Below are 72089 nucleotides of genomic sequence, written 5' to 3'. Positions count from 1 at the left end.
AAATGTTAAAAATATGAAAAATGGAAGCAGTGTTGTCCAAAAGAATAGGAATCTAACGGTGTTGGAATGGTTTTTCTAAGTTGAACGGTTTTGAAGGAGTAGGATTACAAAAAACGTACGGAATACAGAATAAAATATAATAACTAGAAAGTGCATTTTCTGAAGAAACTGCAGTGTGAATGCTTGAATCTGAATGTATGCATTGAAATGAAATAATTACTGAATTTAAGTTAAAAATTTTGAATGAGATAAAAAAAAAACCCCGAATTTAACCTGAAAACAAAAGTGCTGAACTGCTAAAAGCTGAAGGTTACACAGAAGAAGAAGTTGGAAAAAAGTTGAAAATGTTTTAATTGTAAATTAGAAAAACCTAAGAAATGAGAAAAGAACATTTAGAGTCAGAAAACATCTGAAAGAATATTAAAAGGTCATATTCTTTGAATCACTGAATGACTAAAATGTGATCCCTCCACTTGGACCCACACAGTTTAAAAAGTTTACATCTCTGAGCTTTGAAAGACAAGATGTTGGAAAAAGAACAACGATGGCGACGTTTTGAGGGTAAAATGATGGCTGTAACACTGTGGACACAGCAGCAGTTGAAAGAGAAGTGTTTAAGATGAATTTTGGCAGAGTGGCAGGCAGAGCTCGTTAAGCAGGCAGGTGTGAGCCTGGTTGCTATAGTGACCGCACCCAATGGCTCCATACACACGGACACAGACATGCACCTCACTTTTGCTGCTTAAAATGAACAGAAAAGTCAGGCCGAAACAAATCGTTCCCAAATGAAAAGTAAAAGTCGTATTGACAAAATTCTTTCACTGTGAGCGACAGCAATGTCTAGTCTACCAAATTCTCAGTTTTCATGTCTGTGGAGTTTATTATATGGACGTGGTGACAGTGGAAAGACACCATGCTCTTCTGATTTTCAAACGAACCTTCTGAGCCATTTTAACATTAGAGTCTATGGAAGAGTTGGAGGGAGGAGGCTGTGCATTGGTGACATTTATGAAAGAACCATAACACCTAGTACAATAGTAAACACATTGGATGAAAGAGGACAGCCATGGCTACGTTTTGAGGGTAAAATCATACCTGTAGAGCAAACGCTGCGGACACAGCAGCAGTTTTAAAAAAGATTTTAAGATTATTTTTTTTGCTCCTCTCACTCTAGCAGTTGAGCTGCCTCACTCTAGCCCCAACATTCCGTCCCATACACACCCATTATAAACTCTGAAACGGGTGAAAAAACATCATGAAACTTAAACTGGAACTGAAGAAAAAGTATAATAGATATTGAAAAGATAAATGCAAGTTGAATAGTTGAATGTCTTGTCTTCGTTTTAAAGTTTGAATGGTGGCTCTATGTCAATGTATGTGGAAGTAGTAAGAGTTTAAAAATGAGTAAGTTGAATGAGGATTTGAAGGGTCTCCCCATTGAAATACATTATAAATTTTTGTTGAATAAAGTTGAATAAAATTAAAAATATAAATGTTAAAAATATGAAAAATGGAAGCAGTGTTGTCCAAAAGAATAGGAATCTAATGGTGTTTGAATGGTTTTTCTAAGTTGAACGGTTTTGAAGGAGTAGGATTACAAAAAACGTACGGAATACAGAATAAAATATAATAATAATAATAAAGATTACAACAACAATACTGTGAATGCTTTTCAAGCATTCACACTAATAATAACTAGAAAGTGCATTTTCTGAAGAAACTGCAGTGTGAATGCTTGAATCTGAATGTATGCATTGAAATGAAATAATTACTGAATTTAAGTTAAAAATTTTGAATGAGATAAAAAAAAAAAAACCCGAATTTAACCTGAAAACAAAAGTGCTGAACTGCTAAAAGCTGAAGGTTACACAGAAGAAGAAGTTGGAAAAAAGCTGAAAATGTTTTAATTGTAAATTAGAAAAACCTAAGAAATGAGAAAAGAACATTTAGAGTCAGAAAACATCTGAAAGAATATTAAAAGGTCATATTCTTTGAATCACTGAATGACTAAAATGTGATCCCTCCACTTGGATCCACACAGTTTAAAAAGTTTACATCTCTGAGCTTTGAAAGACAAGATGTTGGAAAGAGAACAACGATGGCGACGTTTTGAGGGTAAAATGATGGCTTTAACACTGTGGACACAGCAGCAGTTGAAAGAGAAGTGCTTAAGATGAATCTTGGTACAGTGGCAGGCAGAGCTCGTTAAGCAGGCAGGTGTGAGCCTGGTTGCTATAGTGACCGCACCCAATGGCTCCATACACACGTACACAGACATGCGCCTCACTTTTGCTCCTTAAAATGAACAGAAAAGTCAGGCGGAAACAAATCGCTCCCAAATGAAAAGTAAAAGTCGTATTGACGAAATTCTTTCACCGTGAGCGACAGCAATGTCTAGTCTACCTAATTCTCAGTTTTCATGCCTGTGGAGCTTATTATATGGACGTGGTGACAGTGGAAAGACACCATGCTCTTCTGATTTTCAAACGAACCTTCTGAGCCATTTTAACATTAGAGTCTATGGAAGAGTTGGAGGGAGGAGGCTGTGCATTGGTGACATTTATGAAAGAACCATAACACCTAGTACAATAGTAAACACATTGGATGAAAGAGGACAGCCATGGCTACGTTTTGAGGGTAAAATCATACCTGTAGAGCAAACGCTGCGGACACAGCAGCAGTTTTAAAAAAGATTTTAAGATTATTTTTTTTGCTCCTCTCACTCTAGCAGTTGAGCTGCCTCACTCTAGCCCCAACATTCCGTCCCATACACACCCATTATAAACTCTGAAACGGGTGAAAAAACATCATGAAACTTAAACTGGAACTGAAGAAAAAGTATAATACATATTGAAAAGATAAATGCAAGTTGAATAGTTGAATGTCTTGTCTTCGTTTTAAAGTTTGAATGGTGGCTCTATGTCAATGTATGTGGAAGTAGTAAGAGTTTAAAAATGAGTAAGTTGAATGAGGATTTGAAGGGTCTCCCCATTGAAATACATTATAAATTTTTGTTGAATAAAGTTGAATAAAATTAAAAATATAAATGTTAAAAATATGAAAAATGGAAGCAGTGTTGTCCAAAAGAATAGGAATCTAACGGTGTTGGAATGGTTTTTCTAAGTTGAACGGTTTTGAAGGAGTAGGATTACAAAAAACGTACGGAATACAGAATAAAATATAATAATAATAATAACTAGAAAAATTTGCATTTCCTGCGAAAATGCAGTGTGGATGCTTAAAGCTGAAGCTGTATGCAAAAAGTAGCTGAAAAAGCTGAAAAGTTGCAGAAATTGTAAAAACTTTGCAGAAGCAAAGGAACTTTGCTAAAATGGAATAACTTAGCAGAACTGCAATATCTTAGAGGAAACATAATACTTGGCAGAAATACAATAGCATAGCAGAATTTAGCAGAAATATTGTAACTTACCAGAAACATGATAACTTCTCAAAAATACAAGAATTTAGGAGAAATAGTATAAGATAACAGAAAGAATATATTTAGCCAAAAATACTTAAACATTACAGAAACACTATGATTTAGAAAAATAGTACAACAGAGCAGAAATATTGTGATTTACCAGAGACACTGTGATGAACTATGAATATTGTAATTTTAAATTGAGACTATGTTTTAGCACAAATATTATAATTTGGCAGAAATACTATAATTTAGCAGAAATACTATATTAAGCACAAATCCTATAAAAAGCAGAAATGGTATGATTAAGCACAAATACTACATTTAGTAGAAATACTTTGTTTTAGCACAAATCCCATAAAAAGCAGAAATACTGTACTATGATTTAGTAGAAAAACTATAATTAATCAGAAATACTAAATTTAGCAGAAATACTATATTAAGCACAAATACTATGAAAAGCAGAAATAGTATGATTAAGCATAAATACTACATTTAGCAGAAATACTATATTAAGCACAAATCCTATAAAAGCAGAAATAGTATATTAAGCACAAATCCTATAAAAGCAGAAATAGTATATTAAGCACAAATCTTATAAAATAGCAGAAATAGTGTGATTTAGCACAATAGTAATAAGTTAAACAGAAAAATTGGAAAAGCAAAATGGACAGCTGAAAAAATGCTGAACATGCTGAGGTTCCCTCAAATATACTTGTTAAATGACAAAAATCAGCAAAAAAATTTATGACTGCCACACAATTACAAATATGTACACATGAGGAAACACACATGCACAGAGAGACACACACACAAGATCCAATTCAGTCAACCAGTCTAAATATATTGAATTTGAATCTTACAATGGGATCATCCCATTAAAAGGCTTTCTCTCTCTCTCTCTCTCTCTCTCTGTCACACACACACACACACACACACACACACACACACACACACACACACACACACACACACACAGGGAGAGAGAAGTAAGTTTCTAGGTCAGCCTGGGAGCTGGTGAATTTGAATCCACCAATCAGAGAGGCTGTGCACTTTTCCCCACCAAAACAGGTGCATCTGTTTACACACGCAGCAGCACAGAGACACAGGATTTTTGCAGTCTATTTCTCATAGTGACGACTCCCCTCAAACAAATGACCGTAATTTCCTAACCGTAGGGGCTAGAACGGTCATTCTTACACCGTTTTGTTCAGAAGAGATGGGGGAATCTTCAAGTGTTGACAATTTAATATTAAAATATGAATTTTTAGAGATATATGACATGGATGACTTGTTGACTTAGAAGCCACGAATTCCCCAATATGCAAATTTGAATGCCTGAGACCACATATGTGATTGGCTGGCTGGGAAGCCGTGCAGGCCCTGATTTGTGGATTTGAATTCCTCAGCCCTCAGATATGATTGGCTGGCTTAGAAGCCACGAAGGCCCCAATATGCAAATTTGAATGCCTCAGGACACTTATTTGATTGGCTGGGAAACTGTGCAGGCCCTGATTTGAAAATTTGAATGTCTCAGTCCTCACAGAGGATTGGCTGCCTGGGGACCTGGCAGAAATATATAGAAATACTATTATTAAGCATAAATACTACATTTAGTAGAAATACTATGTTTTAGCACAAATACTATAAAAAGAAGAAATACTATAATTTAGCAGAAATACTATATTAAGCACAAATCCTATAAAAAGCAGAAATACTATAATTTAGAACAAATAGTATAAAAAGCAGAAATACTATAATTTAGCAGAAATACTATGTTAGGCACAAATCCTATAAAAAGCAGAAATACTATAATTTAGCAGAAATACTATGTTAGGCACAAATCCTATAAAAAGCAGAAATACTATAATTTAGCAGAAATACTATATTAGGCATAAATCCTATGAAAAGCAGAAATAGTATGATTTAGCAGAAATACTGTATTTAGCACAAGTACCGAAAAGTACCAGAAATACTATGATTTAGCAGAATAGTAATAACTTATTGAAACACAAATGCACAGAGGGACACACAAACACAGGCTCTAATCCAGTCAACCAGTCTAACTATGTTCAATTTAAATCCTACAATGACATGCTGTCAAATAAGGGCAGGGTCCTCTCTCTCCCACTAAACACACACACACACACACACACACACACACACACACACACACACACACACACACACACACAGGGAGAGAGGACTAAGTTTCTAGGTCAGCCTGGGAGCTGCTGAATTTGAATCCACCAATCAGAGAGGCTGTTTACGTTTTCCCGCCAAAACAGGTGCATCTTTTTACACACGCAGCACAGAGACATAGACCTGCTTCTTTCAGTTTATTTCACATAGTGAGGATTCCCCTCAAACAAATGACCATAATTTCCTAACCATAGGGGCTAGAGCGGTCATTCTTACACCGTTTTGTTCAGAAGAGATGGGGGAATCTTCAAGTGTTGACAATTTATCATTAAAATATGAATTATTAGAGATATATGACATGGATGACTTGTTGTCTTAGAAGCCACGAATTCCCCAATATGCAAATTTGAATACCTGGAGCCCACATACATGATTGGCTGGCTGGGAAGCTGTGCAGGCCCTGATTTGTGGATTTGAATTCCTCAGCCCTCAGATATGATTGGCTGGCTTAGAAGCCATGAAGGCCCCAATATGCAAATTTGAATGCCTCAGGACACATATATGATTGGCTGGGAAGCCGTGCAGGCCCTGATTTGAAAATTTGAATTTCTCAGTCCTCACAGAGAATTGGCTGCCTGGGGACCTGGCAGAAATATATAGAAATACTATGATTAAGCATAAATACTACATTTAGTACAAATACTATGTTTTAGCACAAATACTATAAAAAGCAGAAATACTATAATTTAGCAGAAATACTATATTAAGCACAAATCCTATAAAAAGCAGAAATAGGATGATTAAGCATAAACACTACATTTAGTAGAAATATTATGTTTGAGCAAAAATCCTATAAAAAGCAGAAATACTATATTAGGCACAAATCCCATAAAAAGCAGAAATAGTATGATTAAGCATAAATACTACATTTAGTAGAAATACTATGTTTTAGCACAAATAGTATAAAAAGCAGAAATACTGTAATTTAGCAGAAATACTATATTAGGCACAAATCTTATAAAATAGCAGAAATAGTATGATTTAGCACAATAGTAATAAGTTAAACAGAAAAATTGGAAAAGCAAAATGGACAGCTGAAAAAATGCTGAACATGCTGAGGGTCCCTCAAATATACTTGTTAAATGAAAAAATCAGCAAAAAAATGCACAGGGAGAGAGAAGTAAGTTTCTAGGTCAGCCTGGGAGCTGCTGAATTTGAATCCACCAATCAGAGAGCCTGTGTACTTTTTCCCGCCAAAACAGGTGCATCTTTTTACACACGCAGCAGAGAGAGGCACAGGATTATTGCAGCCTATTTCTCATAGTGAGGACTCCCCTCAAACAAATGACCATAATTCCCAAACCGTAGGGGCTAGAGCGGTCATTCTTACACCGTTTTGTTCAGAAGAGATGGGGGAATCTTCCAGTGTTTACAATTTATCATTAAAATATGAATTATTAAAGATATTTGACTTCTAATGCACCATAACTGAGTAGAGCGAAGCAAAAACTGCCTTGACTTGCCCTCAAACAACGCTTTGTAACTCGAAATCTATTTGGAGTATCGATATCATTCTTTCACCGTAAGAGACAGCAGGCTTTGGTGAACAGTCATGGAAATTTTCAGGTCTCTGTGGAAATCCAAAAAAAAATTATGACGAGAGAAAAAAGTGGTTCATTTCCAGAGTTTTAAATCTGAAGAAATCTGAGCGAAGGACGAATTTCCTACCCTCAAACAAGTCCAACTCATTTCAGAACGGTAATAGGTGAGAAAGAAATTCTTGAATTGTGAGCGTCAGGGGTGTCTGAAGATATTCGGGGACAAGCCTCATGTCTTAAAGTCGCTTCGTTAAGGAGATATGACGATTCGAATATGCCTCTCATTACAGAAATCCAGCGATGATTTTGAACAAGCTCTCCATTGACTTTATATGGAGAGTTTTGAGACCTTGTGTTGGTCTGAGGAGATTTGCAAAAATTCTATAAATCCCACAACAATGATAGTGACATTTTCTGAAAGCCAGCAAAAATACCTACGTTTTGATGTATAATTTGTGGAAGTTGAGTGAAAATTGAGCAAGTAGCAAGAAGTTGTTCGGACATGAAGTGAAAATTGCAAAACCTTCAGTGGCACACTGGAAGCCAAGAGCATAGCAACCATAACAACGCATGTATTTTGTGAAAAATCACAATTTTGCAACTCAAAACTTTAAGAGGCATAAAAGTAAAACAGTAAAACATTTGAAAAAGCTGAATCATACCTGAATAGCCCAATAATTTGTGAACATTTTAAAGTTTGAATGGTTGTTCTAGGTGAAAATATGAGGAAGTAGTTAAGTTTCAAAAACAAGCAAATTTTAGCAGAATTGCAGAAGTTTCCCATTCATTTCAATGGGACAAATTAAAGGAAAAAAGCTTAATATTTTAAAAAGTATAATAGTTAAAAATAGCAAAAATCGTAGCGTACATTAGCAGAAATAGCAGAATAGTTTAAAATTTGAACGGTGAAAATCGGCTGAAAATTGTGGAAGTAGTTAAGTGCCAAAAAGTGTACGGAAGCAACTAGAATAATAACTAGAAAAATTTGCATTTCCTGCGAAAATGCAGTGTGGATGCATAAAGCTGAAGCTGTATGCAAAAAGTAGCTGAAAAAGCTGAAAAGTTGCAGAAATTGTAAAAACTTTGCAGAAGCAAAAGAAGTTTGCTAAAATGGAATAACTTAGCAGAACTGCAATATCTTAGAGGAAACATAATACTTGGCAGAAATACAATAGCATAGCAGAATTTAGCAGAAATATTGTAACTTACCAGAAACATGATAACTTCTCAAAAATACAAGAATTTAGGAGAAATAGTATAAGATAACAGAAAGAATATATTTAGCCAAAAATACTTAAACATTACAGAAACACTATGATTTAGAAAAATAGTACAACAGAGCAGAAATATTGTGATTTACCAGAGACACTGTGATGAACTATGAATATTGTAATTTTAAATTGAGACTATGTTTTAGCACAAATATTATAATTTGGCAGAAATACTATAATTTAGCAGAAATACTATATTAAGCACAAATCCTATAAAAAGCAGAAATGGTATGATTAAGCACAAATACTACATTTAGTAGAAATACTTTGTTTTAGCACAAATCCCATAAAAAGCAGAAATACTGTACTATGATTTAGTAGAAAAACTATAATTAATCAGAAATACTAAATTTAGCAGAAATACTATATTAAGCACAAATACTATGAAAAGGAGAAATAGTATGATTAAGCATAAATACTACATTTAGCAGAAATACTATATTAAGCACAAATCCTATAAAAGCAGAAATAGTATATTAAGCACAAATATTATAAAATAGCAGAAATGCTATGATTTAGCACAATAGTAATAAGTTAAACAGAAAAATTGGAAAAGCAAAATGGACAGCTGAAAAAATGCTGAACATGCTGAGGGTCCCTCAAATATACTTGTTAAATGACAAAAATCTGCAAAACAATTTATTACAGCCACACAATCACAAATATGTACACATGAGGAAACACACATGCACAGAGAGACCCACACACAAGATCCAATTCAGTCAACCAGTCTAAATATATTGAATTTAAATCTTAGAATGAGATCATCCCATTAAAAGCCTTTCTCTCTCTCTCTCTCTCTCTCTCTCTCTCTCTCTCTCTCTCTCTCTCTCTGTCACACACACACACACACACACACACACACACACACACACACACACACACACACAGGGAGAGAGAAGTAAGTTTCTAGGTCAGCCTGGGAGCTGGTGAATTTGAATCCACCAATCAGAGAGGCTGTGCACTTTTCCCCACCAAAACAGGTGCATCTGTTTACACACGCAGCAGCACAGAGACACAGGATCATTGCAGTCTATTTCTCATAATGATGACTCCCCTCAAACAAATGACCATAATTTCCTAACCGTAGGAGCTAGAACGGTCATTCTTACACCGTTTTGTTCAGAAGAGATGGGGGAATCTTCAAGTGTTGACAATTTATCATTAAAATATGAATTTTTAGAGATATATGACACGGATGACTTATTGACTTAGAAGCCACGAATTCCCCAATATGCAAATTTGAATGCCTGGAGCCCACATACATGATTGGCTGGCTGGGAAGCTGTGCAGGCCCTGATTTGTGGATTTGAATTCCTCAGCCCTCAGATATGATTGGCTGGCTTAGAAGCCATGAAGTCCCCAATATGCAAATTTGAATGCCTCAGGACACATATATGATTGGCTGGGAAACCGTGCAGGACCTGATTTGAAAATTTGAATGTCTCAGTCCTCACAGAGGATTGGCTGCCTGGAGACCTGGCAGAAATATATAGAAATACTATGATTAAGCATAAATACTACATTTAGTAGAAATACTATGTTTTAGCACAAATACTATAAAAAGCAGAAATACTATAATTTAGCAGAAATACTATATTAAGCACAAATCCTATAAAAAGCAGAAATACTATATTAAGCACAAATTCTATAAAAAGCAGAAATACTATATTAAGCACAAATCCTATAAAAAGCAGAAATACTATATTAAGCACAAATCCTATTAAAAGCAGAAATACTATATTAAGCACAAATCTTATGAAATAGCAGAAACAGTATGATTTAGCACAATAGTAATAAGTTAAACAGAAAAATTGGAAAAGCAAAATGGACAGCTGAAAAAATGCTGAACATGCTGAGGGTCCCTCAAATATACTTGTTAAATGAAAAAATCAGCAAAAAAATGCACAGGGAGAGAGAAGTAAGTTTCTAGGTCAGCCTGGGAGCTGCTGAATTTGAATCCACCAATCAGAGAGCCTGTGTACTTTTTCCCGCCAAAACAGGTGCATCTTTTTACACACGCAGCAGAGAGAGGCACAGGATTATTGCAGCCTATTTCTCATAGTGAGGACTCCCCTCAAACAAATGACCATAATTTCCAAACTGTAGGGGCTAGAGCGGTCATTCTTACACCGTTTTGTTCAGAAGAGATGGGGGAATCTTCCAGTGTTAACAATTTATCATTAAAATGTGAATTTTTAGAGATATACGACATGGATGACTTGTTGACTTAGAAGCCACGAATTCCCCCAATATGCAAATTTGAATGCCTGAGGCCACATATATGATTGGCTGCCTGGGAAGCCGTGCAGGCCCTGATTTGTGGATTTGAATTCCTCAGCCCTCAGATATGATTGGCTGGCTTAGAAGCCATGAAGGCCCCAATATGCAAATTTGAATGCCTCAGGACACATATATGATTGGCTGGGAAACCGTGCAGGCCCTGATTTGAAAATTTGAATGTCTAAGTCCTCACAGAGGATTGGCTGCCTGGGGACATGGCAGAAATATATAGAAATACTATGATTAAGCATAAATACTACATTTAGTAGAAATACTATGTTTTATCACAAATACTATAAAAAGCAGAAATACTATAATTTAGCAGAAATACTATATTATTAAGCACAAATCCTATAAAAAGCAGAAATACTATATTAGGCACAAATCCTATAAAAAGCAGAAATAGTATGATTAAGCATAAATACTACATTTAGTAGAAATACTATGTTTTAGCACAAATAGTATAAAAAGCAGAAATATTATAATTTAGCACAAATAGTATAAAAAGCAGAAATATTATAATTTAGCACAAATAGTATAAAAAGCAGAAATATTATAATTTAGCACAAATAGTATAAAAAGCAGAAATACTACATTTAGTAGAAATACTATGTTTTAGCACAAATAGTATAAAAAGCAGAAATATTATAATTTAGCACAAATAGTATAAAAAGCAGAAATATTATAATTTAGCACAAATAGTATAAAAAGCAGAAATATTATAATTTAGCACAAATAGTATAAAAAGCAGAAATACTACATTTAGTAGAAATACTATGTTTTAGCACAAATAGTATAATAAAGCAGAAACACTATAAATTAGCAGAAATACTGTATTTAGCACAAGTACCGAAAAGTACCAGAAATACTATGATTTAGCAGAATAGCAATAACTTACAAAATTACAAATATGGAGGCATATTGAAACAGAAATGCAGAGAGGGACACACAAACACAGGCTCTAATCCAGTCAATCAGTCTAACTATATTCAATTTAAATCCTACAATGACATGCTGCCAAATAAGGGCAGGGTCCTCTCTCTCCCACTAAACACACACACACACACACACACACACACACACACACACACACACACACACACACACACACACACACAGACAGACACAGAGGGAGAGAGCTGCCGAATTTAAATCCACCAATCAGAGTGGCTGTTTACGTTTTCCCGCCAAAAAAGGTGCATCTTTTTACACACGCAGCAGAGAGAGGCACAGGATTATTGCAGTCTATTTCTCATAGTGACGACTCCCCTCAAACAAATGACCATAATTTCCTAACCGTAGGGGCTAGAACGGTCATTCTTACACCGTTTTGTTCAGAAGACATGGGGGAATCTTCCAGTGTTTACAATTTATCATTAAAATATGAATTATTAAAGATATTTGACTTCTAATGCACCATAACTGAGTAGAGCGAAGCAAAAACTGCCTTGACTTGCCCTCAAACAACTCTTTGTGACTTGAAATCTATTTGGAGTATCGATATCATTCTTTCACCGTAAGAGACAGCAGGCTTTGGTGAACAATCATGGAAATTTTCAGGTCTCTGTGGAAATCCAACAAAAAGTTATGACGAGAGAAAAAAGTGGTTCATTTCCAGAGTTTTAAATCTGAAGAAATCTGAGCGAAGGACGAATTTCCTACCCTCAAACAAGTCCAACTCATTTCAGAACGGTAATAGGTGAGAAAGAAATTCTTGAATTGTGAGCGTCAGGGGTGTCTGAAGATATTCGGGGACAAGCCTCATGTCTTAAAGTCGCTTTGTTAAGGAGATATGACGATTCGAATATGCCTCTCATTACAGAAATCCAGCGATGATTTTGAACAAGCTCTCCATTGACTTTATATGGAGAGTTTTGAGACCTTGTGTTGGTCTGAGGAGATTTGCAAAAATTCTATAAATCCCACAACAATGATAGTGACATTTTCTGAAAGCCAGCAAAAATACCTACGTTTTGATGTATAATTTGTGGAAGTTGAGTGAAAATTGAGCAAGTAGCAAGAAGTTGTTCGGACATGAAGTGAAAATTGCAAAACCTTCAGTGACACACTGGAAGCCAAGAGCATAGCAACCATAACAACGCATGTATTTTGTGAAAAATCACAATTTTGCAACTCAAAACTTTAAGAGGCATAAAAGTAAAACAGTAAAACATTTGAAAAAGCTGAATCATACCTGAATAGCCCAATAATTTGTGAACATTTTAAAGTTTGAATGGTTGTTCTAGGTGAAAATATGAGGAAGTAGTTAAGTTTCAAAAACAAGCAAATTTTAGCAGAATTGCAGAAGTTTCCCATTCATTTCAATGGGACAAATTAAAGGAAAAAAGCTTAATATTTTAAAAAGTATAATAGTTAAAAATAGCAAAAATCGTAGCGTAAATTAGCAGAAATAGCAGAATAGTTTAAAATTTGAACGGTGAAAATCGGCTGAAAATTGTGGAAGTAGTTAAGTGCCAAAAAGTGTACGGAAGCAACTAGAATAATAATAAAGAATAAAGAGAAACAGGAACTCAATAGTGTGGATGCTTAAAGCATCCACACAACTAGAAAAATTTGCATTTCCTGCGAAAATGCAGTGTGGATGCTTAAAGCTGAAGCTGTATGCAAAAAGTAGCTGAAAAAGCTGAAAAGTTGCAGAAATTGTAAAAACTTTGCAGAAGCAAAAGAAGTTTGCTAAAATGGAATAACTTAGCAGAACTGCAATATCTTAGAGGAAACATAATACTTGGCAGAAATACAATAGCATAGCAGAATTTAGCAGAAATATTGTAACTTACCAGAAACATGATAACTTCTCAAAAATACAAGAATTTAGGAGAAATAGTATAAGATAACAGAAAGAATATATTTAGCCAAAAATACTTAAACATTACAGAAACACTATGATTTAGAAAAGTACAACAGAGCAGAAATATTGTGATTTACCAGAGACACTGTGATGAACTATGAATATTGTAATTTTAAATTAAGACTATGTTTTAGCACAAATATTATAATTTGGCAGAAATACTATAATTTAGCAGAAATACTATATTAAGCACAAATCCTATGAAAAGCAGAAATAGTATGATTAAGCATAAATACTACATTTAGCAGAAATACTATGTTTTAGCACAAATACTATAAAAAGAAGAAAAACTATAATTTAGCAGAAATACTATATTAAGCACAAATCCTATAAAAAGCAGAAATACTATAATTTAGAACAAATAGTATAAAAAGCAGAAATACTATAATTTAGCAGAAATACTATGTTAGGCACAAATCCTATAAAAAGCAGAAATACTATAATTTAGCAGAAATACTATGTTAGGCACAAATCCTATAAAAAGCAGAAATACTATAATTTAGCAGAAATACTATATTAGGCATAAATCCTATGAAAAGCAGAAATATTATGATTTAGCAGAAATACTGTATTTAGCACAAGTACCGAAAAGTACCAGAAATACTATGATTTAGCAGAATAGTAATAACTTATTGAAACACAAATGCACAGAGGGACACACAAACACAGGCTCTAATCCAGTCAACCAGTCTAACTATGTTCAATTTAAATCCTACAATGACATGCTGCCAAATAAGGGCAGGGTCCTCTCTCTCCCACTAAACACACACACACACACACACACACACACACACACACACACACACACACACAGGGAGAGAGGACTAAGTTTCTAGGTCAGCCTGGGAGCTGCTGAATTTGAATCCACCAATCAGAGAGGCTGTTTACGTTTTCCCGCCAAAACAGGTGCATCTTTTTACACACGCAGCACAGAGACATAGACCTGCTTCTTTCAGTTTATTTCACATAGTGAGGATTCCCCTCAAACAAATGACCATAATTTCCTAACCATAGGGGCTAGAGCGGTCATTCTTACACCGTTTTGTTCAGAAGAGATGGGGGAATCTTCAAGTGTTGACAATTTATCATTAAAATATGAATTTTTAGAGATATATGACATGGATGACTTGTTGACTTAGAAGCCACGAATTCCCCAATATGCAAATTTGAATACCTGGAGCCCACATACATGATTGGCTGGCTGGGAAGCTGTGCAGGCCCTGATTTGTGGATTTGAATTCCTCAGCCCTCAGATATGATTGGCTGGCTTAGAAGCCATGAAGGCCCCAATATGCAAATTTGAATGCCTCAGGACACATATATGATTGGCTGGGAAACCGTGCAGGCCCTGATTTGAAAATTTGAATGTCTAAGTCCTCACAGAGGATTGGCTGCCTGGGGACCTGGCAGAAATATATAGAAATATATAGAAATACTATGATTAAGCATAAATACTACATTTAGTAGAAATACTATGTTTTAGCACAAATACTATAAAAAGCAGAAATACTATAATTTAGCAGAAATACTATATTAAGCACAAATCCTATAAAAAGCAGAAATACTATATTAGGTACAAATCCTATAAAAAGCAGAAATACTATATTAGGCACAAATCCTATAAAAAGCAGAAATACTATATTAGGCACAAATAGTATAAAAAGCAGAAATACTATAATTTAGCAGAAATACTATGTTTGGCACAAATCCTATAAAAATAATAAATACTATAATTTAGCAGAAATACTATATTAGGCACAAATCTTATGAAAAGCAGAAATAGTATCATTTAGCAGAATAGTAATAACTTACAAAATTACAAATATGGAGGCATATTGAAACACAAATGCACAGATGGACACACAAACACAGGTTCTAATCCAGTCAACCAGTCTAACTATATTCAATTTAAATCCTACAATGACATGCTGCCAAATAAGGGCAGGGTCCTCTCTCTCCCACTAAACACACACACACACACACACACACACACACACACACACACACACACACACCACACACACACACACACACACACACACACAGACAGACACAGAGGGAGAGAGCTGCCGAATTTAAATCCACCAATCAGAGTGGCTGTTTACGTTTTCCCGCCAAAACAGGTGCATCTTTTTACACACGCAGGACAGAGAGGCACAGGATTATTGCAGCCTATTTCTCATAGTGAGGACTCCCCTCAAACAAATGACCATAATTTCCTAACCGTAGGGGCTAGAGCGGTCATTCTTACACCGTTTTGTTCAGAAGAGATGGGGGAATCTTCCAGTGTTAACAATTTATCATTAAAATATGAATTATTAAAGATATTAGACTTCTAATGCACCATAACTGAGCAGAGCGAAGCAAAAACTGCCTTGACTTGCCCTCAAACAACGCTTTGTAACTCGAAATCTATTTGGAGTATCGATATCATTCTTTCACCGTAAGAGACAGCAGGCTTTGGTGAACAGTCATGGAAATTTTCAGGTCTCTGTGGAAATCCAAAAAAAAGTTATGACGAGAGAAAAAAGTGGTTCATTTCCAGAGTTTTAAATCTGAAGAAATCTGAGCGAAGGACGAATTTCCTACCCTCAAACAAGTCCAACTCATTTCAGAACGGTAATAGGTGAGAAAGAAATTCTTGAATTGTGAGCGTCAGGGGTGTCTGAAGATATTCGGGGACAAGCCTCATGTCTTAAAGTCGCTTCGTTAAGGAGATATGACGATTCGAATATGCCTCTCATTACAGAAATCCAGCGATGATTTTGAACAAGCTCTCCATTGACTTTATATGGAGAGTTTTGAGACCTTGTGTTGGTCTGAGGAGATTTGCAAAAATTCTATAAATCCCACAACAATGATAGTGACATTTTCTGAAAGCCAGCAAAAATACCTACGTTTTGATGTATAATTTGTGGAAGTTGAGTGAAAATTGAGCAAGTAGCAAGAAGTTGTTCGGCCATGAAGTGAAAATTGCAAAACCTTCAGTGGCACACTGGAAGCCAAGAGCATAGCAACCATAACAACGCATGTATTTTGTGAAAAATCACAATTTTGCAACTCAAAACTTTAAGAGGCATAAAAGTAAAACAGTAAAACATTTGAAAAAGCTGAATCATACCTGAATAGCCCAATAATTTGTGAACATTTTAAAGTTTGAATGGTTGTTCTAGGTGAAAATATGAGGAAGTAGTTAAGTTTCAAAAACAAGCAAATTTTAGCAGAATTGCAGAAGTTTCCCATTCATTTCAATGGGACAAATTAAAGGAAAAAAGCTTAATATTTTAAAAAGTATAATAGTTAAAAATAGCAAAAATCGTAGCGTAAATTACCAGAAATAGCAGAATAGTTTAAAATTTGAACGGTGAAAATCGGCTGAAAATTGTGGAAGTAGTTAAGTGCCAAAAAGTGTACGGAAGCAACTAGAATAATAACTAGAAAAATTTGCATTTCCTGCGAAAATGCAGTGTGGATGCTTAAAGCTGAAGCTGTATGCAAAAACTAGCTGAAAAAGCTGAAAAGTTGCAGAAATTGTAAAAACTTTGCAGAAGCAAAAGAAGTTTGCTAAAATGGAATAACTTAGCAGAACTGCAATATCTTAGAGGAAACATAATACTTGGCAGAAATACAATAGCATAGCAGAATTTAGCAGAAATATTGTAACTTACCAGAAACATGATAACTTCTCAAAAATACAAGAATTTAGGAGAAATAGTATAAGATAACAGAAAGAATATATTTAGCCAAAAATACTTAAACATTACAGAAACACTATGATTTAGAAAAATAGTACAACAGAGCAGAAATATTGTGATTTACCAGAGACACTGTGATGAACTATGAATATTGTAATTTTAAATTGAGACTATGTTTTAGCACAAATATTATAATTTGGCAGAAATACTATAATTTAGCAGAAATACTATATTAAGCACAAATCCTATAAAAAGCAGAAATGGTATGATTAAGCACAAATACTACATTTAGTAGAAATACTTTGTTTTAGCACAAATCCCATAAAAAGCAGAAATACTGTACTATGATTTAGTAGAAAAACTATAATTAATCAGAAATACTAAATTTAGCAGAAATACTATATTAAGCACAAATACTATGAAAAGCAGAAATAGTATGATTAAGCATAAATACTACATTTAGCAGAAATACTATATTAAGCACAAATCTTATAAAAAGCAGAAATACTATATTAAGCACAAATCCTATAAAAGCAGAAATAGTATATTAAGCACAAATCTTATAAAATAGCAGAAATAGTGTGATTTAGCACAATAGTAATAAGTTAAACAGAAAAATTGGAAAAGCAAAATGGACAGCTGAAAAAATGCTGAACATGCTGAGGTTGCCTCAAATATACTTGTTAAATGACAAAAATCAGCAAAAAAATTTATGACTGCCACACAATTACAAATATGTACACATGAGGAAACACACATGCACAGAGAGACACACACACAAGATCCAATTCAGTCAACCAGTCTAAATATATTGAATTTGAATCTTACAATGGGATCATCCCATTAAAAGGCTTTCTCTCTCTCTCTCTCTCTGTCACACACACACACAAACACACACACACACACACACACACACACACACACACACACACACACACACACACACAGGGAGAGAGAAGTAAGTTTCTAGGTCAGCCTGGGAGCTGGTGAATTTGAATCCACCAATCAGAGAGGCTGTGCACTTTTCCCCACCAAAACAGGTGCATCTGTTTACACACGCAGCAGCACAGAGAGACACAGGATTTTTGCAGTCTATTTCTCATAGTGACGACTCCCCTCAAACAAATGACCGTAATTTCCTAACCGTAGGGGCTAGAACGGTCATTCTTACACCGTTTTGTTCAGAAGAGATGGGGGAATCTTCAAGTATTGACAATTTAATATTAAAATATGAATTTTTAGAGATATATGACATGGATGACTTGTTGACTTAGAAGCCACGAATTCCCCAATATGCAAATTTGAATGCCTGAGACCACATATGTGATTGGCTGGCTGGGAAGCCGTGCAGGCCCTGATTTGTGGATTTGAATTCCTCAGCCCTCAGATATGATTGGCTGGCTTAGAAGCCACGAAGGCCCCAATATGCAAATTTGAATGCCTCAGGACACTTATTTGATTGGCTGGGAAACTGTGCAGGCCCTGATTTGAAAATTTGAATGTCTCAGTCCTCACAGAGGATTGGCTGCCTGGGGACCTGGCAGAAGTATATAGAAATACTATTATTAAGCATAAATACTACATTTAGTAGAAATACTATGTTTTAGCACAAATCCTATAAAAAGCAGAAATACTATAATTTAGAACAAATAGTATAAAAAGCAGAAATACTATAATTTAGCAGAAATACTATGTTAGGCACAAATCCTATAAAAAGCAGAAATACTATAATTTAGCAGAAATACTATATTAGGCATAAATCCTATGAAAAGCAGAAATATTATGATTTAGCAGAAATACTGTATTTAGCACAAGTACCGAAAAGTACCAGAAATACTATGATTTAGCAGAATAGTAATAACTTATTGAAACACAAATGCACAGAGGGACACACAAACACAGGCTCTAATCCAGTCAACCAGTCTAACTATGTTCAATTTAAATCCTACAATGACATGCTGCCAAATAAGGGCAGGGTCTTCTCTCTCCCACTAAACACACACACACACACACACAGGGAGAGAGGACTAAGTTTCTAGGTCAGCCTGGGAGCTGCTGAATTTGAATCCACCAATCAGAGAGGCTGTTTACGTTTTCCCGCCAAAACAGGTGCATCTTTTTACACACGCAGCACAGAGACATAGACCTGCTTCTTTCAGTTTATTTTACATAGTGAGGATTCCCCTCAAACAAATGACCATAATTTCCTAACCATAGGGGCTAGAGCGGTCATTCTTACACCGTTTTGTTCAGAAGAGATGGGGGAATCTTCAAGTGTTTACAATTTATCATTAACATATGGATTTTTAGAGATATATGACATGGATGACTTGTTGACTTAGAAGCCACGAATTCCCCAATATGCAAATTTGAATACCTGGAGCCCACATACATGATTGGCTGGCTGGGAAGCTGTGCAGGCCCTGATTTGTGGATTTGAATTCCTCAGCCCTCAGATATGATTGGCTGGCTTAGAAGCCATGAAGGCCCCAATATGCAAATTTGAATGCCTCAGGACACATATATGATTGGCTGGGAAGCCGTGCAGGCCCTGATTTGAAAATTTGAATTTCTCAGTCCTCACAGAGGATTGGCTGCCTGGGGACCTGGCAGAAATATATAGAAATACTATGATTAAGCATAAATACTACATTTAGTAGAAATACTATGTTTGAGCAAAAATCCTATAAAAAGAAGAAAAACTATAATTTAGCAGAAATACTATATTAAGCACAAATCCTATAAAAAGCAGAAATACTATAATTTAGAACAAATAGTATAAAAAGCAGAAATACTATAATTTAGCAGAAATACTATGTTAGGCACAAATCCTATAAAAAGCAGAAATACTATAATTTAGCAGAAATACTATGTTAGGCACAAATCCTATAAAAAGCAGAAATACTATAATTTAGCAGAAATACTATATTAGGCATAAATCCTATGAAAAGCAGAAATAGTATGATTTAGCAGAAATACTGTATTTAGCACAAGTACCGAAAAGTACCAGAAATACTATGATTTAGCAGAATAGTAATAACTTATTGAAACACAAATGCACAGAGGGACACACAAACACAGGCTCTAATCCAGTCAACCAGTCTAACTATGTTCAATTTAAATCCTACAATGACATGCTGCCAAATAAGGGCAGGGTCCTCTCTCTCCCACTAAACACACACACACACACACACACACACAGGGAGAGAGGACTAAGTTTCTAGGTCAGCCTGGGAGCTGCTGAATTTGAATCCACCAATCAGAGAGGCTGTTTACGTTTTCCCGCCAAAACAGGTGCATCTTTTTACACACGCAGCACAGAGACATAGACCTGCTTCTTTCAGTTTATTTCACATAGTGAGGATTCCCCTCAAACAAATGACCATAATTTCCTAACCATAGGGGCTAGAGCGGTCATTCTTACACCGTTTTGTTCAGAAGAGGTGGGGGAATCTTCAAGTGTTGATAATTTAATATTAAAATATGAATTTTTAGAGATATATGACATGGATGACTTGTTGACTTAGAAGCCACGAATTCCCCAATATGCAAATTTGAATACCTGGAGCCCACATACATGATTGGCTGGCTGGGAAGCTGTGCAGGCCCTGATTTGTGGATTTGAATTCCTCAGCCCTCAGATATGATTGGCTGGCTTAGAAGCCATGAAGGCCCCAATATGCAAATTTGAATGCCTCAGGACACATATATGATTGGCTGGGAAGCCGTGCAGGCCCTGATTTGAAAATTTGAATTTCTCAGTCCTCACAGAGGATTGGCTGCCTGGGGACCTGGCAGAAATATATAGAAATACTATGATTAAGCATAAATACTACATTTAGTAGAAATACTATGTTTTAGCACAAATACTATAAAAAGCAGAAATACTATAATTTAGCAGAAATACTATATTAAGCACAAATCCTATAAAAAGCAGAAATAGGATGATTAAGCATAAACACTACATTTAGTAGAAATACTATGTTTGAGCAAAAATCCTATAAAAAGCAGAAATACTATATTAGGCACAAATCCCATAAAAAGCATAAATAGTATGATTTAGCATAAATACTACATTTAGTAGAAATACTATGTTTTAGCACAAATAGTATAAAAAGCAGAAATATTGTAATTTAGCAGAAATTCTATATTAGGCACAAATCCTATAAAATAGCAGAAATAGTATTATTTAGCACAATAGTAATAAGTTAAACAGAAAAATTGGAAAAGCAAAATGGACAGCTGAAAAAATGCTGAACATGCTGAGGGTCCCTCAAATATACTTGTTAAATGAAAAAATCAGCAAAAAAATGCACAGGGAGAGAGAAGTAAGTTTCTAGGTCAGCCTGGGAGCTGCTGAATTTGAATCCACCAATCAGAGAGCCTGTGTACTTTTTCCCGCCAAAACATGTTCCTCTTTTTACACACGCAGCACAGAGATGCACAGGATTATTGCAGCCTATTTCTCATAGTGAGGACTCCCCTCAAACAAATGACCATAATTTCCAAACCGTAGGGGCTAGAGCGGTCATTCTTACACCGTTTTGTTCAGAAGAGATGGGGGAATCTTCCAGTGTTTACAATTTATCATTAAAATATGAATTATTAAAGATATTTGACTTCTAATGCACCATAACTGAGTAGAGCGAAGCAAAAACTGCCTTGACTTGCCCTCAAACAACGCTTTGTGACTTGAAATCTATTTGGAGTATCGATATCATTCTTTCACCGTAAGAGACAGCAGGCTTTGGTGAACAATCATGGAAATTTTCAGGTCTCTGTGGAAATCCAACAAAAAGTTATGACGAGAGAAAAAAGTGGTTCATTTCCACAGTTTGAAATCTGAAGAAATCTGAGCGAAGGACGAATTTCCTACCCTCAAACAAGTCCAACTCATTTCAGAACGGTAATAGGTGAGAAAGAAATTCTTGAATTGTGAGCGTCAGGGGTGTCTGAAGATATTCGGGGACAAGCCTCATGTCTTAAAGTCGCTTCGTTAAGGAGATATGACGATTCGAATATGCCTCTCATTACAGAAATCCAGCGATGATTTTGAACAAGCTCTCCATTGACTTTATATGGAGAGTTTTGAGACCTTGTGTTGGTCTGAGGAGATTTGCAAAAATTCTATGAATCCCACAACAATGATAGTGACATTTTCTGAAAGCCAGCAAAAATACCTACGTTTTGATGTATAATTTGTGGAAGTTGAGTGAAAATTGAGCAAGTAGCAAGAAGTTGTTCGGACATGAAGTGAAAATTGCAAAACCTTCAGTGGCACACTGGAAGCCAAGAGCATAGCAACCATAACAACGCATGTATTTTGTGAAAAATCACAATTTTGCAACTCAAAACTTTAAGAGGCATAAAAGTAAAACAGTAAAACATTTGAAAAAGCTGAATCATACCTGAATAGCCCAATAATTTGTGAACATTTTAAAGTTTGAATGGTTGTTCTAGGTGAAAATATGAGGAAGTAGTTAAGTTTCAAAAACAAGCAAATTTTAGCAGAATTGCAGAAGTTTCCCATTCATTTCAATGGGACAAATTAAAGGAAAAAAGCTTAATATTTTAAAAAGTATAATAGTTAAAAATAGCAAAAATCGTAGCGTAAATTAGCAGAAATAGCAGAATAGTTTAAAATTTGAACGGTGAAAATCGGCTGAAAATTGTGGAAGTAGTTAAGTGCCAAAAAGTGTACGGAAGCAACTAGAATAATAATAATAACTAGAAAAATTTGCATTTCCTGCGAAAATGCAGTGTGGATGCTTAAAGCTGAAGCTGCATGCAAAAAGTAGCTGAAAAAGCTGAAAAGTTGCAGAAATTGTAAAAACTTTGCAGAAGCAAAAGAAGTTTGCTAAAATGGAATAACTTAGCAGAACTGCAATATCTTAGAGGAAACATAATACTTGGCAGAAATACAATAGCATAGCAGAATTTAGCAGAAATATTGTAACTTACCAGAAACATGATAACTTCTCAAAAATACAAGAATTTAGGAGAAATAGTATAAGATAACAGAAAGAATATATTTAGCCAAAAATACTTAAACATTACAGAAACACTATGATTTAGAAAAATAGTACAACAGAGCAGAAATATTGTGATTTACCAGAGACACTGTGATGAACTATGAATATTGTAATTTTAAATTAAGACTATGTTTTAGCACAAATATTATAATTTGGCAGAAATACTATAATTTAGCAGAATTACTATATTAAGCACAAATCCTATAAAAAGCAGAAATGGTATGATTAAGCATAAATACTACATGTAGTAGAAATACTTTGTTTTAGCACAAATCCCATAAAAAGCAGAAATACTGTACTATGATTTAGTAGAAAAACTATAATTAATCAGAAATACTAAATTTAGCAGAAATACTATATTAAGCACAAATCCTATGAAAAGCAGAAATAGTATGATTAAGCATAAATACTACATTTAGCAGAAATACTATATTAAGCACAATTCTTATAAAAAGCAGAAATACTATATTAAGCACAAATCTTATAAAAAGCAGAAATACTATATTAAGCACAAATCTTATAAAAAGCAGAAATACTATATTAAGCACAAATCCTATAAAAAGCAGAAATACTATATTAAGCACAAATCTTATAAAAAGCAGAAATACTATATTAAGCACAAATCTTATAAAAAGCAGAAATACTATATTAAGCACAAATCCTATAAAAAGCAGAAATAGTATATTAAGCACAAATCCTATAAAAAGCAGAAATACTATATTTGGCACAAATCCTATTAAAAGCAGAAATAGTATGATTTAGCACAATAGTAATGAGTTAAACAGAAAAATAGCTCATCTGATAGAGTGGGCACAATAATGGTGTCAAATATTTTGTTCTCCTTGTTCTCCAGTATTCTGACATATGTCTCAAAATAGAGCATTCTCTGTACAATTTCACCCCTCACATAACAAGATGAAGATGTGATCCTTGCATTGTTGAGCTGATGCCATTCCTGGTCAGCTGTCTGTTCTCCTTTTGCTGTCTCAATCTTATGTACCATGTCCTCTGTGACCAGTAAGCTTTCAAGGTTGAAGAGTTCCTCCTCACTGTAGACATGCACACTCTGTGTGGGATCCAGCCTGTACTGAGTGGCAGTGGCAGGTAAAGAGGAGGATCTTGGTAAATGTTTACAGATTTTGTGGGTAATCTGGGCTCCTGGTTAGAGAACACGCTCACCAATGCTGTCTTAAGACTGGTCTTCTTGTCACTGAAGGCCATGGTTGCGGTAAGAGGTCAATTTGTTACATCAATGTCTTTGCATGATTTTCCAGTGTTTAGCAAGGAGATGTAAAGTGGGTCACCAGCCAAGTTCTTGTACAGCGTACTCCTTTAAAGGACCATAATAATGTGAGGATAAAACAAGGCACTGTGAAAGTCATCTAGGCAATAACAATAACAATAATAATAATAACAACAACAACTTGACATTGTACCTGCATCATTATTCAAAAATGTCTTTGAGTTCATTGATCCATGGAACTGGCCCTGGTTCCAAACCCTGAAAAAAAAAAAATAGCAATAACAAATATAAAAGAAAAAAAATACTTATACATATTACTTATAACAGGTTATAAAAGAACATTAAAGGGTCAGTCCTGAATATGAATCTCAGCACTTACTGCTGTTTGGATTTGTCCCACTGTTGGTCTGTCTCGGTGCTGGTGTGAAGATACAACCTGCAGCTTCAGTTCTGAAAAATGTACTGTTTGAAAGGGCAAAACAGTGTGCTTACACACTGCATTGCCAGCTACACACCAGCACCGATCAGAAAAAAAGGACAACAGGGTCCCGAAGCTCAGTCTGCACTAAACCATATAGAAAGCCAGTCTTACACATACTGACAAAGGCTAGAGACTTTTTCAGGGTTAGATGATGGCGCTCAAGATGGAGCAGGAGTTACAGTCAAAGTCATTTATAATTCTGTGAACAACCATTATTTACCAGGGCTCACAGAATATGATCACTGTCCTTTCTTAGTGTCCTACAGAGTACAGTACCTAAAAGGATACCTTTATCACAGTAACATTCTAATACAAGTATAAATAATTTTAATAAATAGCATTTGAGTACAAATAACTGATATTAAATTTACCTGAGTATTAAAAGTTATTTCTGGGAATAAATTTAAGTGTCAAAATTAAACCTTTTTCTTATGTGCCATTTTGTTAAGAAAAAAAGCACATTGCTGCAGGTTTAATTAAAACAATATGGTAAGCTTTAGGCTTCAGGAAAAAAATGGTATTGGTTGTGAGACAAACAGTGGTAATAAGGGGACTTGTCATAATCGCTGAGTTCTCTACTGTTCTTTCTTACCCTAAGAGGCTTGATGTCTCTCCCTAAACAGGAACAGGTGAGAACTGAACACCCAGCCGATGCCTAACTTACAGTGTGATGCAAAAGTTTGGGCAAAATTGTTAATAGTCATTATTTTCCTGTATAAATGATTGATTGTTATGATAAAAAATGTCAGTTAAATATATCATATAGGAGACACACACAGTGATATTTGAAAAGTGAAATGACCAGAAAGTGTGTGATAATTGTTTAAACAAAATCAGGCAGGTGCATAAAATTGGGCACTGTTGTCATTTTATTGATTCCAAAACCTTTAGAACTAATTGTTGGAACTCAAATTGGCTCGGTAATCTCAGTGACCCCTGACCTACATACACAGGTGAATCCAATAATGAGAAAGAGTATTTAAGGGGGTCTACTGTAAGTTTCCCTCCTATTTTAATTTTCTCTGGAGAGTAGCAACATAGCGGCTCAAAACAACTCTCAAATGACCTGAAGACAAAGATTGTTCACCATCATGAATTAGGGGGAGGACACACAAAGCTATCTCAGAGATTTAAGCTGTCGGTTTCCACAGTTAGGAACATATTGAGAAAATGGAAGACCACAGGCTCAGTTCAAGTTAAGGCTGGAAGTGGCAGACCAAGAAAAATCTCGGATAGACAGAAGCGACGAATGGTCAGAACATTCAGAGTCGATCCACAGACCAGCACCAAAGACCTACAACATCATCTTGCAGCAGATGGAGTCACTGTGCATCGTTCAACCATTCGGCGCACTTTACACGAGCAGATGCTGTATGCGAGAGTGATGCAGAGGAAGCCTTTCTCCACCCACAGCACAAACAGAGCCGCTTGAGGTTTGCTAAAGCACATTTGGACAAACCAGCTTCATTCTGGAATAAGGTGCTGTGGACTGATGAAACTAAAACTGAGTTATTTGGGCATAACAAGGGGCGTAGTGCATCAAGGAAAAAGAATACAGTATTCCAAGAAAAACACCTGCTACCTGCAGTAAAATATGGTGGTGGCTCCATCATGCTGTGGGGCTGTGTGGCCAGTGCAGGGACACATGGATTCCACTCAGTATCACCAGATTCTGGAGACCAATGTCCAGGAATCAGTGACAAAGCTGAAGCTGCGCTGAGGCTGGATCTTTCAACAAGACAACGACCCGAAACACTGCTCAAAATCCACTAAGGCTTTCATGCAGAGGAACAAGTACAACGTCTCAGTCCCCAGACCTGAATATTATTGAAAATCTGTGGTGTGACTGTCCATGCTTGGAAGCCATCAAACCTGAATGAACTAGAGATGTTTTGTAAAGAGGAGTGGTCCAAAATACCTTCAACCACAATCCAGACTCTCATTGGAACCTACAGGAAGTGTTTAGAGGCTGTAATTTCTGCAAAGGGTGAATCTACTAAATATTGATTTCATGTCTTTTTTTGTGGTGCCCAAATTTATGCACCGGCCTGATTTTGTCTAAAAAAAAAAATATTGCACACTTTCTGTAAATCCAATACACTGCATTTCACTTCTCAAATATCACTGTGTGTGTCTCCTATATGATATATTTAACTGACATTTTTCATTGTAACAACCAACAATTTATACAGGAAAATAATGACTATTAACAAGGTTGCCCAAACTTTTGCATCACACTGTAACTCTCAGCCTGGCCATTTCACTTTTCCTGCTGTGCTGGCCTGCCCTGATGATGACAACACTGGTCACCCAGTCATTGTTTGACACTGGTTAAAAAGGGAAGTTATCAATGCACAACTTACAAACATTCCAAAAAGCAAAGCAAAAAACCTTTAGTATTTTGTCAAATGCCATACTTATTTTTGTCATTTTTAACCAAATCTAGCTCTACTCAGAGTAGAGGAAAAATTCTCCATGTTTCACCATTGGATTCAGCAAAGATGATTCTACTAAGCATTACTTACGGTATTAATATAGATAAATGAAACATTTGCTTCATTTATGAAAGCTGATTCATCAGTGTTAAAACTACAATAAAAGGTGTTACAATCAAGAATTGCTGACATTTCAAATACTCATCAGTCTAAGCTAAGAAACCCTGTGTGACTTGGCCTCAAAAGCACACAGTCCAGTACTTAACCACATAATAATGATTAAAAGTAAGTAATAGTTTTTGTCCTCTAAATATGAAAGCTTGCCTGTTTAATATGCATCTTTGAAACTATTTTTCCCCAAATGTTGGATACTTGTCACAAATATTCCTCTCTGTAGCTCTGACATATCACAGGTCACCTGATGCCTTCGGTTTCTCTCTTGCCTTTCAGTAATCACCTACTTAGAATTCACAAAAGACCAACAATTACACCATTGACAGAAATGTCACAAAAGTCACAAAAAGGTTCTGGTGCAGAGTTCTACTTCTACTTCAGCTTCTTGGAGGCAGGAAGTGTGACAAAAGTGAAGCTTTACAGACAGAGTAGAGCAAAGTAACTGGGACAAATTTAATCTCTAAATGACTATTTACCTGTTCTTGAGAGGGCTCGAACATCATAGTTACTCGATGTTTACACTCTTACAGTCAGTCTTGATCAATTCAGCAAAAACATCTGAAAAACAAAATGTTGCACAATTTTTAAAAATAAAACAAGTAGAATTTTAAGCAAATTCTAACATGTCTGATTCTATACTGTTCAATATTATTTCATTTTCATTGTGACATCACTAGTTACATCTGATATTTCAGAGAAAACACTAAAACAATCAGCTGTTTGTGAGCTGCACACTATGATTGTGATAAAACATTTAAACTTTGTAGCTCATACAGTTATACCTCTGCTTTACGGTCTTCTGGCTTTAAGTTTATTAGGCTCTTCTTGCATAACCATCAGAGAAATAATTGGATAGTAGTCATCTGAATGTTACAGTTACTGAGGCAAAGTGTGTGGCATTAGGAGAAAGAGACAAAAAAGAAAAAACAAAACCTAAGCTGGGAAAGCTATACCTGAAACATCATTAGAAAACCTGAGACGTGGAAACTCAGAGGGGATGTCCAGCAGAGAAAACACAGGGGCTGATAGATAGCAGAGAACGTAGAAGTAACGCAGACAATCTAACGAAAACAGAGGTGAACACACACACTATGGCTGTGTCCCAATTAAGAGACCGCACACTTTGAGTGTGATTACGTCACCGCCACGGGACAACGGCTGTCCCAATTCCAAGTGTACTTCAAATGCATACTCCAAATGCGCCGTCGATTTCCCCAAATATCAAGCGTGGTCCGGTGCACGCTTTGTGGTCCCATATATCCCACAATTCATAGCGCGGCAGTGGGTGTAGATAATTTTGCAGCAAAATATGGCAAAAGGCAGCGGCCGAAGAGTGAACTGTCAATGAATATAACGTCACTGATTTTTGTGCGAATGTTTAATGAAGAACATTAAAACATTACTGTTGGCCACATGTCGGCAAAGTTATGTGACATTAGTGATGTTTGTACTTTCAGCAATTACTTGGTTTTAAAGCCTTTACTTCTAAATTATATATATATATATATATATATATATATATATATACACATATATATATATATATATATACACACACACACACATATATATACACATATATATATACACATATATATATATATACACATACACATACACACACATGTATATACGCCTGTCCCCACACCTCGCGTGGGAGCCGCTGGGGCTCGGCAGGGACCGGTGCCTGTTCCTGCGCCCCGGAAGAAGGCGGCGGAGCCGGCAGCGGTGGAGGCGGCGCCCGAGGAGCCGCTCCAGCCGGGAGAGACTGAAGCGGCACCCGAGGAGTCGCTCCAACCGGGAGAGATAGCAGCGGAGGCGGCACCCGAGGAGTCGCTCCAGCCGGGAGAGACAGCGGCGGAGGCGGCGCCCGAGGAGCCGCTCCAGCCGAGAGAGACAGCGGCGGAGGCGGTGCCCGAGGACCCGCTCCAGCCGGGAGAGGCAGCGGCGGAGGCAGCTGCTCCCACCGGGAGGGGCGGAGAAGCCGCGGGATAAGTCGGTGGTGCCCGTGCTAGGGGAGTCCGCGGCACCGAAGCCCGAGGTTGGCGGGGTGAGCAGAGCGGCCTCACCTCCACCAGAGGCCGGTGCCTGCCGGACATCTGCCCAGCCGCCTGCGAGCCGGGGCGCACGACCGTGCCGACCGCGCCGCGTTCACCTGCCACGCGGCCGACCTTCCGCCTGCGGTGGGGGGAGTACGTTCGGCCGGATGGTTCCCCGGCCTCAGTCAGGCGATGGGGGTATGTGGCGAGGCGTAGCCTGCGGTGCCGTGCAGAGGAGGCGGACACACCTGTACGGCATCCGCAATCACGCCCCGCCGAATTAAATATTGTACTGGGTCCTGTGGTTGGGTTGTTGGTGTTATGTTGAGCTGGCAGCAGGAGAGCTGCAGCTCTGAGTGCGAATGTACAGCAACCATGTAGGGATTAATAAAAAAATATCAAAATGCCACTGGGTCTGCCGTGGTCGTTTACAATGATAAATTTAAAGTCATACTAACTTTGACATATTTCTTCATATATTTGTTGAATTAAATGGTTATATGAATTAAACAGTCTGTCTGTACATAATTCTGACAGATTTTAAGGAGGCTGTAAGCTCACCAAGCCAAAACCCCAACCATACTATAGCTTTTACATCATTACATTTCTGAGTTTCATAACTGTGGTGGTGCAACTACATAATACATTATTTTAAACATACCCTAAACAACAGCTTTACAATGAACACAACTGTAAAGATTTCTGACCTTAAGTGTTTTACCCTACAGCAAGCTATCACGATTAGGCACTTATATTTAACATAGCTAATACATTTACCTTTTCCTGTCATGTGTTGACCAAGTTTAGCTTACCTTTTTGAAGTAAAACCTTGAAGCTTGACCCTTTGAATTTTGAAATGTTAGGATGCTCAGTCACCGTGTGCAGCCTTGAAACCTGCGCCTTCGGACGAAATCTGGAGGGAATTAGCACTCCTGCGTCTATGAACGTATTCGAACCGCATTGATTTCCCGCACTCTGTCCCGGGGACTAGCAGTAACGTGGATCTGTTAGGCGTGCTTCCATGACACCAGGAAAAGAGATCGCCACTTTCAAAATAAAAGCTCATCTAAAAAAATACATGCAGGGCTTTAGCAGTCGAACTTTAAAAAAACTACATAATACATTAACTACATAAAAAATAAAAAAGACCAGTAATTTTATACGTTTTAAATTGTAAGTTTGAGACTTATAAAATAGTACTGATAATTTCATAATTCAAATTAGACAAGAATCGGGTCTGATCACCAACAAAAACCGCCCTAAAGTAAAGGGACAAAATCAACACAAGGCAGTACAATTGGGAAAAACAACAATCATAGTTAGCCAATCAGGCCGATGGCAACAGATTGCATCACAATTTGTAACATCAAAGACCAGCGGTCCCTTTCCCGGTCTTTCTGAAGAAACTTACAGACACAGTCACAGCTCTTCTACTTTGTGCTCTATTAAGAACTTCATAAAACGTAAGTATTGATATTGAAACCGTTTTTTAGTGCCTTTATACCATGTATAACACATTATAATGTAGTGAAAGATAAAAAATCTAGCCATTTAAGTTCCTGTGAATATAAAGACCGTCAAAGTACCCCTAAAATTTGGTCTGACTTTTCTATCGGCCTATGAATGTTTTATATATCGTTAGCTTCATAGCATAATTGCCTAAGTCAATGACTTAGGCACTTATGCTATGAAGCTAACGATATGTGTATCTCCATTTTTCTCTCGAAGAAAAAAAATTACTTTTGATAAATTCACATTTAGTATTGATAGCAATGTATTTGTAGGTGTCATAGTTTGATGAACTTATTGTTTCAGGGATATTTAATTGAAAAAACTATCTGAATGTATTCATGAAAATGGCATCTATTTTTTTATGAAATATTAAGATCTTACAGAATCAGACAAATCTTCCAGATCTATAACAGTTTTATAAACTTTAAGACGTTACGTTTGGGCTGTTAGTAGGAAAGAATTGCTTAAGGCTGGCACTCTGCCCTGGCAACCGTCTCCCAACTTTGCTGTTTCTGGTCATAAAATTGCCATTTTCTGCCCAGTTAAGGAGGGCGGGACTGACCAAAAAGCAGGGACAGTAATTCTATAATTTTATTGGCTCAAATGATTAAAAAGGGGAGCCAATATGAACTAAAGCCACAGAGACCAAGCAGGCGCACTATGTTTTTGTTTGTGTGTGTGCACCTGGCCTGTGTGTGTTGGGGGAGGGGGAAGGGCAGGCAGGCAATCTTTAAGATGTCTGTAATGTTGCTGTTTTTCACTTCAGGAGCATGAATCCTTTTTCAGATAATCTTCCTATGATGATTCATTGTTTTCTATTGTCCACTGTAACCTATTTTCAAGTATTATTTTAATTAATAATTATTTTAATTATTATCTGAAAACAATTAAACCTGAAAGGCCCTGGGGACCTTTTGTGGCTTTTGCATTTTTCGATTCCAAGCCATTTGCACTGTGTTTAATTGAATATAGCCTAATTCTCCAAAAAAAAGTTTGGTATAATTTTATTTCAAAATTCAAGTCTGACTTCCTTAAATTAGCTTCAGTGGCTAAGCTAACAATACACATCCTCTTAGAGCCCTAGTGGACGTTTTCGTCCCATTGACTTCCATTATAAACGCTATTTTTCACTGCAGAATTATTACCGTTAATGTCCTGGTGATTACTCATGTCTCCGTCTCGTTTTGGTCTATTGGCCTTAGAGTTGTAATTGTTTTATTTGTCCACCGGGTGGCGCCCTTGCTCCACATTTGACCCCGGGCTGGAAAACAGCGGGCTGCTTGGACAGACCTGCCGGAAATGAAGCCTCATTTCCGGCGTGCAGCACCGGCTTCGCCCGCTGATCATTTTTTGGTCCCTAGGACCATGAGAGGGTGCTTTTTTTTTTTTAGTCAACAGGAAATGACGTATTTGTTGTCACGTGGTATCGGACGTGTGGGCTGGAAAAAGCAGTCCCCGGTGATCGTGCCCCGGTGATCGTCGCGACTTACCCCGGCAACATGCACTTATTTCGGCCTAGAGGAGGAGCATTTGCCGCCTGGAGACCATTTTCTGGTCCTGAAAAAAAAAATAAAAGGCGATCGAAATGACTGTTTGTGCCAATCTTTAGTCCATCTAAAGGCCTAATTATAATAACAATCAAATATTACTTCAAATGTTTTTTTGGGAAAATATTTAGTTTTTTAGGTTTTTTTTTAGTTTTTTTGTAATTTAAAGGGTTAAAACAACGAAAATATAATTAAAACTTTATATGAATATTTCAGGGAGAAGTAGTTTTAAAAGACTGACCAATTTAAAGTGAAAAAAAAAATTAATATTTAATATTTTTATTGCACTTTTTGGGCGTGGTCGATAGTGTGCATTTTATGAAATGCGCTCCTGGAAAAAAAATAAAAGGCGATCGAAATGACTCTTGGTGCCAATCTTTAGTCCATCCAAAGGCCTAATTATAATAACAAACGAATATTACTTCAAATGTTTTTTTTTTGAAAATATTAAGTTTTTTTGTTTTTTGGGCCTAAAAAAACAGGGCGCTCATGTAATAAACCTGGGATTTAAAGGGTTAAAACAACGAAAATGTAATTAAAACTTTATATGAATATTTCAGGGAGAAGTAGTTTTAAAAGACTGACCAATTTAAAGTGGAAAAAAATATGAATATATAATCTTTTTATTGCACTTTTTGGGGGGTGGACGTTTAGGTCCATTAGGGCCTTTAGAGGGTGCATTTTTTAAGGGCCTACCAAGGGTTTTAAGTGGGGAAAAGAAAATTGTGATTTTTTTTCTGCGTTCCATCCAGAGTGAATTGGATAGACTTACATGTGCTGTAATATTTGTATGTATTTTATGAAGGCTCATAAGCGTTTAATTAATTTTCAGACCAACATTTTGTAAAGATAATTTGTGTTTTTACAAAAATATTGAAATGTTTTCAGGTATGTAAATATCAAGCAGGAACCTCAGAAACACACGTAGGGTTGAGGAAGTTCATGATGTGTTTGTTTTATATCAAAATGTGAAGAGATGACATGAAAGCAACAGGTGTTACTGTATTCTGTCAGAACTGGATCCAGCAGAAATGTATGAACCTGTTAATGTGTTTATTTTGCTTTTTTTTTTTTTCAGAATGGCCTTAAGGAAACTGACTGACAACCGGCCTGAGACGCCGTATTTCCGGCCCCCACCCATTCATATCCGGGTGTTGAAATGTTGTGACCAGCTAAAGGTGATTCAATTCAATTTTATTTATATAGCATCAAATCACAACAGTCGCTTTAAGGCGCTTTATATTGTACAGTAGATCGTACAATAATAAATACAGAGAAAAACCCAACAATCATATGATGTAGACTTTCACATGTATGAACGTGACTATGGAGTAAGATCATAGAAATACATTTCTTTATTTATGTATTTATCAGGTGATCAGCTGGGTTACTGAGGATGGAGAGGTCAAAGCACTGTCAACAAAAAAAAATAAAGTGGCAGCAATCACAGACGGTGAAACAGTGCTGAAGATCACCTTGTTTGAAGAGTTCTCCTCCAAAGTAAAACAGGACATGTCCTACATGATGAGGGGACATGAGCTGAGGGGCCAAGCTCCCCCTTATCTCATCAATATCACTGCAAGGACACAGTTCTTTAAAGCTCCTGCCCTGGCAGTCTCGGAGGCCCTCATCATTAAGGCGGAGGAGCTGCTTAATCCACCTTCCCCAGTAACACCACTAAAGATGAGCCCAACATCTGGAGGGCTCATGACAGTGGAAGGGGAGGTTGTGGAGGTAAATATTTGTGGTTCCATCAGAATTGATATTGCTTCAGGTTTTCAAAGAAACCATTACTTTTTTGTCTTTAAAAGTAAAAATAATAATTTTATTGTTCTTGTCAAACAAACACAAAATGGTGAGAACAAGATCAACCACTATTATTTTGTAAATGGTTGTAGATTTATCATTAACAACAATAATAAAATAATAGATGTAGTAAGTCAAGAAAGTAGCACCTAGATGTACACACACAGATTTATGCAATCACTATAACTGACATTATATTTTAATTGAATTTTCAGTGTTCGGCAGTGAGGACAGTTTGCTCAGGCAAACAACTGGTGCCAATACGCACTCTCCAGCTAAAACAGGTAATGGTGCAACTAAAGTGTAATATTGAAAATGGTGAAAATAGGCACATTTGAGATTTCCATTAGTTAATGAATAAATGTTTCATTCTGTCATTTTTGTGATTTCAGGATGGACATACCATGACTGTCTCCTTGTGGAGGGAGGCGTCAATTGTTGACGTTCGTGTGGGAGATCAGGTAAAGATCTCCCATGTGAAAGTGCACCGCTCCGCCTATGGAGTACAGCTCCAGTCAACTTCCCATACAAAGACTGAGGTATGAAGAAGCCATATGTTTGTACCAACATGTAATAGCAATGTCATTTGCCAAAATGTTTAGAATTATAGGTGGTCCAAAAGATTGACTCTGTTCATCTGGACGTAGCATTTTCAAGTGGGAGAAATGTTTCATCACTCATCCAAGTGACTTCTTCAGTCTCAGCGGACTGCAGGTTTCTGTGGTCTTTGATCAGTGCCCGTGACAATTTGTATATTACTGACCAATTAACTGACCTCCCAGCCTATTGCTTCTTCAGTGGGCTAGTTTCAGTCATTATGCAATGTACTGTTTAAAAGATTGGGTAAAACAGACTGAAGAAGTCACCTGGATGAGTGACAAAACATTTCTCCCACTTGAAAATGCTACGTCCAGATGAACAGAATCATCCTTTTGGGATTTACTTACATGGATCATTGAGCATGCATCAAGATGTGATTACCATATTAAATATATGCTTTTTGTGTATTGACAGACAAAGGAAGATGAACGTACTCAAGTAACTGTAGTTGGTGTGGACACTGCAGAGCAGTGCAGTGCACTGCAGTCCACCCAGCTGCAAGTTCTCCTTCTAACTGGAGAAACCCTCTTCATTGAAGAGGAGATGTGGAAGCCCTACGAGGAGGAGTTTGAGAAGCACAGGATCACTTTTACTGTAAAAATCAAAGGAAAACAAATAGTACACATAAAAAAACAGAATAAATATATATAGATATAGATATATATAGATATATATATAGATATAGATATGTATATATATATATAGATCTATATATATAAATATAGTTCATTTGTTTTGTTTGTATTTTTTAAAATGTTCAAGTTGCTATGTTCATTCATTTAAACAATATTTAAAAGTTATAGTTTCAACTGCATTCTTATGCTAAGTGTTTTTTAATCTGATAAAATCTAATAAATAGCTGAAAATGCATAAAGCAGTCTCATGTTTATTAAATGAAACAGAAGACATGGTTTATAAAACACTCTCTAATGTACAGTTACATTGCATGCTCTGTACAGAGCTTAACAGACTTTTTAAGCACTTAAAACCTTCGATAAAGAACACTCCTGTAGGCCAACAACTGCCTATCTGTATGTTCAACATCATATAATACTGTTTTTATGTGTGTTTTCTAGAAGGCTGAAAGATTATATATGTTTTTCTTAAACAGTTTGAAAACATTAATAACAGTCAGTTTCAGTTTCCCTAAGTGTTGTGGTGTATTAGCTTCTGGGCTGGCTGAAGCCTATCAGGGCAAGTCCATTTAGCTCAGAATTCATATGATTACTACCAGTGTTTATTAGAGTAAAAGAAATAAATGTGAGAAGAACATGTGAGTAGTTTCTTTTAAAAAGCCTCATGGCAATGGGGATAAAGACCCTCCTGAACCTCTGAGTCCTGCAGTGCAGTAAGATGACCCTCTCACTGCAGTTCATCTTGTACTGTGAGGATGCTTAGGTGGCTGTATTTATTGTTCTCCATTTTAGATTACAACTTCTTCCTCATCTGCTCTGCACGATGTCTGACTGACTCAACATCTTTGCAGACTGTCCTGCATTGTTTTGTTTTGTTTTTAGGTCTGGTGAACTCTTTACCACCTCCTTGGTGTTGCTGTTCAGGAGAAGACTGTTGTCATTGCTTCAGTCAGTTAAACAAATCTATACTAGAAAAATTTGCATTTCCTGCGAAAATGCAGTGTGCATGCTGTAAAGCTGAAGCTGTCTGCTGAAAATAGTTGAAAATAGCTGAAGAAGCTGAAGAAATCAAAGTCAGTGTTTAAAAAGTTGTTGAAATTTTAATAACTTTGCAGAACAACATCAAGTTAGCAAAAATGTAATAACTTATCAGAAATGCAATAACTTAGAAGAAACATAACAATTCAGCAGAAATGTTGTAGTTTACCAGAAGCTACAACTTAGCAGAAATGTAATAATTTAGTCAAAAATTAATAACTTGGCAGAAATATTACAACTTACCAGAACTGCTATAATTTTGCAGAAATGTAATTATTAGGAAAAAAATTTATACAGATAACAGCTGAAAACGATGAAGTAACCTCAAAGTTACTTGTTTAACTGTGAAAAATGACCAGAAACATTAGAAAAGAAAGAAAACCAATTCAATTCAATTTATATAGCGCCAAATCACAACAAAAGTCACCTTAAGGCGCTTCATAGATACAGAGAAAAACCCAACAATCATATGACATATGACCCCTATGAGCAAGCACTTTGGCGACAGTGGGAAGGAAAAACTCCCTTTTAACAGGAAGAAACCTCCAGCAGAACCAGGCTCAGGGAGGGGCGGCCATCTGCTGCGACCGGTTGGGGTGAGAGAAGGAAGACAGGAATACCAGCCAGCAGATAAACTGATGTGAAACAAAACCAAGGTAAAATTGCAGAATTTACACAGTTGGTGAAATGTAAAAATGGCAACATAAAAACCCCAAACAAACAAACAAAAAAAAACCAAACAACATTTAGTTAATAAATGCACAAGATGATTCGATGATAAATATGGTACCAATCTACAAAATACTGTCGAAATGAAGTCGACATTGTGATATATTTCAGGTGTGGAGAGTCACACAGCTAAACAATCGATGTGCATATTTAAAGAATCAAATAAAGAACATTGTTGTGGAATAAATTACAGTGAATAATAATCACTGCCCTGCGTTAGAGAGTGACTTATGATGAGGTATTAATTGGCTTAACTTTACCTCTAACAGCTTTTCAGATAGTGCTGTGACCAGGGTGAAATCCATCATAAAGTAACTGTAAACAGTAGAACCATTAGCATGAATGTTATGGTTCTACCCTGATCAAAACTCAAGTCTGCTGTTTGACCTGATATAAAATGATAAAGAGGAACACATATAAATGACCTTTATGAACTTTTCAAAATGACTTTATATGTCTGACCCATTATCTATATATATTAGAGCAGATGTGGAAAACCACTGTTAGACCTACTCTATACTAACACAAACACAGTCAAAAATTCATTGCTAGTGTGACATGTGGTCCTTTTTGCCTTTGACCAATGATATGCTGGTTACTTGGACCAGTTTAGTATTTGCTGTCACAGAGGAATGTTAACCATAAATCCAAAAGACAAAACTGAAAAAATATGTTAATTGCAAACATGTTTTTGCTTAGTAAGAGGATTGAAATTACATGGAAACTGTCACCTTAAAGCCTCATTGTAAATATCATCACAAACAGATGTTTTCCACACGGTTAACAAAGCTCCACCACATCCAATCACTGCATATAAATCTAAAAGAAAACAACAACAAATAAAATGTAATTAACACAAGTGAAGTCTAAGGAGCTTGGAAAGAAAAGCGTCTGGACTTGTTTAAGTTACTTGAAGACGTTTCACCTCTCATCCGAGAAGCTTCTTCAGTTCTAAGGGTCAATGGTGGAGAGTCCCAGATTTAAACCCAGTGGGAGTTTCCCCCCAAAGAGGGACAAAGAACCCCCTGATGATCCTCTACCTAATCACATGAGCCAAGGTGTGAAAGTGGGTGTGGGTCCCAATCAGCCAGGGTTTCGGGTGAGCTCATTGTGAAACCTGGCCCCACCCTATCATGTGATTTCCCGAGGTCAGGAAATCACCCACGCCCACTCCCAGGGTGTGAGTGGACGTTACGGTGTCTGGGGAGGGAACTCAAAACTGGATTATAGATGGCAGACAGTTGGTGTCATAAACCACCGCCTCTGTTTAAAGATGGTCGCTCACAGTGGACGTAAATGGCTTCTTTCACTCCTCCATCTGTCCAAAATGTGAACATTGGCATCCTCAAAGACTGACCTTTGTCCTTTAGATGCAGATGAACTGCTGAGTCTTGTCCCGTGGAGGTGGCTCTTCTATGTTGTGCCATGTGCTTGTGAAGTGGCTGTTTGGTCTCTCCGATGTAGAAGTCTGGGCATTCCTCGCTGCACTGTACAGCGTACACCACAATGTTAAGTTTGTGTTTAGGAGTTTTGTCTTTCGGGTGAACCAGTTTCTGTCTGAGTGTGTTACTGGGTCTGAAGTACACTGGGATGTCGTATTTGGAGAAAACTCTCCTGAGTTTTTCTGATACACCGGCTACATAGGGAATGACAATGTTGTTGTGTCTGTCTTTCTTATCCTCCCTCGCTGGTGTCTGATGTTCTTTTCTGTGAAGCTGGAATGCAGGCACACTGGACGAGCTTATTCTAAAAAAATACAGAAAAAGGAACATTTTTTTTGTGTTAAGGCCTAAAAACTACAAATAAGTTATACAATGAACAATATTGAAATACCTTATAGGTATAGGTATAGGTAATACCTTGCAGGCCATATAACCAGAATCCAGAGCAATCTCACACTCACATGATGGTGAGGAAAGACATGAGCTCTGCAATGAGGTTTGAAGGCCTCAGTTGGGACACGGAAGAACTCAGAAGACAGCAATACCTGCACAGAGAGACAGAGTAGAAAAAGCATAGATTTGTAATCCATAATGTGAATTAAAACTCAAAAAGTGTCAACAAGTATAATCATTTGAGTGTGGAATTATTTATGCAATAAACAGGATTTTAATTAATTAATTGAATTAAAAACACTGACATTTTTAAAAAAATCAAAGATAAAGAATCATACCTCTCTCTGCTCTGAGGATCACTGAGCATCTCTGACAGGAAATACAGTTTCCTCAGTATGAGTCATCATTGATGGTCTCAGAGGTGTGTAGTGTGGCAGCATGATGATGGTCTCCAGATCAGGCAGGAGGTCAGGTGATGGGTGTGTCATCTTCTCCATTGAAGACACACTGGTATGGCAATTCATAACACAGCAGTCTCCTTGTGGCATGTAGTTATCTGTGCAGTCCAGCACTGATGGATCAAGTTTGGCTCAGCAGTTCATGAAGATGGTGTTAAGATGTTGTTGTGTCAGCTGAGGATGGTGAAGTTTGAAGGTTTTGCCACAAAGGAGACTGTGCCGTGTCTGAAAAAATATATCTACAAAACAAGTGCTTTTAACACCACCCACCCAGCTCAGCCCCCAAGTGTCTATGTAATGCTGGTATGGGGTGTCGGTTACTAAGTCTAATTAGTACATAGGGGATGACAATGTTGTTGCATCTGTCTTTCTTATCCTCCCTCGCTGGTATCTGATGTTCTTTTCTGTGCATCTTTGCTGACTTTAAGAACGCCCAATTAGGATAGCCACACGTTTTGAGTGCTTCCTTTACATGTGTGTGTTCCTTCTTTTTCCCTTCAGGCTTAGAGGGAACATGTTCTGCCCGGGGGGGTGTCCTAATTACTCCAAGTTTGTGTTACAGAGGGTGATGGAAGTCAAAGAGGAGGTACTGGTCCGTGTGTGTGGGCTTCCAGTAAACTTCGATGTTGAGTTTGCCGTTCTCTTCAATGTGCACAGCGCAGTCCAGGAAAAGCAAACAGTCGTCCTTTGTGTCTTCCCTGGTGAACTTGATGTTTTTATCCACGGCGTTAATGTGCGCAGTGAAGGATTCCACTTCTTGCCTTTTGATTTTGACCCAGGTGTCGTCTACATATCTCTACCAGTGGCTGGGTACTCTTCCTTTGAAAGAGCCAAGAGCCTTCCTTTCCACTTCCTCCATGTAAAGGTTGGCTACAACAGGTGACACAGGGGAACCCATGGCACAGCCATGTTTTTGTCTGTAGAAACCCTCGTTGTATTTGAAATATGTAGTGGTGAGGCAGAGGTCTAACAGTGTGCACATCTGATCGGGTGTGAAGTTGGTCCTGTCTTCCAAGGAGCTGTCTTCTTGCAGTCGTTTTCTGACAGTCTCCACTGCCTCTGTAGTGGGTATGCAAGTGAAGAGAGAGACTACATCAAAGGACATCATGAGAACCTTCACAGACATGACACAAGGGAAGACTTTTGATTTAATAACTAAGCTTAAAACAAGTGTTACCTTTGAATATTTGTGGGAAAAATCTGATGCTACCCCAAGAATACAAAGCCACACTGGAAATGATGACAGGCTTGCAGCCCTCTGTCTTCCTGGAGTGAGGTACCCGATCAGTAGAAGTGAATTGACAGAAGTCAGTGTCTGTAAGAGTGGCCAAACACTGATACTCTGTCCACTTGCGTAGAGTCTAAGAAGCTGGAATGCAGGCACACTGGACGAGCTTGTTCTAAAAGATACAGAAAAAGGAACATTTTTTTTGTCTGTAGAAACCCTAAAAACTACAAATAAGTTATACAATGAACAATGTTGAAATACCTTATAGGTGCTGCGGGCCACATAACCAGAATCCAGAGCAATCTCACACTCACATGATGGTGAGGAAAGACATGAGCTCTGCAATGAGGTTTGAAGGCCTCAGTTGGGACACGGAAGAACTCAGAAGACAGCAATACCTGCACAGAGAGACAGAGTAGAAAAAGCATAGATTTGTAATCCATAATGTGAATTAAAACTCAAAAAGTGTCAACAAGTATAATCATTTGAGTGTGGAATTATTTATGCAATAAACAGGATTTTAATTAATTAATTGAATTAAAAACACTGACATTTTTTTTTTATCAAAGATAAAGAATGATACCTCTCTCTGCTCTGAGGATCACTGAGCATCTCTGACAGGAAATACAGTTTCCTCAGTATGAGTCATCATTGATGGTCTCAGAGGTGTGTAGTGTGGCAGCATGATGATGGTCTCCAGATCAGGCAGGAGGTCAGGTGATGGGTGTGTCATCTTCTCCATTGAAGACACACTGGTATGGCAATTCATAACACAGCAGTCTCCTTGTGGCATGTAGTTATCTGTGCAGTCCAGCACTGATGGATCAGGTTTGGCTCAGCAGTTCATGAAGATGGTGTCTGAAAAAATATATCTAACAAAACACGTGCTTATAACACCACCCACCCAGCTCAGCCCCCAAGTGTCTATGTAATGCTGGTATGGGGTGTCGGTTACTAAGTCTAATTAGTGCATCAGAAAGCGGGGGCTACACCTAAAGCCCACACTTTTTGATGTCTTTGTTTATTAGCAGCTTTTTCCAGCTGCTCAGAGAATTCTGACTTGGCCTTTATCCACCCAAACCCAAACCCACCCGGATAAAGGCCAAGTCAAACTCACACACCATACCAGCATTACATAGACACTTGGGGGCTGATCTGGGTGGGTGGTGTTAAACTGTAGTCGGGAACTTTCAGAAAACTATCCATTTACTTCTAAATCAGTTTTTATACATATTCTGTAAGCTGTACTAATGTTTTTCTCTACATAATGTATCATTATAGACATCTCTGGTAGCCTAAAGATAGTTTATAACTTTTGACATTTTTTACCTGTAAAACATGATAAGCAAAAACTCATTCATCACAAAAACTTTTGATTCTACAAAAGCTACTATAATCAAGAAAATATAATTGTCTGTATTTATTCATGTGACCCATAATAAATACCTGCATTTATGTGGGATTTATTTATTTACTATTTCATATTTTCAAGCCCTTGGAGGGGAAGATCTCGTTTGTTGAGCTACATACGTCACAGTAAAAAGATTTAGTCATTTAAAACATGAGAATAAAAGAAATGATGTTGGTTTAATAAATGTTGCAGCACATTTCAGATCAGAGGTGCATGATAGCAGATGTTCTCTGCTCTGCATGAAGTTCAGCAATGATTTGGTGAAATGATTAATAACATTGCAATAAGAAAGGGTCTTCTTACAGACAGAGTAGGGAAGACAATTTTTTCAATGAAAAATATTTTTCATGCTCTACAATCAGTAAACTCTGTAACAAACATGATCTGTAATTGTTTCAAAACTCACCAGATGACTTCATGATTGGCTCGAGGACAGGACACAAAACACAGGGTTGTGGTAACTGTAATATGATCTCAGAACACCTGAATATAGACATTTCTGTGGCTGAGAAATAAAAATGAGGTCAAGCAGGGTGTTCTTGTCTGTAGTGCCAGAAGTGATCAGCTGTGAATACCCTCTCGACTGAAACTGCTCCAGAATCTGTTTTCTTCCACTCTGCAACTGGTTCTCATTAAAATCTCCACACACAATTATTGGGTGACAGTCCATTATTTCAAGTGAATCTAAAAGACTTACCAGGTTTTGCATGAATGGTGTCAAACTGTAGTCAGGGGGTCTGTACACAACAGCAATGAGTGCAGGGAATGGAGCCTGAACCTTCAACACTAAAAACTCAAGATCAGTGACATTATGCAGATACTGTTTTACCTGAACCTGAAAATGATTCCTTAAATACACAACAACTCCCCCACCACTTCTGCTGGCCATGTGAGGAAAGTTTGTGTAGGACACATGTCTGTTGCGTTTGAACATGGTGTAGCCGTCCAAATGAAGACTGTCTGCAACAAAGGAGCCTTGAAGGTGAGACTCAGTGAGACACAAAACATCTGCTAAACACATTTCATGATGACTCTTGATGTCACTGATGTGAGATGGCAAACCCTCTGTATTGTGATGGATCAGTGTAAGAGTGTCAAGTCTGCTGGCTGTTTCTCTGACCTGAAGAAGAGGCATCATTTCCTCAACACTGGCTTGTCTCATGGTTTGGAGCGCTGCAGTTACCTCGGGATTGGCGTAAATCTTTTTCTCATCCAAGTCCTGCAAATAGAGTCCACTGAGAGACGTCACCCTGCTGAGAGCAACGTAAGCCATACCTGGTTCAAAAATGTTCTTCATTGAAACTACAGCTGTCTGTGTTGTAAGACCCTGAGTTTTGTGAATTGTGCAAGCGAATGCTAGCTTTACAGGAAACTGTCTGCGTACCGCTCCTTTAAACTTCAGACTCTCCTCTGCTCTCTCAATGTAAACCAGATCATCAGAAGCTGCATTAGCACTGCGGTTGTGTCTCATAGGCTGCCGGTTGTCCATCCTGAGCCCCAGTTTAATTATGTGTCCATCATTTTCAGATCTCACCACCTTTACCAGTATACCAAAAGCACCGTTGACCAAACCGTTTAGTGTGTCCAAGTTTCTGGTCAGCATGACTCGAGCTCCTTCAGCAACATTCAGAGTGTCAGGTAAATCATTTCGCCCACCTGTAAATGGTTTGTCTCTTCGTTCCATTCTGCCTGTACATTTATCCTTCTGGAAATCGTCTGCATTGATGATTATGATGTTTGAATGAAGCTTCTTCAGGGTATCTGTGTTGTGGGATTCCACATTCTTGTTGGTGGCATAAATGTGTAAGACCTCAGTTGGACATTCTTCTGGTGCAGTCACAGCCTGTGACAACAAATCTCTGTCGCACTGAGAAAGCTCATCTGTCTTTTCTTTGACTCTAATCCTGTTCAGCATCTCTGCAAAGGCCACATCATCTTTCTGACGCATGATCTCGGTTAGAGTGATCATCTGAAAATGCTCCTGCCATAGGTCAATCTGTTCTGGATCGTAAACACAGAGAGGTTTAGACTGTCGCACTGGTGGCAGCTGGTAAAAATCTCCAACAGCTAAAACTGACATTCCACCAAAAGGTCTCTGAGTGCCTTTGATTTGTTTCAGTCTTGCATCCACATAAGCAAAAAGGGGTTTTGAAACCATTGAAATCTCATCAATAACAATAATTTCAGCATTCATCAGCTCAGATCTGACTTCATCCAGTTGGTTACCAAGTCCTTGAATGGGTGGTTTCAGACTCCTGGGTAGTTTCAGTAGAGAATGTAATGTAGAGCCATTGATAGAAAAAGCTGCTGTACCGGTAAATGAAGTCAGTAAAACAGTTGGATTTGATATGTCAGCTTCTTCTGCATTAGCAGGCAGTCTGCTCAGGATCTTTGATGCTTCAGAGTGAATACACTTAATCAGATGTGACTTTCCAGTTCCTGCACCACCATTGATATAGAAGAAAAATGGATCTGGGTTCAAACCACAAACTCGCTGAATACACCAGTCTCTTATGGCATAGAACACGCAGGCCTGCTTCTGGTTCAGATTCTGATACATTACACGTACCACGGCTGGATCGACTGCAGGTTGTTCTCTGATGGCTCTGATCTCTGTTACAGCATCAGACTGACGACTGTAGTCGGGGACATTCTCCTGTTCGTTCTCATCATCAGAATGTCTCTCAGGAAGATTCTCATCACATTGCAGCCTCACAACTTCAGATTCAGGAGCAAGATTACACCATTCATCAATCACAACATCCCTATTTTGTTCAAACTCTTCCAGTGCACTCTCAATATCCTCAGAGTTCTTCTCATACTTGTCTTTATTTCTTTTCACAACCCTTTTCACAGACTCACTGTGGTCTGAACATGGAAGTCGTACAAAACCTGAGTTGTAGAAGGACTGATAGGTTTGGAACCCTTGTGGTTTCAGTTCCTGCTCTGATCTGTGTGGAAGGTAAAGTCTCAACAGTCGACCATAATATTGCTCAGGATCTTTTTCCTGTGAACAGTGGTAATATCTGATTATAGCTGGTTTATCATTCTTTCGCCTTTGTACAAATCCAAGCTGGTTTAGAAGAGGAAGCACATCTTTTCCTTCATTTGGACCACTCACCAACCTGCACAAGGCAGCAAAATCAGCCAGTGACATTTCCTCATATTCTGGGGTCTCAGGTCTGCATTTGTATTTATCACTCAAACTTGTCATCCAAATATTACAACTGTCGTGTGTTGTGCTTTCCAGGAAGCTCATGGGCCGACTCATTTTTACCGGGTTATCATCTGTTGGTACAAATACAACACTGCGGGAACATTTTTTCATTTTTAGGCCACAGACTCGAGTCACACACTCCTGTGCGCTGATTTCTCTCTTTTTTGAGTAAGCCTGCATCACAGCTCTCATTTCATCACACTCATTGACGGTGTTCTTATCAGAGTTGTCAATAACTGTCTTCAGGTATTCAGAGAGGCCAGATTCTTTCTTTGTTATATATTTACAGAGGTATTCTATACATGAATAGGCATTCAAAATGAATGAGACATCTAAATTAGAGTTCCAGGCTTCAAGCAGGTCTGGGTTGTAATTGTTGATCCAACACTCATTTGGGTCACGTTTCAGAATCAGAGCTGTTTTCTTGTTTATGTCTTGGAGGCATTGTTCATACTCATTCATTGTTAAGTTGCATCGTGACAGAATCTGCTCTATGGTGAGGGAAGCAGCTTCAGGTTCCTTCAGCAGGTTCAACAAAGGTCTGAGTTTGGCTTTTGCAGCTTCAGTGTCTGAATCCTCATCCTGTCTCACAATCATTGTTCTTGTGGCTGGTGGTTTGGGAAACCCAAATCTACAACCAGAGTTCACACTCTTAAAGCATGTCTTTGTGTGGTTTTTGCTGTGCTTTTGTAGCTCAGTGACTTTTTTGTGCAGTTCAGGTTGTTTTTCTGGATCAGGGAGTTGAGCTGAGATGTATCTGTCAACAAAGTCACAGACAGTTTGGTCGTCATCCACATCTGCTTCTACCTTTTCTCGAATCCACAGCAACATGTGTATATGTGGACTACCTCTGTGCTGGAACTCAACTCTGTAAAAGTAATCAATGATCTCACCAAGGGGCTGTGCAGGAGAAAAAAGCAAATCTCTGAACAAAGCCTCAACACGTTTATCAAACATTCGCATGGTGGTTACTGGATTTGATCTTAGAATTTCACACTTTTCTGACCAGTCCAGGGCTTCAAAATCAACCTCTTCACCTTGCTGTCTCTTTATTGCTTGAATCACTTCAGGCCATCTCATCTCAGCAGCAGAGAAAGTGACAAAGAACTGAGGTGTTCCTATTTGGCGAACCATGCTGAATAGATCTCTGGTAGTTTTCTGCCAGTAAGCTGGAGTTCCTCTGAGTGGCTGCATAAATCTGATTGCATCTTTATTTCTTACCAGCTTCTCTACTTCTGTCTTACTTTGTAACATTCCTGATGTGATTTTGCGTCCATCTTTGGTCATAGTTTTACCTTTCCTTAGCTGTATTGTCATGCTGGAATTAGCCAAGTGTATTTCAGTGACAAACTGTGAGAAAAACAGGTAATTTGTGTCTTTAGCAAATCTTGCATCAATGTTGAAAAGCCTTGACTTGAAGTAAGCACTTGGTGTGAGTTTAAGACGTCTCTTTTCATCCAGTGTATTCTGACCAGTAGGAAACTGCACAGGAAATGCCATGGCTTCCAAATGAGGAGTTCTGAAGAAGCTAACAGGATTGTTTCTTTCTGCAGGAGCCACACAATATGTGTTATCAGTGAAACAGAGAATCTCTTCTGAAATGTCTACAGGCTGCAGACAACTTTCTAGAGCAAAACCTCCATTGTTCAAATCACTTTCTGGTTCATCTGGATTTTGTTCCTCTGGTTGTTCATCACAGGATTGCATATTAATATCTTGGTCACTTTGAGACTCACTTTCGCACAAAAGGGCATCTTTTTCATAGTTGTCAATTTCCATTAAATCTGCTTCATTATAATCATCACTTGCCATGCTGGCTTCATCACTGCTGTCATCATCAGGTAACGTTGGATCACAAAGCAATGCATCATCTCTAATAACAATATCTGTGTACTGTGGATGAATTTGTTTCAGTTTACGCAGAGCTTGAATGAGTTTAGACCAGGTGACAGTCTGGAACAGCTGATGGCCTTTGTAGCACAGTCGTCTTTTCAGCTTTATCCTCATGATCTGTGATTGGCTTCTGATCCTCGGTAAACTGTCAACTGTTTGTTGGACCTCAGATGGTACACACACCACATTACCACGTATGAGTCTCTGTCTCCCCTTTGGAAGAGGAATAATCTTAGCAAATGGTATGCATTTGGCAATCAGATGTCTCTCCAGAATGTTGAGATCACAAAGTTCAGCTGGAATATCCTGCAGTTCTAAACCATTAACAGCAGCAAGCCTGGGCATGCATCCACTTTTGAGGGAACTGTGACATGTGTGACAGATATACTCTTTTTTTCTCTCAACAGGAAAGCTGCAGTGATCATGACATGCTTCATCACACACATGAACAAATTTACCAGTTAGGCACTGATGAGCTACAGTCTGGTGTTTTGAGTAATTTTCTCTTTTGCAGATTTTTACCTGATTAGGAAAAGAAGCTTTTAGACAAACAGTACAAACATAAGATGGTGCTGACTTAATGTTTGATCTGAAACGAGATATGGCCTCATTCATTAAAGTGTTCTCTGGATGACACTGTAAAGTCTCAGCCGGTCGATGCATCTGGCGATATTTCCGTTTTATATTCATTGCACATCTGATATTATGCATCTGTCTGAAAGAAAAACCGTTCCAATATTTTACTCTCATTCGTTCTCTCATATTGTCCTTGTGTTGTTGCTGAAATTGTTTTTCTTCTCCATAACGCTTAGTCAGATAAGATCGTTTTTTCTGTTTAAAATCTTCACTTTTTTTATATAGGTTATATACATATGACCTCATGTAAGCTTTATGTTTTTCTCTGAATTCAGCACAAGTTCTGTAATTTCTTCTTATACGTTCCTTCTGCTGTTCTCTAAACATAGGAAATTGTCTATAAGATTCTTTATATGTTTTTCTCATACGTTCCTTCTGCTTTTCTCGGAATAAAGAATCGTCTTTATACATCCTTATGACACATTCTCTTTTTTTCTCTCTTATTTTAGCACTTTCTCTATAGGTTCTTCTGAAATGTTCTCTCTGTTTCTCTCTATATGTAGCATTTAGTTTATACAGATATTTTTTGTACACACTCTTCTTCTGTCTGTGATCAGGATCATTAGACTTTCTACTACAACCTTTTTTCTTTGCCTTAAAACTTTCATCAAAAGTGTACATCTGCCTTTCTTTCTTCTTCTGATTTTCCTTTCTCTGTGGTACTTTTTCTTGGGCTAATAATCTTCTCCTTATTTTTCTCCTTTGCTGTTTATTATATTTCAGCAGTTTATCTGAGGGTTCCTCTGTTATATTAGTTAAACAGTAGGCAGTGTTTGAATCATTCTGAGGAACAGAATCTGATGTTACCTGCGTTTCTCTCACAGAGGATGCAGATGTTTCTTTTTCTAAATACTCAGAAGGAAGATGGTTGTTTTCAGTAGCAGCTGTCTCATTTGAATAATCCACTCTGGATGATGTCACTTCAGTCGTTAAAGTGTCTCTCACAGTCTTCTGTGTCTGGTCAGTAGATGTTTGGGAGTTTATTTCATGAACAACTTCATTTAAAGCTGGTGCTGGAACAGTTGTAGCTGTTTGTCTGTTTTCATCAGCATCTCTTTGGTCAGCAGCGTTTTCACTGTGAAACTCGATGGGCTGTAGCTCATAAGTGCAGCTTGGTGCGATGCTGAACATTCTGTACAAACGTTTGATCCTGTCAATCATGTCATTAAGACGTGTGAACTTCAACATAACTGCAGTTCCACCACTTACACTTGGCGATAATGGCATACCAGTAGACTTACGTGGGTGAGGGTCAAAATATGCATATTCACCTGAAGTCAGCCTGCTAACAGCGATGACTGTTCCTCCCATGACTAGCAAAGCATAGCGAACGTCTGAAGCCAAACACTGTAATCCCTGTTCAAGGCTCGGAAAGTGATCTGTACCATCAAATGTGCCGTAATGAGCAAACTGAGACATGTCGACTTGATACTCGTGTCTGCGGCTGGTAACAACTGAAGGAAGTTCATCGCAGGCTAGAAACACACTGTTCACAAACCTCAGTCTGGCATCTGAATAGACGGCATGGCCTTTGTCCAACACACGGTTTAGATCTGCTCTGGTAATAAATTCATCCTCGTGTAAGAATGACAGGAAAACCAAACTGTTAGCCATGCATTGCTGATTCCGGTACTTTCCATACCTAGGAGCGGCCTGGCTTCGGGAAGCACAGACGCTACTCACTCGTGGACGACTTTCACTGTTTGTAACCTGTACATGAGACTGCACTGGAGCGTGTCCATCATGCTGTGTTTGTACAGTTAGCTGTGGTTCAGTCTGGATTAGCTGCATAACTTCAGGCTCTGGGACAGACACTGAGGGAACACCTCTCTTTACCACATCTGCATAAGACACTGTGGCTGTCTCTTCATCATGCTGTGTTTGTACAGTTAGCTGGGGTTCAGTCTGGATTAGCTGCATAACTTCAGGCTCTGGGACAGACACTGAGGGAACACTTCTCTTTACCACATCTGCATAAGACACTGTGGCTGTCTGAACACTGCTCTGCACTTCAGTGCTGGGAAAAGTTGAAACACACACCTTTACCTGCTCACTGCTCTGAGAAACATTCAGCTGTTCTTTCTGCTTTTGCCATCTAAGCTTCTGGGACTGCGACCTTTGACCTTTTCTTGGCATTTTGCTGAAGTACAACCTGGAGCTTATATGTGGTTATACACAAATGTAAACAAAACTGAACCTTGAAACACAGAAAAACGTATAACTCCTCAAATTACTGTTAAATCTGAGAAATGTACTATTATATATAAAAAGCTGATTTTCTACTCCAAACTCAAAATAAAGGAAATTCAAAGTTCTCTGGAAACAATTTGATCTGTTTTATTGTAGCTCTTTTTGAAACTGTATAATTTTACTTATATTTTTTTAACCAGACTGGTAAATAATTACAACTTCTGTAAAATGATATGCAGAATAAATCTCAACAATCAACAGGCTATATTAAAAGTCTTAGCTCTTAGGGGAGTTTATGTAAATCTTTCAGATATCTAAAATTGAAATCAAATATATGGAGCTTTGGTGGTGTGGTGATAAGATGACTGGTGATGAGGATTCTCCAGCTGGATTTTCTGCAGCAGTCAGGAAACAGGAAGTCCTCAGGCGCTTCTCGATGACAATACTAACTGAATACTTACACTGAGTGACAAAATGGGTTTGTCCTTAAATAATAGTACTATAAACTTGCAGTCAAATGTTATAGCCAATGAAACAGACTAACAGACTGGATCTAATTTATTATTTATCTGAATGTATGTATTACAAAATAACCAGATTATCTTATTACAAATAAACTTATAAAAAGGTGATATTTTATACAATTGATCAAAGTAAGCCAAACTAGCAGTCCAAACTAAAGTCTAATGCAAAATTAAAATGACAAATGTAGGGCTGTGTAAGTAGTTTCTACTAAAAGTTCTACTGTACTGTAATTCTACTACTGTATATTCAACTTGTAATTTCCAGCAAAATGACTGAATGTGAGAGAGTTTAAAGACAGGAAAGAAAGAGCAGTGAGAGCAGAGATCTCTCAGAATTCTGTAACAGATAGATTGGATTCTGAAAAGGATTTCTGAAAACTTGGATTCTCAAATTAGATAGAGCAGTAGAGATAGAGGGATACAAGATGGAATGGCTTTCAAATTAGATAGAGCGGTAGAGAGAGGGATACAAGATAGAATGGCTTTCAAATTAGATAGAGCAGTAGAGAGAGGGATACAAGATAGAATGGCTTTCAAATTAGATAGAGTTGGGAGAGTGATAGGATAGACAGAATTGCTTATAATGATAGAGAGAGAGAGGATCTTCTGCAGCAGGTCACCTGTAAGACACAAAAGGCCTGGAATTAGTCATATTTCCAACATGCTTGGATTTACCATATTCTTCAGACTATATGGCACACCTAAAATCCTGTCATTATCTCAAAAACATACAATGTGCCTAGCGTATCGATTCTGGTTATGCTTACTGACCTCAAACGGGATTTCTGTGGTACACAGCGCTCAAAATTCTGTCAAATATTTTAGTAATACTTCGGTAAGCTACAAAGCTGCGCTGCTTGATGTATTGTCAGAGCATTATGGCTACCATAGTCAGGACCCTCGTAGAGTAATTCGTACGGTGCTTCAACATAACATTATGGTGTGTGTACAAGGACCTGGCACGTGCTAAGAGACATGCTTAAGAAGCAGATTTCAAACTGATCAACCCATGAAGAGTTTGATGAATTTGTGGATGAGGAATGAACTGAAAAAGTGAGTGTATTGTTCTGTATTTTATGTGTTACAACTGAACAGTGTTGAGAGTTGTTTATGAATGACTTGAATAAAGTTTGACTTATCTGACTGTTTGTTTGGCTTAATCTGCCTTAAAAACAGGCTTGTTTATTGACATTATGCCTTATAATCTCAAAAATACAGTACATGTAGGGCTTTAAATACTAAAGACTTCTACAGTAAATTATTGGAGTGAACAGAATGACAATGTTTAACAAATGATGGTGGAACTGTTATAAGGACATTTTTACGTTCTATTAAAACAATAAACTAAGTCTATAAACTCAAACCAAGACGTGCTGCTACAGTAACTTACTGTAAATATTATATGGTCCAACAAAACCAACACACTGAGGTTACAGCAGACAGTTTCAGGCCACTCTGTATGAATTTTGGCAAAATGAGAAATTTGGAGACAGCTAGTTTCTACACAGCAGTTTCTACATATTTCAGTCACATTTGGGGCATGTTTGATACACAGCAATAAGCACTACACTAAATCTATAATAAACGTATCATAGCTGATATAAAGGCCTAATTAGCAAAATTTAGTATGATGATAATTTCTTTGTAGATCATTTCATGATAAAAAAAAGAACAGAAGTGAGTGCTGTATCTGAGCTGTTGCATGTAAGATCTTTGCTGGAGATTCCCACATTTCTTAAACAAACAAACAAACATGACTTTCAGACACAGTTCATCTTTTGTAAATTAGGGCAGGATTATTTTCAAAAAACAGCCTTGATAAAAATATCAGGCCACTATAAAATGTCTTATGTTTATGTTTTCATCCCACCTATATTTTGCAAGTCATTATGACAAATTACAAAAAGCAGTTTTTAGGCAGTGATTTAAGGGAAGAAGCTTTTGAAATCCACAATGTCCTACCACCAGTGGTCTCAAACTCTGGTCCTTAAGGCCTGGTGTCCAGAAACTTTTCTATGTGTCCCTGTTGCAACACACCTGAATAACATTAGTAGGTCATTAGCAAAACTCTACAGAACGTGACTGCATGCTGAGGTGGTAATTCAGCCATTTGATTCATGTTATAGCAGCTCATGAGTGAATGAACATGACGCAATGAAAGTACTTTTAGAAGGACATTTTTCCAAACACTTAAATTACTTAAATTTGAGTAGTCTTAGGGGATGTCACTTCAGCACACAGTGAAATTCTATCCTCTCACTAATGACCTACAAATGTTATTCAGGTGTTTTGTAACAGGGACGCATGGAAAAGCTTCAGGACACCGGCCCTTGAAGAGTGGAGTTTGAGACCCCTGTCCTATGTGAATATTTAATTGTCCCTAAACTGCTAGTCGTGAGCTGCTCTAATGTGAAACAAACACATATAGTTCTGTAAAGGTTTACAAAGAGATTTCTAAGGATCTGGAGACCCCAGAAAACAGAAACCCTCCCAGACGTTGTAGCTGAACAGGCAAAAACAAGTTGCCTAATAATATCTCGATGATAACCAACAGCTGTGCTGACTAACTGCACTAAACTGAATCATCTATAGTGAGAGAAAAACACCAGCATTAAAGTCAAACATGGTGCTGTTACTGTGATGTCCCAGAGTTCCTTTACTACTTCAGGACCTACATCAACTCATCAGGTCCTGGGCTTAAGTTTAATCACACTTAGGATCTGAAGCACACAAGCAAGTCCAATTGAATGAATGAAACAAAACACATGGTGTAAACGAATCAGTCTGGACTTTAATGAAATTAAGATTCTTGGTATGACTTGAAAACCCTATATTGGGCCTTAATTAAGACTTTTTTCTTTTCTTTTTTTGCCTGTCCTGTTTGGATCTAATTATGACAATTCTGAAATTATAGTGGACCAAAATCAACCAGTGATGTAAACCAGTCATTACCAGTTACTGTAAATGCTTGATGGTAATTGTTGCTATCAGGGCATCCACAGCTGGGTATTAGAGACCAACATGTTTTTACATTAGACCAGGTTGTTCTGGTTCAAAAATGAAATCATCACTTTAAAACTGCTTTTTGTATTTATCCAGGTCATCCTTGTTAGATGATTTGAAACGTGAAAAAAGCATAAACAAAATAAATCTGCAAGGAAGAAAGACCTTTCTCAGCACTGTACCGCAGACAAAACCTTTACTTACCAGACTTGAGACGATCAGATCAGTATCCTAGAGAAAGGAAACAACACATCAGATCACTGTTTAATGACTTAGACTGTTGAACCTCTTCGCACACAATCCAATTTACTGTGACATGAAATAACTAGTAAAATCCTCAATTTCTCCAAGCCTTTATGAACTCACTGTAGTCTGAAGAGGACAAACTTCAGTTACAGAGTCTCACATGGTGATAACATGTGTAATAAAGGCATGCATACTACAGAAGTGCAAAGAAGAGGCACCAATATTTGTTGGTACAGATTATGGCTTTTTAGCTCCATCATTTTCTATCACAAGTCAGTGCTTAATAAAGTGTGGAAAAACCACAACTGTTAGAATCAACGGAAAACCTCACCAGGTTTTAGTTCTGATCTGAATATGTAAATCCTAAAATACATGTAAATTCTGACATGTTATAGTAACAACAGTGGCACACCATTTTGCAATTACAAAAATTATAATAAAAAGTCCTTCCATTGTACCTGTTGGCAGGAATCTTTTTGTATTTTGCAATATTTCCCTTTTATATAAAATTTTAAACACAATGTATCAAGCAAATTATTAAGAAACTGATTTAAACTTATTGTATATAAATTACACACAGGCTTTAACATACACAACATTGCCTACTCACAACTCTGGTTCTCTGAGTTTTTTTATTATTGCTTAAATGTTTAACCTACCACTTCTGTTCACTCAGGCAAAAATACTTCTATAGTGGTCTGACTTTAATACATCAGAATCAGAATCAGAATACTTTATTGATCCCTGGGGGAAATTATCAATACATAAGCAGAATATGAGTGAAGATATAAATCAACAACTGTGGTGCTCTGCTACGTAAATCCACAAACAAACGGAGAACACAAACAACTGTATAAAAACAGTTGTTTGTGTTCAAACATAAAAATCAGACACAAATGGCCTGTTAAACTTCAGGGACAGTCAGAGGTCATGTGTGGGGCCTTTGCTGCTACAAGTTATAAATTCTGACCATTTGATTTTGCCCATCAATAAATGGTAATCTCACAAAAACCAAACTACGTTAGGTAAGTTGCTAAACATGTTACACAGTGACAATGTCATATTACTGCAGTTACAATTGCTGCTTACTTACCAGCAAACGCAAAACCAAAGTTCTGTTTCACAAAAGAACAAAAATACAGAATCAGACAACTAAAATCAGCATCAGAGTCAATACTGCATCACAATCTGTAGTGAAAAAAAAAATCTGTTAAATTCTTTGTTTACAACAGCTTTACTATAAACACCCGATCTTCTCTTTCTGCACCTTATTAAAGATTTCTGTCTTTATTAAGGTGATGTGTCGTTTTATCGATCTGCAATAAGCCACAGAAATTCCTCATTAACGTAAAGCTCTAATACTTTGGTGCTATTACATAACACAGCAGATACCACAAGCAATGATTTGCTCGCATTGCACACTTGATCAAATGATAACATCACAGTTTCAAAGCATGCAACAATCACAAATAATACTTGATACTATAAATGCTTGATGGTAGTTCTTCGTATCAGGGCTTCCACAACTGGGTATTAGAGACCAGCATGTTCTCACATTAGAACAGATAGCTCTGGTTTGGTTTTCTCTGCTTCATACGTGAAATCATCACTTTAAAATGCTTTTTTGTATTTATTCATATCATCCCTGTTAGATGATTTGAAACATGTGACAAAAAAGCATGAACAAAATAAATCTGCAAGGAAAAAAAAGAATTTTCCCAGCACTGTACCTCAGACAAAATGAACTCACTTTAGTCTAAAGAGGGCAAAATTTAATTGCAGAGTCTCAAATGGCCTTAACATGTGTAATAAAAACAATAATTACTAGAGAAATGCTTTGATAAGCCTTTAAAATTAAAATTAGACATAAATGGCCTATTAAACTTCAGGGACATTTTTAGGGACACTCAGAGATCTAGTAGGGGGGGGGGGGGGGGGGGGGGGGCTTTACTGCTTATAAATCCTAAATGTGTTTTTGCCCATGAGCAAATGGCAAGATATCACAGAAAGCCAAACTATTGTATATAAATTGCTAAACATGTTACACAATCCCAATTTCATATTGCTTCAGTTACAATCACTGTTTACTTACCAGCAAAGGCAAAACCAAGCTTCTAGTTCACTCTGTGTAACAAAAGACAAAGAACAAAAGTACAGGATCAGAAAACTCAAATCAGCATCAATACTGCATCACTCTCTGTTGTCAAAAAGATTCACTAAACTTCTTTGTTTACTACAGCTGGAATACAAACAACAACTCTCCTCTGTTTTCTTTGGTCTACATCTCATTTAAGATTGCAAAACACTCATACATGAAAAACTGCACGGTGTATATTTTTAAGGCTTTAATATTTGAGGTGGTCTGCATTCAAATTCTACTTCCTAAAATATTACCAACTGCACATAGTATCATTAAATATGCTGTAGTTTTAAAATAAATATCTATGTACCATACTACTAATAATATACTGCCATATTTTATTTATGTGAAGGTGGGCTGTTGTTTATTTCATTAATTTTCCACAAAGTGAGAATTTAAACTGTGCTGCAGATTTAGGTTGGCACAAACAAGCCTTGTTAAACAGTTCTTAAAAATTAAAGTCTACAAATTAGGAGTTCTTAATATTCTTGGGCTATGTCCACATGTACACAGGTACTTTTGAAAATGGAGATTTTTCTATCCGTTTGCACCTTTCGTCCACACTTAAACGGCGTTTTCGGTCACTGAAAAACTAAAAACGCTTGCCAGGATATTTTTGAAAACTCCGTTTTTGCATTTATGTGTGGACAGGGAAACGGAGAAAACGCAGCACCTTTTTTGACGTCACACTGTGCGCCACGTTATTGTTTCAATGAAATGCATTTCTACAATACGGTTACTGTTAATTGTTCTCTCTGCAGTGTTTAAATGCTTACATATACGCACACAGTTACTGTCCCCCCACACATATGACTCTGTTCTGCTTTTATGCCCCATCTTTGTTTGCCATTTCCCACCGAGGCTTCTAGACTTCTGATTGGCCAACATTTCTACACTTTAGGAATATATCGCCACCTGTTGCTTTGGTATGTTCCTAGCAGAGTTTTCCTTCATTTCTGCGTTTATGTGTGGACGGGATTGTTTTTTAAAACGAAAACGTAAAGTCTCAGTTTTCAAAAATACCCGTGTATGTGGGGACATAGCCTATGTTTAATCCTCAGTTTCTCCCCCCCTCCTTTCTCTTAATTAATCCACAAGACCTGGACAAACGTGACTCTTTTTCTCCCGTGTTCGGTCAGAGGCGATAAAATGGCTCCTTTGATCTTGCCGACAGCTGACACTGAATCTAAGATGGCGGTTCGTTAAAATCTTTACAGCATAAAGAATGAGGCTGTTTTAACCAACTGATTTGTGAAGAGAACTAACTGCACCTTATGTAACAGACTGACAAACACACCAAATGTAATTAATAAAACAACACGATAACCGTGGTTCACAGTCAAATTTTCATTTCACACTGGGCTCAAAGGAGCGCTAGGCATTAGCATCGGGTTGTTAGCTCATCAAACACTCCTTTTACATACAAAAATGACAAAGTTTCACTAAGAAAAAGCAACCACTGTGTTACTCTAATATGAGTTATACCTCGGTTGGCTTTATAAATCACTAAAAGAACTCGTTAAATCGCACAAACAGACTATAAACATTTAGGAGAGAAGAGGAGAAGCAGAGCAGCAGCACTCACCCAGAGCGGACTCAGCGAAGTGTGCGGAAAGGCGGATGTCCGGCAGTCAGGTAAAAGATGAGGCGTTCACGGGTAGTAGGAAATTCCAGTATTACACACAATGGGCATTGTAAACATCAAAAATGTAGGTGATTTTAAATATTCTATACAATATTTATTTGCTACAGAAAAAACTCGCAGAACTTTAAATCTATAACTTGAATAAATATTATTAGAAGGCTCTACTCCTGAACACCAACACCAAAGAGCTGAGTTCACCAGACCTGAAAAAAAAACAACAACAACCAGTCCAGGACAGTCAGTCTGCAAAGATGTTTTAAAGACAAATATATATATATATAAACATTATCCATTAAGGATTCCCCTCAAAACAAATGACCATAATTTCCTAACCGTAAGGGCTAGAACGGTCACTGCACCGTTTTGTTCAGAAGAGATGGGGGAATCTTCAAGTGTTGACAATTTATCATTAAAATGTGAATTTTTAGAGATATATGACATGGATGACTTGTTGACTTAGAAGCCACGAATTCCCCAATATGCAAATAGTATGATTAAGCATAAATACTACATTTAGTAGAAATACTATGTTTTAGCACAAATAGTATAAAAAGCAGAAATACTGTAATTTAGCAGAAATACTATATTAGGCACAAATTCTATGAAAAGCAGAAATAGTATGATTTAGCAGAATAGTAATATATAGAAATAGTATGATTAAGCATAAATACTACATTTAGTAGAAATACTATGTTTTAGCACAAATCCTATAAAAAGCAGAAATACTATAATTTAGCAGAAATACTATATTAAAATTAAAAATGCAAAAGACAATAAATGTCCCTAAGGACCTCTGAAGGTTAAACACAAATCCTATAAAAAGCAGAAATACTATATTAGGCACAAACAGTATAAAAAGCAGAAATACTATAATTTAGCAGAAATACTATGTTAGGCACAAATAGTATAAAAAGCAGAAATACAATTATATAGCAGAAATGCTGTATTTAGAAAGAAAAATATAACATAGTAGAAATTGTATGATTTGGCAGAAATACTATATTTAGCACATATACTGTAACATGACAGAAATTCCTCCAATTAGTAGTAATACTTTAACATAACACAAATGTTATGATTTGGCACAAAAATCATGATTTGGCAAAAATACTATGATTTAGCAGAAATACTATTATTGAGCAGAAGTACTAAGATGTAGTAAAAGTACTTTGATTGAACAGAAATACAATTATGGAGGAGTAATACTTTAAAATGGGAGAAATATTGATACACACACACACATACACAGAGCCTAAAGGGAAGAGTATTTGTGCCATGGAGTGTTAACAAGAATGTGAGGTCCATATTATCAAAAGCTGGTAAAATCATAAAAGTTTGCAGAATTGTAATAAATGATGAATATGAATTACTGGTCTGTGACAGTGTATTAATTTGTAGGGAAAAAAAAACATGTTGACCAAGGTGGAATCGAACCCACGATCTTTGGCTTGCAGAGCCGTGTCATTACCAACTGCGCCACTGGGAAAGAGAGCGGCCGCTTTGGAAAAACAGGCTGATGAGGAGTCAGAATTAGATCGCGGTGAGAGGCGAAAAACACCGTTTTTTGGAGTTACAAAACGTTGTGTAACTAAAAAACTAGGTGGACTAGAAGCATAATTCTTCTACTGGCTGAATCAGCGGACTTTGGTGTACTTTGACTGCGATTTTCATTGCTCTCTGTACATCTGTCGCTGAGATATGACGAGAGAGGAAACGGGAGACCTCAGATATGATTGGCTGGCTGGGAGGCCGTGCAGGCTGTGATCTGTATACTTGAATGTCTGAGTCCTCACAGAGGATTGGCTGCCTGGGGACCTGGCAGAAATATATAGAAATAGTATGATTAAGCATAAATTCTATAAAAAGCAGAAATAGTATATTAAGCACAAATCCTATAAAAAGCAGAACTAGTATATTAAGCAGAAATCCTATAAAAAGCAGAACTAGTATATTAAGCAGAAATCCTATAAAAAGCAGAAATAGTATATTAAGCACAAATCCTATAAAAAGCAGAACTAGTATATTAAGCAGAAATCCTATAAAAAGCAGAACTAGTATATTAAGCACAAATCCTATAAAAAGCAGAAATAGTACATTAAGCACAAATCCTATAAAAAGCAGAACTAGTATATTAAGCACAAATCCTATAAAAAGCAGAAATACTATAATTTAGCAGAAATACTGTATTTAGCACAAGTACCGAAAAGTACCAGAAATACTATGATTTAGCAGAATAGTAATAACTTATTGAAACACAAATGCACAGAGGGACACACAAACACAGGCTCTAATCCAGTCAACCAGTCTAACTATATTCAATTTAAATCCTACAATGACATGCTGCAAAATAAGGGCAGGGTCCTCTCTCTCCCACTAAACACACACACACACACACACACACACACACACACACACACACACACACACACACACACAGAGGGAGAGAGCTGCCAAATTTAAATCCACCAATCAGAGTGGCTGTTTACGTTTTCCCGCCAAAACAGGTGCATCTTTTTACACACGCAGCAGCACAGAGAGGCACAGGATTATTGCAGCCTATTTCTCATAGTGAGGACTCCCCTCAAACAAATGACCATAATTTCCAAACCGTAGGGGCTAGAGCGGTCATTCTTACACCGTTTTGTTCAGAAGAGATGGGGGAATCTTCCAGTGTTTACAATTTATCATTAAAATATGAATTATTAAAGATATTTGACTTGTAATGCACCATAACTGAGTAGAGCGAAGCAAAAACTGCCTTGACTTGCCCTCAAACAACGCTTTCTAACTCGAAATCTATTTGGAGTATCGATATCATTCTTTCACCGTAAGAGACAGCAGGCTTTGGTGAACAATCATGGAAATTTTCAGGTCTCTGTGGAAATCCAACAAAAAGTTATGACGAGAGAAAAAAGTGGTTCATTTCCACAGTTTGAAATCTGAAGAAATCTGAGCGAAGGACGAATTTCCTACCCTCAAACAAGTCCAACTCATTTCAGAACGGTAATAGGTGAGAAAGAAATTCTTGAATTGTGAGCGTCAGGGGTGTCTGAAGATATTCGGGGACAAGCCTCATGTCTTAACTTTGCTTCGTTAAGGAGATATGACGATTCGAATATGCCTCTCATTACAGAAATCCAGCGGTGATTTTGAACAAGCTCTCCATTCACTTTATATGGAGAGTTTTCTGACCTTGTGTTAGTCTGAGGAGATTTGCAAAAATTCTATAAATCCCACAACAATGATGGTGACATTTTCTGAAAGCCAGCAAAAATACCTACGTTTTGATGTATAATTTGTGGAAGTTGAGTGAAAATTGAGCAAGTAGCAGGAAGTTGTTCGGACATGAAGTGAAAATTGCAAAACCTTCAGTGGCACACTGGAAGCCAAGAGCATAGCAACCATAACAACACATGTATTTTGTGAAAAATCACAATTTTGCAACTCAAAACTTTAAGAGGCATAAAAGTAAAACAGTAAAAGATTTGAAAAAGCTGAATCATACCTGAATAGCCCAATAATTTGTGAACATTTTAAAATTTGAATGGTTGTTCTAGGTGAAAATATGAGGAAGTAGTTAAGTTTCAAAAACAAGCAAATTTTAGCAGAATTGCTGAAGTTTCCCATTCATTTCAATGGGACAAATTAAAGGAAAAAAGCTTAATATTTTAAAAAGTATAATAGTTAAAAATAGCAAAAGTCATAGCGCACATTAGCAGAAGAAGCAGAATAGTTTAAAATTTGAACGGTGAAAATCGGCTGAAAATTGTGGAAGTAGTTAAGTGCCAAAAAGTGTACGGAAGCAACTAGAATAAAGTATAAAGAATAAAGAGAAACAGGAACTCAATAGTGTGGATGCTTAAAGCATCCACACAATAAAGAATAAAGAGAAACAGGAACTCAATAGTGTGGATGCTTAAAGCATCCACACAATAATAATAAAGAATAAAGAGAAACAGGAACTCAATAGTGTGGATGCTTAAAGCATCCACACAATAACTAGAAAAATTTGCATTTCCTGCGAAAATGCAGTGTGGATGCTTAAAGCTGAAGCTGTATGCAAAAAGTAGCTGAAAAAGCTGAAAAGTTGCAGAAATTGTAAAAACTTTGCAGAAGCAAAAGAAGTTTGCTAAAATGGAATAACTTAGCAGAACTGCAATATCTTAGAGGAAACATAATACTTGGCAGAAATACAATAGCATAGCAGAATTTAGCAGAAATATTGTAACTTACCAGAAACATGATAACTTCTCAAAAATACAAGAATTTAGGAGAAATAGTATAAGATAACAGAAAGAATATATTTAGCCAAAAATACTTAAACATTACAGAAACACTATGATTTAGAAAAATAGTACAACAGAGCAGAAATATTGTGATTTACCAGAGACACTGTGATGAACTATGAATATTGTAATTTTAAATTAAGACTATGTTTTAGCACAAATATTATAATTTGGCAGAAATACTATAATTTAGCAGAAATACTATATTAAGCACAAATCCTATAAAAAGCAGAAATGGTATGATTAAGCATAAATACTACATTTAGTAGAAATACTTTGTTTTAGCACAAATCCCATAAAAAGCAGAAATACTGTACTATGATTTAGTAGAAAGACTATAATTAATCAGAAATACTAAATTTAGCAGAAATACTATATTAAGCACAAATCCTATGAAAAGCAGAAATACTATATTAAGCACAAATCCTATAAAAGCAGAAATAGTATATTAAGCACAAATCTTATAAAATAGCAGAAATAGTGTGATTTAGCACAATAGTAATAAGTTAAACAGAAAAATTGGAAAAGCAAAATGGACAGCTGAAAAAATGCTGAACATGCTGAGGTTCCCTCAAATATACTTGTTAAATGACAAAAATCAGCAAAAAAATTTATGACTGCCACACAATTACAAATATGTACACATGAGGAAACACACATGCACAGAGAGACACACACACAAGATCCAATTCAGTCAACCAGTCTAAATATATTGAATTTGAATCTTACAATGGGATCATCCCATTAAAAGGCTTTCTCTCTCTCTCTCTCTCTGTCACACACAAACACACACACACACACACAAATAGTAATAGTAATAACTTATTGAAACACAAATGCACAGAGGGACACACAAACACAGGCTCTAATCCAGTCAACCAGTCTAACTATGTTCAATTTAAATCCTACAATGACATGCTGCCAAATAAGGGCAGGGTCCTCTCTCTCCCACTAAACAAACACACACACACACACACACACACACACACACACACACACACACACACAGGGAGAGAGGACTAAGTTTCTAGGTCAGCCTGGGAGCTGCTGAATTTGAATCCACCAATCAGAGAGGCTGTTTACATTTTCCCGCCAAAACAGGTGCATCTTTTTACACACGCAGCACAGAGACATAGACCTGCTTCTTTCAGTTTATTTCACATAGTGAGGATTCCCCTCAAACAAATGACCATAATTTCCTAACCATAGGGGCTAGAGCGGTCATTCTTACACCGTTTTGTTCAGAAGAGATGGGGGAATCTTCAAGTGTTGACAATTTAATATTAAAATATGAATTTTTAGAGATATATGACATGGATGACTTGTTGACTTAGAAGCCACGAATTCCCCAATATGCAAATTTGAATGCCTGAGACCACATATGTGATTGGCTGGCTGGGAAGCCGTGCAGGCCCTGATTTGTGGATTTGAATTCCTCAGCCCTCAGATATGATTGGCTGGCTTAGAAGCCACGAAGGCCCCAATATGCAAATTTGAATGCCTCAGGACACTTATTTGATTGGCTGGGAAACTGTGCAGGCCCTGATTTGAAAATTTGAATGTCTCAGTCCTCACAGAGGATTGGCTGCCTGGGGACCTGGCAGAAATATATAGAAATACTATTATTAAGCATAAATACTACATTTAGTAGAAATACTATGTTTTAGCACAAATACTATAAAAAGAAGAAAAACTATAATTTAGCAGAAATACTATATTAAGCACAAATCCTATAAAAAGCAGAAATACTATAATTTAGAACAAATAGTATAAAAAGCAGAAATACTATAATTTAGCAGAAATACTATGTTAGGCACAAATCCTATAAAAAGCAGAAATACTATAATTTAGCAGAAATACTATGTTAGGCACAAATCCTATAAAAAGCAGAAATACTATAATTTAGCAGAAATACTATATTAGGCATAAATCCTATGAAAAGCAGAAATAGTATGATTTAGCAGAAATACTGTATTTAGCACAAGTACCGAAAAGTACCAGAAATACTATGATTTAGCAGAATAGTAATAACTTATTGAAACACAAATGCACAGAGGGACACACAAACACAGGCTCTAATCCAGTCAACCAGTCTAACTATGTTCAATTTAAATCCTACAATGACATGCTGCCAAATAAGGGCAGGGTCCTCTCTCTCCCACTAAACACACACACACACACACACACACACACACACACACACACACGGAGAGAGGACTAAGTTTCTAGGTCAGCCTGGGAGCTGCTGAATTTGAATCCACCAATCAGAGAGGCTGTTTACGTTTTCCCGCCAAAACAGGTGCATCTTTTTACACACGCAGCACAGAGACATAGACCTGCTTCTTTCAGTTTATTTCACATAGTGAGGATTCCCCTCAAACAAATGACCATAATTTCCTAACCATAGGGGCTAGAGCGGTCATTCTTACACCGTTTTGTTCAGAAGAGATGGGGGAATCTTCAAGTGTTGACAATTTATCATTAAAATATGAATTTTTAGAGATATATGACATGGATGACTTGTTGACTTAGAAGCCACGAATTCCCCAATATGCAAATTTGAATACCTGGAGCCCACATACATGATTGGCTGGCTGGGAAGCTGTGCAGGCCCTGATTTGTGGATTTGAATTCCTCAGCCCTCAGATATGATTGGCTGGCTTAGAAGCCATGAAGGCCCCAATATGCAAATTTGAATGCCTCAGGACACATATATGATTGGCTGGGAAACCGTGCAGGCCCTGATTTGAAAATTTGAATGTCTAAGTCCTCACAGAGGATTGGCTGCCTGGGGACCTGGCAGAAATATATAGAAATATATAGAAATACTATGATTAAGCATAAATACTACATTTAGTAGAAATACTATGTTTTAGCACAAATACTATAAAAAGCAGAAATACTATAATTTAGCAGAAATACTATATTAAGCACAAATCCTATAAAAAGCAGAAATAGGATGATTAAGCATAAACACTACATTTAGTAGAAATATTATGTTTGAGCAAAAATCCTATAAAAAGCAGAAATACTATATTAGGCACAAATCCCATAAAAAGCAGAAATAGTATGATTAAGCATAAATACTACATTTAGTAGAAATACTATGTTTTAGCACAAATAGTATAAAAAGCAGAAATACTGTAATTTAGCAGAAATACTATATTAGGCACAAATCTTATAAAATAGCAGAAATAGTATGATTTAGCACAATAGTAATCAGTTAAACAGAAAAATTGGAAAAGCAAAATGGACAGCTGAAAAAATGCTGAACATGCCTCAAATATACTTGTTAAATGAAAAAATCAGCAAAAAAATGCACAGGGAGAGAGAAGTAAGTTTCTAGGTCAGCCTGGGAGCTGCTGAATTTGAATCCACCAATCAGAGAGCCTGTGTACTTTTTCCCGCCAAAACATGTGCCTCTTTTTACACACGCAGCACAGAGAGGCACAGGATTATTGCAGCCTATTTCTCATAGTGAGGACTCCCCTCAAACAAATGACCATAATTCCCAAACCGTAGGGGCTAGAGCGGTCATTCTTACACCGTTTTGTTCAGAAGAGATGGGGGAATCTTACAGTGTTTACAATTTATCATTAAAATATGAATTATTAAAGATATTTGACTTCTAATGCACCATAACTGAGTAGAGCGAAGCAAAAACTGCCTTGACTTGCCCTCAAACAACGCTTTGTAACTCGAAATCTATTTGGAGTATCGATATCATTCTTTCACCGTAAGAGACAGCAGGCTTTGGTGAACAGTCATGGAAATTTTCAGGTCTCTGTGGAAATCCAAAAAAAAATTATGACGAGAGAAAAAAGTGGTTCATTTCCAGAGTTTTAAATCTGAAGAAATCTGAGCGAAGGACGAATTTCCTACCCTCAAACAAGTCCAACTCATTTCAAAACGGTAATAGGTGAGAAAGAAATTCTTGAATTGTGAGCGTCAGGGGTGTCTGAAGATATTCGGGGACAAGCCTCATGTCTTAAAGTCGCTTCGTTAAGGAGATATGACGATTCGAATATGCCTCTCATTACAGAAATCCAGCGATGATTTTGAACAAGCTCTCCATTGACTTTATATGGAGAGTTTTGAGACCTTGTGTTGGTCTGAGGAGATTTGCAAAAATTCTATAAATCCCACAACAATGATAGTGACATTTTCTGAAAGCCAGCAAAAATACCTACGTTTTGATGTATAATTTGTGGAAGTTGAGTGAAAATTGAGCAAGTAGCAAGAAGTTGTTCGGACATGAAGTGAAAATTGCAAAACCTTCAGTGGCACACTGGAAGCCAAGAGCATAGCAACCATAACAACGCATGTATTTTGTGAAAAATCACAATTTTGCAACTCAAAACTTTAAGAGGCATAAAAGTAAAACAGTAAAACATTTGAAAAAGCTGAATCATACCTGAATAGCCCAATAATTTGTGAACATTTTAAAGTTTGAATGGTTGTTCTAGGTGAAAATATGAGGAAGTAGTTAAGTTTCAAAAACAAGCAAATTTTAGCAGAATTGCAGAAGTTTCCCATTCATTTCAATGGGACAAATTAAAGGAAAAAAGCTTAATATTTTAAAAAGTATAATAGTTAAAAATAGCAAAAATCGTAGCGTAAATTAGCAGAAATAGCAGAATAGTTTAAAATTTGAATGGTGAAAATCGGCTGAAAATTGTGGAAGTAGTTAAGTGCCAAAAAGTGTACGGAAGCAACTAGAATAATAACTAGAAAAATTTGCATTTCCTGCGAAAATGCAGTGTGGATGCTTTAAAGCTGAAGCTGTATGCAAAAAGTAGCTGAAAAAGCTGAAAAGTTGCAGAAATTGTAAAAACTTTGCAGAAGCAAAAGAAGTTTGCTAAAATGGAATAACTTAGCAGAACTGCAATATCTTAGAGGAAACATAATACTTGGCAGAAATACAATAGCATAGCAGAATTTAGCAGAAATATTGTAACTTACCAGAAACATGATAACTTCTCAAAAATACAAGAATTTAGGAGAAATAGTATAAGATAACAGAAAGAATATATTTAGCCAAAAATACTTAAACATTACAAAAACACTATGATTTAGAAAAATAGTACAACAGAGCAGAAATATTGTGATTTACCAGAGACACTGTGATGAACTATGAATATTGTAATTTTAAATTAAGACTGTTTTAGCACAAATATTATAATTTGGCAGAAATACTATAATTTAGCAGAAATACTATATTAAGCACAAATCCTATAAAAAGCAGAAATGGTATGATTAAGCATAAATACTACATTTAGTAGAAATACTTTGTTTTAGCACAAATCCTATAAAAAGCAGAAATACTGTACTATGATTTAGTAGAAAAACTATAATTAATCAGAAATACTAAATTTAGCAGAAATACTATATTAAGCACAAATCCTATGAAAAGCAGAAATAGTATGATTAAGCATAAATACTACATTTAGCAGAAATACTATATTAAGCACAAATCTTATAAAAAGCAGAAATACTATATTAAGCACAAATCCTATAAAAAGCAGAAATACTATGATTAAGCATAAATACTACATTTAGTAGAAATACTATATTAAGCACAAATCTTATAAAAAGCAGAAATACTATATTAAGCACAAATCCTATAAAAGCAGAAATAGTATATTAAGCACAAATCTTATAAAATAGCAGAAATAGTATGATTTAGCACAATAGTAATAAGTTAAACAGAAAAATCGGAAAAGCAAAATGGACAGCTGAAAAAATGCTGAACATGCTGAGGTTCCCTCAAATATACTTGTTAAATGACAAAAATCTGCAAAAAAATTTATGACAGCCACACAATTATAAATATGTACACATGAGGAAACACACATGCACAGAGAGACACACACACAAGATCCAATTCAGTCAACCAGTCTAAATATATTGAATTTGAATCTTACAATGAGATCATCCCATTAAAAGGCTTTCTCTCTCTCTCTCTCTCTCTCTGTCAGACACACACACACACACACACACACGCACACACAAACACAAAGAGGGAGAGAGCTGCTGAATTTGAATCCACCAATCAGAGTGGCTGTGTACTTTTTCCCGCCAAAACAGGTGCTTCTGTTTACACACGCAGCACAGAGAGACACAGGATTATTGCAGTCTATTTCTCATAGTGACGACTCCCCTCAAACAAATGACCATAATTTCCTAACCATAGGGGCTAGAGCGGTCATTCTTACACCGTTTTGTTCAGAAGAGATGGGGGAATCTTCAAGTGTTGACAATTTATCATTAAAATATGAATTTTTAGAGATATATGACATGGATGACTTGTTGACTTAGAAGCCACGAATTCCCCAATATGCAAATTTGAATACCTGGAGCCCACATACATGATTGGCTGGCTGGGAAGCTGTGCAGGCCCTGATTTGTGGATTTGAATTCCTCAGCCCTCAGATATGATTGGCTGGCTTAGAAGCCATGAAGGCCCCAATATGCAAATTTGAATGCCTCAGGACACATATATGATTGGCTGGGAAACCGTGCAGGCCCTGATTTGAAAATTTGAATGTCTAAGTCCTCACAGAGGATTGGCTGCCTGGGGACCTGGCAGAAATATATAGAAATATATAGAAATACTATGATTAAGCATAAATACTACATTTAGTAGAAATACTATGTTTTAGCACAAATACTATAAAAAGCAGAAATACTATAATTTAGCAGAAATACTATATTAAGCACAAATCCTATAAAAAGCAGAAATAGGATGATTAAGCATAAACACTACATTTAGTAGAAATATTATGTTTGAGCAAAAATCCTATAAAAAGCAGAAATACTATATTAGGCACAAATCCCATAAAAAGCAGAAATAGTATGATTAAGCATAAATACTACATTTAGTAGAAATACTATGTTTTAGCACAAATAGTATAAAAAGCAGAAATACTGTAATTTAGCAGAAATACTATATTAGGCACAAATCTTATAAAATAGCAGAAACAGTATGATTTAGCACAATAGTAATCAGTTAAACAGAAAAATTGGAAAAGCAAAATGGACAGCTGAAAAAATGCTGAACATGCTGAGGGTCCCTCAAATATACTTGTTAAATGAAAAAATCAGCAAAAAAATGCACAGGGAGAGAGAAGTAAGTTTCTAGGTCAGCCTGGGAGCTGCTGAATTTGAATCCACCAATCAGAGAGCCTGTGTACTTTTTCCCGCCAAAACATGTGCCTCTTTTTACACACGCAGCACAGAGAGGCACAGGATTATTGCAGCCTATTTCTCATAGTGAGGACTCCCCTCAAACAAATGACCATAATTTCCAAACCGTAGGGGCTAGAGCGGTCATTCTTACACCGTTTTGTTCAGAAGAGATGGGGGAATCTTCCAGTGTTTACAATTTATCATTAAAATATGAATTATTAAAGATATTTGACTTCTAATGCACCATAACTGAGTAGAGCGAAGCAAAAACTGCCTTGACTTGCCCTCAAACAACGCTTTGTAACTCGAAATCTATTTGGAGTATCGATATCATTCTTTCACCGTAAGAGACAGCAGGCTTTGGTGAACAGTCATGGAAATTTTCAGGTCTCTGTGGAAATCCAAAAAAAAATTATGACGAGAGAAAAAAGTGGTTCATTTCCAGAGTTTTAAATCTGAAGAAATCTGAGCGAAGGACGAATTTCCTACCCTCAAACAAGTCCAACTCATTTCAGAACGGTAATAGGTGAGAAAGAAATTCTTGAATTGTGAGCGTCAGGGGTGTCTGAAGATATTCGGGGACAAGCCTCATGTCTTAAAGTCGCTTCGTTAAGGAGATATGACGATTCGAATATGCCTCTCATTACAGAAATCCAGCGATGATTTTGAACAAGCTCTCCATTGACTTTATATGGAGAGTTTTGAGACCTTGTGTTGGTCTGAGGAGATTTGCAAAAATTCTATAAATCCCACAACAATGATAGTGACATTTTCTGAAAGCCAGCAAAAATACCTACGTTTTGATGTATAATTTGTGGAAGTTGAGTGAAAATTGAGCAAGTAGCAAGAAGTTGTTCGGACATGAAGTGAAAATTGCAAAACCTTCAGTGGCACACTGGAAGCCAAGAGCATAGCAACCATAACAACGCATGTATTTTGTGAAAAATCACAATTTTGCAACTCAAAACTTTAAGAGGCATAAAAGTAAAACAGTAAAACATTTGAAAAAGCTGAATCATACCTGAATAGCCCAATAATTTGTGAACATTTTAAAGTTTGAATGGTTGTTCTAGGTGAAAATATGAGGAAGTAGTTAAGTTTCAAAAACAAGCAAATTTTAGCAGAATTGCAGAAGTTTCCCATTCATTTCAATGGGACAAATTAAAGGAAAAAAGCTTAATATTTTAAAAAGTATAATAGTTAAAAATAGCAAAAATCGTAGCGTAAATTAGCAGAAATAGCAGAATAGTTTAAAATTTGAACGGTGAAAATCGGCTGAAAATTGTGGAAGTAGTTAAGTGCCAAAAAGTGTACGGAAGCAACTAGAATAATAATAATAATAATAACTAGAAAAATTTGCATTTCCTGCGAAAATGCAGTGTGGATGCTTAAAGCTGAAGCTGTATGCAAAAAGTAGCTGAAAAAGCTGAAAAGTTGCAGAAATTGTAAAAACTTTGCAGAAGCAAAAGAAGTTTGCTAAAATGGAATAACTTAGCAGAACTGCAATATCTTAGAGGAAACATAATACTTGGCAGAAATACAATAGCATAACAGAATTTAGCAGAAATATTGTAACTTACCAGAAACATGATAACTTCTCAAAAATACAAGAATTTAGGAGAAATAGTATAAGATAACAGAAAGAATATATTTAGCCAAAAATACTTAAACATTACAGAAACACTATGATTTAGAAAAATAGTACAACAGAGCAGAAATATTGTGATTTACCAGAGACACTGTGATGAACTATGAATATTGTAATTTTAAATTGAGACTATGTTTTAGCACAAATATTATAATTTGGCAGAAATACTATAATTTAGCAGAAATACTATATTAAGCACAAATCCTATAAAAAGCAGAAATGGTATGATTAAGCACAAATACTACATTTAGTAGAAATACTTTGTTTTAGCACAAATCCCATAAAAAGCAGAAATACTGTACTATGATTTAGTAGAAAAACTATAATTAATCAGAAATACTAAATTTAGCAGAAATACTATATTAAGCACAAATACTATGAAAAGCAGAAATAGTATGATTAAGCATAAATACTACATTTAGCAGAAATACTATATTAAGCACAAATCCTATAAAAGCAGAAATAGTATATTAAGCACAAATCTTATAAAATAGCAGAAATAGTATGATTTAGCACAATAGTAATAAGTTAAACAGAAAAATTGGAAAAGCAAAATGGACAGCTGAAAAAATGCTGAACATGCTGAGGGTCCCTCAAATATACTTGTTAAATGACAAAAATCTGCAAAAAAATTTATTACAGCCACACAATCACAAATATGTACACATGAGGAAACACACATGCACAGAGAGACCCACACACAAGATCCAATTCAGTCAACCAGTCTAAATATATTGAATTTAAATCTTAGAATGAGATCATCCCATTAAAAGCCTTTCTCTCTCTCTCTCTCTCTCTCTCTCTCTCTCTCTCTCTCTCTGTCACACACACACACACACACACACACACACACACACACACACACACACAGGGAGAGAGAAGTAAGTTTCTAGGTCAGCCTGGGAGCTGGTGAATTTGAATCCACCAATCAGAGAGGCTGTGCACTTTTCCCCACCAAAACAGGTGCATCTGTTTACACACGCAGCAGCAC

General features: G+C 36.8%; 2 protein-coding genes, 1 long non-coding RNA gene and 1 pseudogene across 3 annotated transcripts; 1 reads left to right on the top strand and 3 right to left on the bottom strand.

Annotated features, from left to right (window-relative positions):
- The first annotated feature begins 29292 nt into the window (after positions 1-29292).
- Positions 29293-36674, top strand: LOC146686084 (uncharacterized). The gene is made up of 7 exons (XM_085440971.1): positions 29293-29881; positions 33821-33920; positions 34117-34476; positions 34764-34832; positions 34941-35087; positions 35563-35766; positions 36666-36674. The coding sequence occupies exons 2-7, from the start codon at positions 33822-33824 to the stop codon at positions 36672-36674; spliced, it is 888 nt and encodes a 295-aa protein (XP_085297097.1). The 5' UTR covers positions 29293-29881; position 33821.
- Positions 36675-36863: 189 nt separating this feature from the next.
- LOC146686083 (uncharacterized) lies at positions 36864-41003 on the bottom strand (annotated as a pseudogene).
- Positions 41004-43263: 2260 nt separating this feature from the next.
- On the bottom strand, positions 43264-50364 carry LOC146686082 (uncharacterized). The gene is made up of 2 exons (XM_085440970.1): positions 43603-50364; positions 43264-43442 (listed from the first exon to the last, which is right to left on the bottom strand). The coding sequence occupies exons 1-2, from the start codon at positions 50362-50364 to the stop codon at positions 43332-43334; spliced, it is 6873 nt and encodes a 2290-aa protein (XP_085297096.1). The 3' UTR covers positions 43264-43331.
- A 599-nt stretch (positions 50365-50963) lies between these two features.
- LOC146686081 (uncharacterized) lies at positions 50964-55328 on the bottom strand. The gene is made up of 3 exons (XR_014916631.1): positions 55285-55328; positions 54150-54176; positions 50964-51562 (listed from the first exon to the last, which is right to left on the bottom strand). It is a non-coding gene; the product is annotated as an uncharacterized LOC146686081 (long non-coding RNA).
- Between the last annotated feature and the right edge of the window lie 16761 nt (positions 55329-72089).

The sequence above is a fragment of the Copadichromis virginalis genome, linkage group LG19 (assembly GCF_057382275.1).
Source record: "Copadichromis virginalis isolate Kocher_CV1m ecotype Utaka linkage group LG19, C_Virginalis_male_GT1.1, whole genome shotgun sequence".
NCBI classification, from domain to species: Eukaryota; Metazoa; Chordata; class Actinopteri; order Cichliformes; family Cichlidae; genus Copadichromis; species Copadichromis virginalis.
The sequence above is the reverse complement of the archived record's forward strand: the minus strand, read 5'-3'. Positions and strand labels throughout refer to the sequence as shown.

Coding starts and splice junctions, on each gene's coding strand:
- LOC146686084 (XM_085440971.1), top strand. CDS start 33,822: ATGGCCTTAAGGAAACTGACTGACAACCGGCCTGAGACGCCGTATTTC. Junction 34,833..34,940: donor GCACTCTCCAGCTAAAACAG/GTAATGGTGCAA, acceptor TTGTGATTTCAG/GATGGACATACCATGACTGT. Junction 35,088..35,562: donor CTTCCCATACAAAGACTGAG/GTATGAAGAAGC, acceptor GTGTATTGACAG/ACAAAGGAAGATGAACGTAC.
- LOC146686082 (XM_085440970.1), bottom strand. CDS start 50,364: ATGCCAAGAAAAGGTCAAAGGTCGCAGTCCCAGAAGCTTAGATGGCAA. Junction 43,443..43,602: donor AAATGATGCCTCTTCTTCAG/GTCAGAGAAACA, acceptor CCTTTGTTGCAG/ACAGTCTTCATTTGGACGGC.